Here is a 72,089-nt window from a genome sequence, read left to right as displayed (position 1 = left end):
ATTCCAGGGGTGTGTGTAGATGATACACGGGGGTAGCCGAATTATACGTTAGCAGCGAGCGGGGAGAAGCGTTCTGGGTGTGTTTTTTCGTTCCGAGATGTTATCGTTCGAGAATGGTCGTGGAGATGCGACGCTTCGAGTGCAGAAAGTAAAGGGGATGGAGACCTAGATCCTCCAAGGAGAAGAAGACACCCTGGGCTCTACTATCGTGGGCAAGAGGATGGAAGGACACCGTCTTCACTTACCACAGGAGGGACGTTGTATCTAGGGTGCCGTCGCGATATTACGATCTCCTTGATGCTGCTCCAACTTCCATGGGATTATCCGGCACCGTGACAGGAGAGAGAGAAACACTTTTAGGGGGTCATCGATTTGGGTACGCGAGCTGACCAGTGGTGTGTGGCCGACAGGGGATCATCCGCAGGTGTAAATGGTTCGGAGGGACCGTGATGGTCGGTGTTCTATTCGAGCCTAAACTTCTAGTCCGTTTTTAGAGTCGTCGAAGGCTTTCTTGGAACGAACGGTGCGTGTTCAGCGATATAATCATCGTTCACGTCTCTCTCTCTCGAGGGAGAGATTCGCGGAGGAGGAGGATCCTACGCCATTTCTCGCGAAGCATCCACGGCTAGGCTGCTCTGGCGTGTTCGCGCGCTCGCCATGAAATGGGGAATCACTGTTACAGCGAAAAATTAGGTGCCAAAAAAAAAAAACGGGCCTGCCAAGCCAGTCACCGACACAGTTTCTTCCGTCTTCGTGCGATCGGACTTTCTCGACGTGTTTCACGTGTTCGTCCGCCCCTAACGGACGGAAAGGGGGGAAACTTTGTTAGCAGCGTGGATTGGTCATCGAACGTCGTGAACAAGAGAAGCCTTCCATCAGGTGGGGGCCTTTCGATGATTCGTAAAGTTAATACGCAGCGATAGATAGGCACAGCGGAGCAGGACATGTATTCAAGACCGGAGAAACTGAGCCGAGAGAGGGGAAAAAAATACAGCGAATTGTGTGTGTGTGTGTGTGTGTGTGTGTGTGTGTGTGTCCGAGCATGAACACCTAAACGCTTTCCCGCAATTCCTTTTTCTGGCGTAATTTTCATCGAGACAGGTAGCGCACAATATTTGGGCCTTATAAAAAGTATATTAAATTGATATCGATGTTCCGCTATGGTGAACCTCGTAATGATCGTACGTATATCACGAAGAAGAACGAACAAAGAAAAAAACGAGACTAGGCGGTTGTATAATTATTATCGTAAGGAATTGAATTATCCCAACGAGAAGGACAAAAATGTTGTTTAACATAGGAGAGTTCCGTAATATACTATAATATATATATATACATACACACACACAAATACATATATATATATATATTATATATGAAAAAAAATATATATATATATACATGATGTATATTCGATTGATACATTGCGAAACTTAACGAAACGCCTATCGATGTTGAGTATTGTAAATCGGACGCGACGACTTAACGACTATAAAAAGTATTCTACTAATGGATGATCATATCTCCTGACAATATAGGTAAATCGCGACGGTAATCTTTCCGATTGGGGAGGGGAAACGGCTATATAACAATCATTTATAGCTCGTGGTTTCTTTTCCGTGGCGCAATATAGTCCACAAGCTCGGAAGTATAAACTTAAGGATCATTAGGGTATCGAAGATCTGATTACGTCGAAATTACGGTTACGAAGCTTAGGTGTGTGCGTGTGTGTATGTGTGTGTGGGTCTATGGTTCAGTTTCTCTGGTTCCGAACGCGGTGTTTACCTGATCCCCAGGTGGTGTGTGTGTGTCGAATTCTGCAACCTGTGTGCACCACCGGAGATTATATCGAACGCCTTTGGACACTTTGCAATGACGAGCATCAGACGTGTCTGAACGACGACAGACGATGGTCCCCAAACCGATGAAACTGTTCTCTTTCGTTCAGGGATACGAACATGTAACTGGGCTGGTTGTCGATCGAATAAATCCTCGTGCGCATCGATTAGTAAAAATTAGTAAATCGTCGAGGCCTGTCGGATGAAATGTTTGTGTACGCGAACGATTATTGTATATCAGATGCAATTACAAAGTTTTATTTCGTCACCGAATATGATTTGTACAGTTTAATCCTCGAGGCACGAATCGAATAGTTAGAACGACGAATGATTGAAGTTTTGCGGATGGAATCGAGAAATCATACAGTTAGATACGATTTCGGGGGAGAAAAAAAGAGAATAATCGATTATTCCGTGTAACGAAAAGGTGAGTTTAAGAGGTGACGAATCGAGTGTTCGGAGATCGCAGACACGTCTGATCTTACCACTGCACGAATTAGGGGTTATCCTGTTCAATTATTAGTTTACACCGGACGATGAACGTGCCGGCTCGCTCGAACGATTCTTTATCTCGCTCAACCCCAAACCGTAAATAAATGAGTATATATATATATATATATATGTATTATATATATATATGAAGAGAGAGCACGAGTTATATATACATGTATGTATACATATTACAAAGAAATGGAACGGTGAGAAGTATTCGAGTGAAATAATAGATATTATAATAACCGATTCTCTTGACCGACGATAAACGAACAGAGAGCAGCATAGAGACATTGTGTAACATGCATTCTCGAGGGTGTTCATCGATAATCGTTTGTTCAATGTGCAATAACTTAACGGTAAAACGGCTTAATTTGTAACGGAGACCTCCCGTTAATCGCGGAATTAATCGGGGAATAAACCGATTTGGCGCTCCACGACGGAGGATTTTATTAAGGCTAATATACACGGTATTTCTCTTGCGTGTCGCGTGGCTGTTTTTAGTCGTCGTGTTTTATTCGTTCGATGTCGAATACTCGATCTAAAGTAATGTACAGTATTTTTTATTCGTTTCTCAGAGATCGTCGAAAGGGTATTTCAAGCGAAAGTATGCATCGAGCCCAGCCGATACTTCGAACTTCCATTCTTCGCGAAAAGAATCGCCGTTCGAGGATGGTTTATAAGACGTCAAACTTTTTAATATACCGGGGCCTAAACGAGGAGGAACAATTTACATTTTATGAAAAGTTAAAATCGTTTTTTCTTAGACACTCTCGGTACAGCCATTAAAAAGTCACGCGACCACGGTTCCAAGCACGTCACGAAGCGGTGAAAATGTTATTTTATCGTTGTTTCTCGATCTGCAACGAGGACGGCATTCTTCGTTTCTAATTTCTCCACCTGCGAACAGGAAAATTTCGAACATTCAACGTTTTAGTCGAAAATGATTTGAATCTCGAGGTTCAGAAAAGTACCTAGATACGTCAGTGAAAATTGTCATTCAGTTTAACTCATTGGAATTATTCACAAAGATTACTGTATGTCACTCTATGTATATATTTTTATTTCATAATTTCACGCGTAATATACACATTAATGAACGGACTAAGAAGATTAGGAACGACGAACAAATCAAAAGAATCATGTAACGCCTTAGAAGCAGCAACCCTTCGTGCACCTGCGTTCTCGACTCAACTTACTACAGATCCAATACCGGAGAGAGGTACCGATGTGAAGCGTGGATCGGCCTGAAATAACAAAAAAACTCATAATTAATTAATCTTAATAACGACTAATAACGCTGTTGCTCCTGGTAAACTGTATATAGACGTGTATTGTTATAGTAACAACCATTAGCGGGGCGTACAAGTACACATATTATACATAACACAGAACATTATTATAAAACGATCGAGGCCTATTCTCGACGTGCGATATTTGACTGCATAAAAACGAAACGAAATAAACGTAAACAGCAACCGTGTAACACGAATTTACTGACGACGAAAGGATAATGCTAATGATGATGATGGTAACGATGATGATGATGATGATGATTGACGGGAGAAGGCGGACTGGTCTGATCTAGAATCGATCATCGAACGTGTTTGTCGATCGTTCTTCACGATTGGTCATCGATTTATTAACCCTAGGAGTACGGACCGTGAAAGACTACGGCTGGGTCAATCGTGACCCATACCATCTCGAAATATTCATTTCGTTTTCGTATATAAAGTTCGACAATTGTAGTTACTGACGGGTCAACGATGACCCGGTCATAGGACTCCCAAGGTTAATTCAATTAAATCAACCAGTTCCTCTCTCCCTTTATCTCTCTCTCAGTTACTCACTCTCCTCCTCTTTTTCCATTCTCTTCGCGCTGTTCCTCGGCTATCCTGGACCGAGATGAAGATTATGAGAGAATGATAAATCATAGATCGTATTACCTATTGTATTATCGATATCGCGTTAAGCATTCTACGGACGACCTGTGATCACCGAGGATCGAGGAAGAAGGAGGGGGGATGAAAGACCGTGGATGGAACGTAGCGCATAAGATAGGAAAAAAAACACGAAAAAATCACGAAAATCGCCGGTGGATTGAATATTAACTATTGAAAATACAGACTCCTCTCGATTATCGGCTGGCTTGTTTTACACGATTATTGTCCAGGCATTACCCCCATGTGGCATACTTTGTTGCCCCTCCACTTTTGTTGTCAAGGCTCGGGTTTCCGGCACAAAACGAATTTACGAGGGTCTGAAGCATTTCTCCTTAAAAGATTATTGTCCCGGCGCGAACCTGGGTTCGGGACGATAATCGAGAGGAGTCTATACATGGTGTACGTATCCAGACGGGGATGATGTGACTAGGAGTGGTGGTTTATTGCCAAGGTAATCACAGGTGAATCGAACTTTGATACGAGCGTAGATTAAGACTTATTCCATTTGACCTATTTTTCGGAACGAAACGTGACATTCTCCTCGAGCACCTTGAGGACATTCCTACATATTAGTTTTTTTTATTTAAAGATAAAAATATTTTCTAGAAACACCTAAGCAAGTTTTGCACCACTCGTCACATTGTTCATGGGTGATATTCCTTTGAGGCAACGGTTTCGAGGGAGATACATCATCATTAGACTGCGGTTTTTTATGCAAATTTAGATTCTTATTGGTCATTTTACCTATCTTTTTTTAGAATTATGTTAGAGATTTATTTCCAACATCAAAGGATTTTTCAGGAGTAAAGTGAAATTCGTACTAACCTTTAGGAAACATTTTATTGTGTATTACACATTCAGATTTCTGATAAATGGGTGAAATCCGCAGTCTAATCATCATCATCGCGAGTCCTTGTGTAGGAATTGACGCGCCTCGCCTGGCAACGAGCCATTAACCCCCCCAAACCCCCTCCCTCAACCCCTTTCCAGCAATCATTCGCGAGCGTTGTTCTTCGATTGGGCACGAGCTCTAAACGGACAGGTCTCGTAATCAGGTAGGTAGGCTAGGTAGATCGATAGATAGGTAGATACCTAAAGTCAGGGCGGCGATAGGCAGTCGCGTACCAATAGCGGAATCTAATTGTGTATAGTGTTCACTCGTTACGTGCGTAATTCTCGGATCGAACCGCTGGCGAATTATGAAGCTGTAATACCGTGTGAAAGACACCTGTCCGCGAGTGAGAGAGAAAGAGAGAGAGAGAGAGTGACTTTGTGAAGTAGAAAAAAAAATGAGGGACAAATTATATTGTACATATACAGGGGGGAGACGAGACGCGAACTCTAAATGCGACTATTAATTAGTGGTCAAGAGAGAACACCAAAAAATCCAAGGAGGACTTCTTTTATAGCGTGTTACCTAATATTAATAACAGTTTACCGTTACTCCTGACTAACTACTAGTACGCCTAATTAACTATACCGAAGAGAGAAAAAAGAAAACAAACGTAACCACTACACAACGACTACCTAGTAAGCGCTTATTAAAAATGGAGAAAAAGGTGATTAACGTGAGATCTACTGCAGCCAGCCTAGTCCCAGTTTAATCTCTGCTAAAACCGTAGACGTTTACTACCGTTTACTATCTACCGGCACTAATTGTAAACTAATCATCGTTCATTGTTTCCGTTCGATATGTCATTTATCGTGCGATCGGTGGTGTCCAACGGTGGCTCTGGACGACTCTGTGCCCCTACATCACACCATGGATACACCTAAATCTTCTTATAAGATCTTCTTGTAATCTTAAAAGTCCCTACGTTTAAGGGAGGATCCTTTTTGATCGGATGGATCTTAATAGGTTGGTCTGCTATACAAACTAACCAAACCTGGTATAGAATGAAGTCTGTGAATAAGTCTGTGAACATATTTCAATAGTTTTGATGCTGTCCCCAGGTGTTTCTGATTTCAATCAAATCTCAGACCCAGAGTCGTGCAGATCAACCAGTGGATTTACTCGCCGAATCGAGTCGTTGTGCCATAATCACACGACATTAAATAAAAAACGAACATCAAGCGATGTACCGCTGGCGTCTATAGAGATTAACACGGAAAGGGCTCCAGATGACCATCTGGGATTTTGATGCGCTTTAGCAAGACAGTAGCACAAATTGACTCTTACCCAAATCGATTTTCGAAATGAATCGATATTGAAGTTACGGGGCCCTTATGTAAATTAGGCACGAACGTTGTAACCTACGTCCTTGCCTACTACTAGAGTGTCTTACTTAATGTGAGCACCTCAAATATCTGATTTGCTTTCGCTTTGCACGAAATTTTTTTTAATAAATGCTCAAAGTAATGTCCATCAACTTTGATACATTTTTGTACTAATTCCTCTATTGTAGTTATTTTATTATTTAAATTAATTCCCTTACAGTTTTGGATTTTTCGTACTCAAGTTCACATGAACGTCGTACTATTTTGGTCATTGTATTGGTCAACTATTACACCACGATGATAAAAATATGTAGTCCGATTAAAAAAAAATCAATGATATTGATATTTCGAAAAATATGACCTTGAGAAAAATTTTTGCTTATCATAGTATTTTCTCCTAGCCAAATAATACTTTTCCTCGAATTTTTTGTATTTTCAAAAACAAGTTAAATATTGAAGGTGCTTACGTTTGGTGGGACACCCTGTATTAGGGCCTAAAACTTTAATATCGATTATTTCGAAAACCGACGAGAGTTGGTACCTATGCTCTTGAATTTAAATATCGGTTAACCTGTGCCACTGTTCTGCAAAATCGCATCGAAATCCCAAACGGTCATCCCAAGCCTCTTAAGACATTCGCCAGCCGGCCGTTTTCGCTATCGTCACTGCCGGGACCTATCATCGTCATCGTTCGTTCATTCGGTCATCCGATCAGGGTACACACAGGCGGCGTTACAGACGTGTTTCTAATTGTTAACCAGTGCTACTAACGTTACTTATACTAATACTACAATATCGATACTGTCGCTATAGTCGATTAACGCAATACCTAAACGGTCGTTTTCGTACAGTTACCGTCGAGAATATCGTCGCGGATTTGATATCGAAAGGTCGACGGTGAGAAGATGATAAAATAAATTGATAGATCCATGGTCCTGCGCCGCCCTTTCGCATAGGTGTGCACTAGTGACACGCAGGGGGATCGTCAAATTGATATTATTTCGCGGTTATGGGAACGCGATAAAACCGGAAACGTGGACTCTCTCGCTCTTCCAGCGTGCAGTGTTGCCCTTACACTGACAAATAATACGACAATTTAAACGATAATTCAGTCGACGAACACGGTCTATAGAATATGTTTTATTCGTGATAATAATTTCCATTGTTCGTGTCGAGACGACTAATTACCCTGGCCGAATAGACACAATCCCGTTTTAACTCGCCTGACCTATAATATGAGATTCGTACATCATTTTTTGCAAGGTTTGTACGGGTGAGAAAAACGCTTCCATTTTCGCGGTGGAGGCGATCAAAAGGAGACGAAGGTGGCCTTGTATTTTGTTTCACATCGCACAGCCACCGACGTAATATTACGTCCTTTCGTAAATTCTATAATCGATCACCCATAAACGGCCCATTAGGATATTCTGTTTCTCCCCTCCCCCCAATCCCCCTGTTCTGTAACAGTCGTCGAATCAAGATAAAAAAAAAAATTGACGATTCCTATCTGATGCACCGTATAGAGGGTGATCGAGAGTTTCAGTTCCTCCCTCCCCCTTCCTTCGTACAAGAATCGCTGACCCAATTAACGATCTATTCGAAAGAAATATCCACGGCAACGTCGATCACGTATCCATGCTTTGTTGTGCGACGAATGTTTCTATGTACGTGTACAACTGTAACTTGATAGCCTACCTAACAAGGGAACGGGTACCAGACACTTGATACATTTAATGGTGGGGGTAAGGCTAAGTAACCACGTGACACGGTTAAAGGACCCGAGCAACACACGGATTCGTTGAAAGCAATTTCTTCTCTACCTCCATCTTCAGAATTACACGGGGGTAGATAAAAGCTTATGTTCGATTGTTTCTTCGACGATTCTCAATCAGTTCGTGTTTAATCCTTCTTTTTTTTTTTCAAACGGTCTAACGCTTCCCGCCTTTCCCCCATCAGCGCGGCCGCTGGACCCGCCCCTTCGCCTACGAATAATTGTACGGTATTAACCACCGTGTAAAGAAGTTGTAATAAGGGAGATTGATTTTCTAGTCACGGTAAACGAGTTACGAGTTTAATTTTTTAACGTTCGACAGTCATGTAGTTTTTTACACCGTTGTTGAACACCCGTTCGGATCTTTTCTCTCTGTCCTTTCGTTGTTTTCTTTCTTTCGATGGTTTCTTACGTCGAGTCATACGCGCGGCTCGTCATCGTCGGATGAGCGGACTAACACACACACACACACACATACACACATACATACATGCATATACACCATACACATGTCGGATAGAGGACAGAGACGACGATTATAATGATACGATTTCGATTAATACAATTAATTACGAATTATCTTCTTCTTATTATTATGATTATGATTATTATTGCGAGCTATTATGATTATGGTTATTATTGATTACTACCATCGTCGATTATTAGTTAACTACCACTCTACAGTCATATAATACCTTTGTAAATGAGAATCAAGACACTGACGGCTAGGGAAAAAAAAACTTAATAAATTGAAATTCTATTAACCCAAATGCGTTCCACGGTTATTCCACCGCGTTTCTCCTCAGTTTTCAGCATGGATCCACACACGAAAGAATTCACGATTCTTCGGAAGATGCGGAAACGTTCTGTTTTCACAATGTTCCGATTCATCGAGGGCCATATTTCATGGTAATTGCAGTACACGTTCCTTTGTTCTCGTGTTAATTAATCTATTTTTAATATTTTCTATCACTAGACCGCCGACATTTATGCGGCTAAAGTACACGTTCGAGTGTGCAAGATATGCAGGGTAAGTGAATTAGAAGTATTATCTGAAATAACTCGTTATCTATTCGTTGTGTCAAAAAATGTTTCAAATGCGTTTAAATGTTGCACTTAAAGGGACTCATCGACTGGATGCACATTGATTTTTTCATATTTTATATTTTCTGTTATATCAACGTGTAACCGTACTTTTTCGTCTTTTCTATCGATCTAACTAAATAGTGTGCCTGATCCGAAGGGCGGATACTCTACTTCCTAATGTCGTTCCAAAGATTCGATCGAACACAGAAGAAAGGCAGGATTCGTGCCTTTAAGCACAAGAAGGACAGTGAGTGTGGTGGTAACGTTAGAAAATCGTAGGCAGAATCTGGTAAGAGAATACTATATTCTATAACGTCTTTGTCGGATTACAATTATGGTATCGCAACGAGCGTTTCTAGCCGATAGGAACACGGTCGTAATTCGTATAGTCTCGCGATGGATGTTTCTATGGATCGTATCCCGATCGATTTCAATTCACGCACACAAAGTTGTGCTCGACACACGCTCGCAATGCTACGGTTTCGGTACGCGGGGTTACACAGGTCCTAGCTGGAGAGCCTTGATTTATGTCGCAGCAGCCGATGATCTCGCCGATAAATCGGGTCGACTTCTCGGGTGGAGACGCACACAAAACCCCGTCTGACTACCGTACAAAAGACGTGGGTGAGGTACACGCGCACGTGGTCCCTGCACTTCTTTCCTGTACTAGGTTGACAGACGTTGATCGTGCTTATGCCCCTAAGCTAACCGTATTCACAGTTCTGAGTAATTTAGTCCGGATGGGCAACGACTGAACGTGTACTCGATCAGTCCGTCCTTCCTACTTACTCAACTCGTGAATTCTACACGTTCTTGTCGAATGCCGAAACTATAGCATCGGCTGCTATAGCTTAAAATATTCGTCGGGCGAGCGCCTCAGTTAACAAGTCAAGCCGACGCTGATTGTCTAAAGAAGATTGCCGATCTTCACGCAATTTGTTCACAGATGGATTTTCTTTTTATTCGCGTCACTGTACGCGTCTCGAACTTCAGAATACACTACGTAAGTAGTAACTTGTGAGTCTTGTAGATTTTATGTTTGAATTTAAGTATACGAAAAGTTAAATGGAGTGATTAAATGGTAAGTGAATTTATAATACGGTTGTGACTACTGCGTTGTATCGTCCTAGTAGTCTGTCTTTACTGTCTGTTCCGTCTTAGCTGCGCCACAATGCGGTTTGCATATGTGACTCCTCGGTTTGAGGCGCGTACGCGTGAGGATGGTGAAGTCGGTTTGCTTCACACACCAAGTCGGCTTGACTTCTCAACTAACGTACCGTTTCTCGCCTAACGAACTCTTGATACTAAACACGACTGTACTGGATCGCTTCCAGACGCAGAGTGAGTATCGACGAGAATCTCGCATCGACCTCCTTTGATTTAGATCTAGAGGGGATCTCTGCGCACGCATATGCTATGATCGCGTCAGTTGCTCTTACGTCGCTCATGCTCGTGGATTCTTCCGCCTGTCGTACGTTGTTTCTTACGATTATGTGCGTGCATACGGATACATATGTACGGTCACAAACGTAACCTCGGGTTTTCTTCAAGATCAGTGAATTTTTTACCCCTAGACTTTAGTATAGATCGTTGAATTCGTCTTTCTAACGGCTACAACGCAACGTTAACAAAGAAATGCATTGTCCTTGAAAAAACTCAAGGTTACCTTGAAATCTCAGAAAATATGAGATTTAAAACAAAAAAATAAATTACATCCACTTGACAAGCCCCTCGAATCCGACATAATTCGTTTGAAACGTTTTTTCACACAACCAATAAGTATAATAATTCTACATTTCTTAAATGTCAGCTCACTTTCACTACTTTCATTTATCGTAATTTATAACGGCGTCATAAATACCACCGTTGGTATTGTTTATTTGAAACAAAACAAAATAAAATGAAATTTACTATTTTGAATATACACATATGCGTCGCTGTATGATCAATGATTTGTAACAGGAACGTGTCGTGAAATATAATTTATGATTTATACATTGTTACAGATATCGCAATCTGCAGACATGCGTAATCAACACGTATAAATATGCAATTTTCGTAAGTAAATATCATCACTCGACAGACTCGGCTTTGATGTCTAAGTCTTTGTCACAGGAGTTGAATGGCGTTGAATTATAGCATAGGATTTTCCCAACACTGCAATTTTCTAATCTTTCGACAAATGTTTAACATTTCCAGAGACAAGTGTCGAGATGTGCTTGAATGGTTCCTCTTATAGGCCAGATCTACTATATACATATGTGCAAACATGAACACACAACGTAGCTTCGTTATTTCGTCTCCTTATCGTACCACCATTCGGTCTATATCGGTCTGATTTATCGACTGCATCTTGACCATTGTTCGAAAGACCGATTCATGGCGCCCGAGGTCGTGACATCCGTTTCTTCTTCTTCTTCTTTTTTTTTTCGTAACAGAATCAGTAATCTTCGAAGCCTCACCAGAGTTCTAAGTATACTTATTCCAGTTAAACCTGGCGGTCGTTTTGTTCGGATCACAAAAAAGAATATCTTTTTTCGCGATAAAACCAATGGTGAATTGTTAAGTTCGCGTCTATTTTAAAGTCTTGAATATATTAGTCGTTGGAACTTGGAACCGTTCGAAAAAAGATAGTGATATGATAAATTGTTAAACTTCGAGACCTTCGTGTCTTGGAGATCTACCGATATTCATAATCGTTTATTCAAATTGCACCGATATTGCCCTGAAAGCAATATCATTTATTCAGAATATTTACAAGAATATTAGACGGAAGCCTGAATATTATTAACTAATAGATGGCAACAACGAACGATTTTAACTGCAAATAAGATTTGATCTATGGCGAAATTTATTGAGATTTTTTGCCCAAGCCATATTTTGGCCCCTATGTAGAAGGGATACACACAGATAAGTACATATAATGAAATTAACCGAATATAAATTCAATGTATACTATCTACGATAAGCGGAGGTGAGTTTTGCATACGTCCGCGTGCCATGAAAACCATTTTCCGTGACAAGCTTGACACGCGTGCCACTGATTTGCCACCCCAGCACTAAACGGTTGGTGATTAATAATAATTTCAATGTTTCCCGATTTTACACGCAGTCTTATATAAAGAAACGATCTCAACGGACATAAAATAGTTGACAAAATGTTGAAGAAGTGGTACCAATTGCAATATTTGTTTCATTTCAAATTCCATGCACTTTTGTCTATCAAGGGAAGGCACGAAAGTGTCCCCATCCGATTTTGATGAAACTTCGTATGTCTGTTAAACAGTCAAGAATAAGGGATACGTATTTTTTTTATCGGCTGAGACACGACTTTAAGAGTCCCCCTTCGAGAGGGAGAAACCCCTCTTCGAAGTTTCGACCCGAAAGTACTATGTCGAAAACCAGAGGAGATACATGAAAACTTCTAATGTACGAGGTTTGTGGTTTTTTATGTAAAATAATATGGTGCTAACAAATTGTCCAAAATATAATTTACTATAACAAAAAATTTTCGGATCGAAACTTCGAGGGGTGGTTTCACCCCTTAAAGTCGCTTCTCAGACGATTAAAAAAAAAGACGTATCCCTTATTTTTGAGTGTTTAACAGACATACAAAGTTTCATAAAAATCAGAGGGGCACACTTCCATGGCTTTTCTTGTAAGATTCTAATGTCCGGTACATCCTTAAAGTTTCCCTGTTTTCGAAATGGAATATTTTATTACCCATACCCAGGTGCATAAATACCTACATTCAATACGGACCGAGCCTGCGCAGTGCCATCCACGGAAGCTTCGCTGGTACGTCACACGGAGCTCCTTCCTCGGGCCAAGCGGCAGACGTGGTGTGTCGGTCCTTTTTACGAAAAAAAAGAAATACAAATGGAAAAATCGTGCACGGAGGTGATGCAGTTGCGTCATCGTTTATCAGCGATGTTATCAAACCGGGGATACAATTGGACTCGTCGTCGCGGCGAGCAACGGTGTCAGTCGAGACGTATCGGTGGCTCGGTGCTCGATCGCTTGCATCTGTCCCGTCCAGGTGCATGACCTCCGTCACGATGCGGAACCACAGGGACTGCAACGTCTGCGACGAACTCGGCGGACGTGTTGGTGCCTTTGCCACGATGCAGAACACGAGGAATCTGTCCGAGATGACCGTGGAACAGGCCCGTGATTTCATCGAATCGTTCGACGTCGTCCTGTCCGATTGCGATGGCGAGTTTTTGTTTTCTTTATTCTTGAGAACTGAGACAAACGTCGTCTGTCGATCACGACGAGGAAACTTTGATGAAGTGCATCTACGATCATATGTTACATGGTGTGCTGTGGAATGAATTTGTGGTGTGAATGGTGTTTCGAGTACTTTTTTTAACACTAGATTTACGAGACGCGTAATTTCGAACGCCTTCTGTTTTCGAATTTACTGTATTTGGTATACCTATCTTTATAGACACACATCAATTTGACTCGATCGTGAATTGAATATTAAATAAAATAAGTTGTTTCTTAAAGAAAATCTGCGGTTTCGTTGACTCGTGTCCGTAGAGATAGGTATACAAGAAATGTCCGTAAACCAAGTGTTAATCCTAGATTACGATACTTTGGAAATTCCAAAGTTTGTAATTATTATTAACTATTTAAGTTCAGAAGGGATACTGCAACTTCCGACTGTATATTATTCAAATCAAATTGTGCCCAACTCTACAGGAGGAGAATAAAGAATTAGTAGTCCATTGGAAAGACTGATGTTTAAAGATTTTATTATATAAATGAGTGTGTGTAATGTTTGTTTATAAATGTTGGCCGTGGTAGGGATTATTATATGATCTATGAATCGATCGATCGATTTTATTGAAGATGTGTTAACGGTGTTCCCATTTGAAGTGGAAACAGTCAGCAATGAGCAGACAGATCGAGATCACGCGTCAAGTTTGTTTTCGTCGCGAAACAACGTCCATGTTCCAAAGAGAAATCTTAAGTTTTACATTTTCAATGTCAGTTTTCTATGTAGAATCGCGAACTTTACGGTTGGACCATCAGACACGATAACGTTGTGTGTAATTTACGTGTATTTGCATTCAGTGTCACTTGTCTCCAATGTACCTAGAGATACCAACGTATATTGGTGATACACAAAATATTTAAACTGAATAATACAATGCATTAGAATGTACATAATAAAGTAATCTACTGATTATATCTTACACGTATCATATAATGCAGGTACATGTCTATCAGGTAATTTATAGTAGATATAGATACATGAATTCATGAAATTTTCAAGTATCGAATGCAAACGTCGACGTTTCGTCTCACGAAATCGACAGAATCGTTCGCGTAGACCGGATATTAGGCTCGATTCACGGAAACTTGAATCCGCATAATTGATGGAAATGCTCTGATTTTTTCCTCAGGTGTCCTGTGGTACGTCGACAGACCGATTAATGGGGCCATCGAGACACTGAAGAGGCTTCAGGACCTGGGCAAGAGGGTTTACCTAGTGTCGAATAACAGCACGACGAGTTTCGATCGATACAACGAGAAAGTGAGATCAGGTGGCCTGGAATTGAAACCGGTAAAATATTACTTTGCATTTTCGAATTCGATCCGAATCTTTCTGTTTTATTATCCAACATTTTTGTGTATCAGTCAACAAAGCCTCGAGGTAATATTTACGACCTGGAGGAAGACTAGCTCAAAACGATTTCTCATTTAATACTCTCTCGTCTAAATTGATACAGATACTCAGATAAGAAACACGAACATCACCAAGTTTAGTCGTTTTTTCTTATCTTTATTATCACACTTTTGCGATAATCTACGAATCGGTAATTTGAGTCAAGTATACGAGATTCCCAAACGTCAGGCTATTTGAACGTTTAATATATTTTAACAATTGCATATTTTCATTTTATTTATTTTAATATATTCTACGAATATTTACATTATTTAATTTATTACATAAATACGAAAAAGTATGAATTATTCTGGGATTTAGGCTTACAAGAATGATTCGGAATCGTGATTATCGACTTCGTTTGTGATTATTGATATGACACGATCGATCGTTTCGCAGGAACAAATGATAAGCCCGTCGACAGTGATCGCCTGGTATCTGAAGAAAATCAATTTCCGCGACGAGGCATATGTGATTGCCAGCCCGGCGTTTCGTGAGACTCTGCGCGATGCTGGTATCAGAATGACGCCGGAAAACGTGCGTGAACCTTCAAATTCGGATAAAGGAGAAAGAAAAACAAGAAAGGAATTGATATTCTATTATTCTTCTAGTATCCATCGGTCCCGGATGACGACGCACAAGCGATAGTGAAAGCCGTGTTGAATGTGCGATCGATCAAAGCTATCATCGTCGACTTTTCGCTGGAATGCAACTGGGCAAAAATGGCTCTGGCTATATCCTGTCTAAAGAACGACGACGTTTTGTACCTGACCGGTGCACAGGACGATTGGGTAGTCTGTGGTAACGACAAGAAAATCCTAGGTAAATCGATCAATTTTTCACAGCGAAGTTTCCTTTTAGGTACAATAATTTAGGTACAATAATTTAGTATTCAGAAATGAAAATATTAATTTTCTCGCGATTCGAGAAAATGGATTTTCTTGAAATTCTATGATAATCGTTCGACTGTCAGGTCCTGGACCGTTAATTAATATAATCACCAAGCAAAGCGGAAGGACGCCAATCGAGTGCGCAAAACCCAGCAACGTTTTGAAAGAACACGTTCTCGAGTTATGCAATGTAAAGGAGCCCAAACGATGTCTGTTCATCGGCGACACGTGAGTCGATTCTCTTAAAACTGTTTTAGGGCAAACATAAACAACAATTCTAGAGATTACCATAAGGGTTTTAGAGTCCTTATTGCTATCCACTTCTCCCTCCCATGTATGTATTCAACTCACTCCTATCCCAGATAGCACATGACGCCTTGGAGATATTCATTTTACGACTATTTAAGGTCTAAGGCGCCTGTAAGCCGTCTTCAAGGCGTCACTAGGCGTCATGCTGTCTGCTATGTTTCCTCACATTGAGCATCTTTTCATAAAAAAATCAGCCATCCACATCATACAATAATAGTTTCAAAACGTGTTCGAATCGATCGTGAACGTCGATCTGCGAGTTCGACTACTTGACTGATACATTTCAGGATACTTATGGACATGAAATTCGCGACCATGAGCGGATTCCAGAAGCTTTTCGTGGAGACTGGCCTCGACACGATAGAAGACGCGATACGGGACGATGAACTGCGGCCCGATTACTATATTTCGGGTTTGGATGCATTGCGGACGATTATCGATTCTCTGCCTAGTAATTCAGCGAACCAGAAAGATAGTTAATGAAATTGATAAAGAATAGTGAAAATTGCACAATTTTTTTTCTTCGTGGTGAATTGTACGATTCTTCCTCGAGGAATGCAATCCCTCTGGAACCATAGCTTTAAGATCTAATCATTGTTACCTCTTACGCGGTTGAAAAAACGCGTTCTCTTATTGATCGCTGACGTTGCATTTGTTACCTCTTGGCTGTAGAAACATACTGGTTTTATAGCTAAAAATCCAAGAACGTTTCAGCAAGGTTTTCAGCTGATTAAAAATATTCTCCATCAGCGGACGAAGATATTGTAAAAAAGAATAACAAGCTTCGAGCTACGATCTGTAAAGCAAAAGACATTGAAAAATGAACGTTGTTAGTCTCAAATTATTACTGACGACGAAATGCGTCGACTCAATACCGCAAACACCCAAAATTGGAAGAATTATGTATGCATCTGTTGTGACATGACCTTACGGAGATAGCAGTGAATACATACATATTACTCCAACATGATTCAATCGAATTTACATAATTAAACGAACGCCGGATTTCTTGCTCCAGCACTAGATTGCAAACTTAAAGAACGTAGAATAATACCCTTTACTCATTGATAACCAATAATCACACGAACAGTGTGAAAATCACAATTATTTGTAATAGTTGTTAGTGAGTATCGTCATGCATACCCCGTTTAGTCCACTTTGGATAGCTCTTATACCATTATGTGGACAGCTATCGTCTTGAACAAGCATTTGATTTGAAGCTTAAAGAACGTAGATTAATCCCCGTATATTGTCAATAACAATAAACGACGAGAACACTGTTAAAATCGCATTTAATCGCGGATTACCACTATTTTTTTGACCGGTGGCGCCACCCGTGGCGAATCGCTCAAACTGCTAGCCTAGAATTGGCTAGTAGTTTCAGCGATTCACCACGGGTGGCGCCACCAGTCAAAAAAATAGTGGTATTCCGCGATTAAATGCAATTTTGACAGTGTTCTGGTCGTTTAATCTTATTGTTATTGACAGAGGATTAATCTACGTTCTTTGAGCTTCAATCTGAATGCTTAGTGAAGACAAAAGATGTCAGCATAACATTGGAAGAGTTGTTGAAAGTCAACTAAACGGGGTACACGTGACGAGATACAGTTTCAACCGTTGGAAACAAATGTGATTTTAACAGTGTTCCTGTAATTACTGGTTCCCGGCTGCTAGAAAGTACTAATCTACGTTCTTTGAGCTTCAATCTGAATGCTTAGTCAAGACGGAAGCTGTTAGCATAATGTTGGAAGAGTTGTCCAAAGTGAACTAAACGGGGAACGCATGACGAGATACAGTGTCAACCGTGTCAAACAAATGTGATTTTAACAATGTTCCTGTAATTACTGGTTCCCAGCAGCTAGACAGAAGTAATCGACGTTCCTTGAGTATCGAATCTAATGCGTGACGAAGAAAAATGATGCCAATTCAGCAGTGTAAATGTGATCGCATGCTTTTGCAATTAAGGTTGCCGCTCCATAAGGGTCTTTGTTAATTCAGACCTAAATAATTTTACTAATTCCGGGGTCCTGAAGTATTGGGTCGATACATTAAGTCTTCAGGAATAATTTGAGACTAACGACGGTCATTTTGAACTCTTAATTACTGAAATATTCGCGGTTTTCCAACTTCAAAAATTTTCACTTACTTGTCGGTACAATTTGGCTAGCAGTTTGAGCAATTTGCCACGGGCGGCGCCATCGGTCAAAAAAATAGTGGTATTCCGCGATTAAATGCGATTTTAACCGTGTTCTGGTTATTTATTGTTATTATCAATATACAAAGATTAATCTATGTTCTTTAAGCTTCAAATGTAATGCTTGGTCAAGACGATAGCTATCCGCATAATGGTATAAGAGCTATCCAAAGTGGATTAAACGGGGTATGCATGACGATACTCACTAACAACTATTACAAACAATTGTGATTTTCACACTGTTCGTGTGATTGTTGCTTATCAATCAGTAAAGGGTATTATTCTACGTTCTTTAAGCTTCAAATCCAGTGCTGGAGGGAGAAATACGGCATTCGTTTAATCATATAAATGCGATTGAATCATGTTGGAGTAACATGTATGTACTGCTATCTCCGTAAGGACATGTGATTACAGATGCATACATAATACTTCTAATTCTGGATATTTGCGGGATTGATTCGATGCATTGGTTTGTCAGGAATAAGTTGATACCAACAACGTTCATTTTAAACGTCTAATTACTGAGATATTTGCGTTTTTCCAATTGTAGAAATTTTCACTTACCTGTCGGTATAATTTGGCTAGCAGTTTGAGCGATTCGCCACGGGTGGCGCCACCAGTCAAAAAAATAGTGGTATTCCGCGATTAAATGCGATTTTTACAGTGTTCTGGTCATTTATTGTTATTAACAATATGCTGGGTTTAATCTACATTTTTTCAGCTTCAAATCTAATGTTTGGTCAAGCCGAAAGCTATCGGCATAACGTTATAAGAACTGTCCAAAGTGAACTAAGCGGGATCCGGACGACGAGACCCAGTGCCAATCATTATAATGAAGTGCGATTTTAATAATGTTCTGGTCATTTATTGTTATTATCAGTATACAGGGATTAATCTTAGTTCTTGAAAGCTTCAAAGCAAGTACTCACGGAGGCAGAAAGCTGTGTATTAAACACTGTAACAACTGTCAAAGCTGAACTGAACGTATAATGGTACCCAGTGGACTATAAAGATTCCCCCATAATTACTATGCCGAATGCATACACGAATACTGGACGAATTTTCTACAAAAAGGAAAAGTCACATTATCTCTCGATTATTATAAACTTCCCTCGAGACCTAATCCCAGGAGGATCGAAGAATGATTTAATCCAAACGTGACCTAGACCCAACTCATACCACCATTGAAGAATAATTCAAGATCAGATTTAATTGATTCATATAGGAGCTGACTCAACCGTTTTTTTACATTTACATACTTGACACTCGTCAGTTTTCCTCACGTGGAACTCTCTACTCGAACATAATGTTATCGGCCGGTGTGGAAGCCTCCCGGCGCCAGTCAGTCCGCTCTCAGACGTCGCCCGGTGAACAGCGCAAAATCCTCGAGAACCAAGACCTGCGCCAGATAGATCAGCGTTAAACGGAGGCGAGGCATTGCATAATACCTAGTGAGAACGCCAGGAGTTAGAAATGATCGGGACACGCAGGTGAACTAGCTACGAAAAGGATCATCCGTCACCTGTGAACACCAGTGCTGCTTATTATGCAGGGACAATCGGTACGCCTAATTGTTTTCATTTGAAAATTATTCTAAACGTGTGTGGCAAGCAGTGTTGTTCATTGTGATTTATTTAATTATCGTCGGCTCGGTTACCAATTCAAAATTTCAAAATGACCCATGTCCTTTTCGAAGTTTCTTTTCTTATTTTTAACGATGGAGACAGTAAGAACCTATTTCGTGAACCACATTTTTATATATTTTTCACGTAAAAGTGGTAGCAAAGTAGAGAATTTCATACGAACGTAGTAATGTTTCATGATAAATTTTTTACTCCAGTGTAAAGGTCTGTGAAAGAGCATTTTTTGAGCGAAGTTGATTTCGTATTATTTACGCGTTCCTATACACTAAGGAAGGAAATAATCCGGCTTAAACTGGTCTTGCCTCGTGAATTCGATTAAGAAACTTGGATACACAATGCACGGTTGTGCGGTTGCCCTTCAAATTTCAGCTGGAACCGTTCCTACGCGAAGTTTGAAAACTTTTCCACGGGCAAATTGCCCATTTATGTTGTTATTCGCGCCCCAAACTAAAAGTAGTCCTCGATACTTATTCCAGAGGCCTATTACGAACTGTACGTTGATAACAATAATATATTCTTGTCGTGTTTCGTAAGTACACAAGATAAAACCGAATAATAATCGACGTATCGGTATCGACTACCAAAAGATAAACTATCAACACTTAATGAAATTTGTAGAATGCGATAATGGTTCGGTTAGTCGAGTGAATTTAGAAAAACATATAGTAACTATACAGAAATTGTAACAAAATTACAAAAATAAACAACCAAAGAAAAAAGGAAAAAATTACAAAAGTATCTAGAAATATATTCAGAAAGATACGATTATTTAGAAAGAAACGCGTAATTATCGATAAAGTAACAAATAACGGAATAGAAAATAGAAAAATAGAAATTATCCCCGTTAATATTTCGTTTCACTTGCGATTTTCATGATAAACAAACACTCACTGTTATAAATAAACAGTCACTGTGTTATTATTACTGGTAAATTCAGGATTGTATTTAATAATTTACATATAATTATAAAAATTTACATTTTTATTATATTCAGGATTGGCGGCCTACCGTGGCGATAACATGCAGTCTCGCGGCGGTTCTCGCAGTGGTCCTGTGGAACAAGCGGAGGAATTCTTCGGCAGTGTGCAAGAAGGTCCAACCGAGCGGGAACGAGTCGAAGATCGGCGAAATTTCACAGAACGACGCGACGAATCGTAATGTCGACTTGGCCCGCCGCGAGTATGACACGATTTCCGAGTTACCCGATCCAAAATGGGTGAAAGTGGGCCAGATCGAAGAACTGTACGTCTATCCAATGAAATCTGGACGGGGGAGGAATCTGCACGAATGCGATTTCACCGAGTTCGGTATCAGCATCGAGAGTGAAGGACGATTCACCCTTCGAGACAGGTGAGAAATCCTTCAGTAAAGAAAAAACATTTTGTAAATTAAATTTCGGTATAATTATTGGATAGAAATTTTTCTGTCGTCCTACATTTAAACTCGACGTTAACGCTTTGCCGCTGGTTAACGCTCATTAACATCCTGTAGTGTGAAGAACGTAGACAAGATCTGTACATCTATTGGAAAATTTCTTCAGTAATTAACAGAATATTTCATTTGTATCAATCATTGATAATATTTTGGGTGAACTTCCAAGAAGCACCTACATCCGACGCCCCTGGCCTTGGCACACGTTTTCAAGGTTACCATCCCGAGTAACCTTCAAAAGGTTTCAACTACCGATCATTAGTTATTAAAATGTTATGAACAAAAAAGTACTTGAACTGTCTCTGACCAACTCAGATCAGTATAATGCTTTGAACAGTATTTTCTAAAAACGCTGCGTTACAAACGTTCAGATTTTTCAAAAAATTACGGTACATTATTCAATATTTCTTTGGTAATAACTTTTTAGTAACCAATAATCGGTTGTTTAAACCTTTTCGAGCTTATTCGGGAAGATGATCTTGATAACATTTGTCAAGGTTAGGGTCATCCGGTGTGGGTGCTTTTCGAAAGTTCACCCGAAACCCCTTCCCGTACTGTTATTGACGATGAACGTTCACTGTTCCTCAGAATGTTTCTAGTGTACAACGAAGAGACAGGTCGCTTCCAGACCGGTAGACAGTACCCAACGATGATCCTGGTGAGCATGTCGGCGGTGGAAGAGGATAAAGTGCGACTCGAAGCCGTAGGGATGCCCAGCGTGGTGTTCACCGTGCCGAAATCCATCGACGAGGGTTCAGAAGCCGTTCCGTGCACTATGTGGTGGGGTGAACCGGTAAAGTGTATCGATTGCGGACCAGAACCGGCCGAATGGCTCTCGAGGTACACGAAGACCGCTTGAACGAACTTAACATAATTTCGGTAAATATTTAGAATAGAGGAGGTAGCTCCGATGACCTTGACATATGCAAGAAATGTCACATTTCTGAATGACCTTGAAAAAGTTAACAAATAAAGCCCGTAATATAAAGGTATATTATTAAGACGATAATTTAAATCTTACCTAAATAGTATAAACATTATATTGTTAGTATACTCATTTTCATTTAATCGGAAAATAAGTCGAATTAGGTTTGGGTTAGATTCTTTTCCTTGGCGAGAGTGCGGGGGAAGAGGGGAGCCACCCCACCCCACGCGATCTCTTAAAGAAGCAGATATGCTAATAATATAATGTTACTATGTAAAGTTTAAATTATGAAGTTGAATATACAACCCTATTCTACGAAGTTTATTTGTTATTAACTTTTTAACAAAACAAAGAGTGATGGCTGAAACCTTGTCAAGGTCACTGAAGAGGGAGATCTTGACAATACGTGTCAAGGTCATCAGAGTTGTCTCCTCTATTCTAAATATTTACCGCAATTTCTTTAACGGAAATGAAACGAAAATTTTTTTCAGATTTTTGACCGGGACGAATTCTGGTTTGCGACTGGGCTACTCCATGATGAACCGACGGGATCTTTCGATCGATCCATGGAACAAGTTCACGAAAGTGTTCAGCACCCTACAATCCGATGACACTGTAAGGATCAGAGCAATTAAGGTTTAATTCGGTGATTTCCATAATTCGATAAACGACAGGGATATCGTTTTAGGGTTTGTTCAGCGATCTGGCGAGTTATATGCTGATGACCACAGCGTCACTGAAGACGCTGAACGAGAAACTGGAGATACCTGTGCCTGCGCTACAATTCCGTCCGAATATCGTGGTCTCCGCGGAGAAATCTTTTGAGGAGGACAACTGGGAATGGATAAAAATCGGCGAGAAAACGGTGATTCGGAACGTCAAGCCGTGCACCAGGTTCGAAGGAATTTATTTTTATCAGGACATTTTTGTTCGACTATTTAGGACATTATTTATGTCGATAGTTTCTTTAAAACATCATCTGAATCTCGATATTTAACCCTCTCTGTGAGCTTCCTAGCTCTTTTATGGGACACGCGAAATTTTGCGCTCGAGTATCTTCGAAACAAAGGTATTGCTGTCGAAAAAAAAACCTTTTAACATTCAACTTTAAAAACAATTAGATCGTGTAGCAGAGACTCTAGGAAGTGTCTCTAATTTTGTCAGATTTTTTGCAATAGAATGTGAAAAAAGTTGGTTGACGGAAACAATAGAAGTAACTGAGATCATGAAGGGTTAGGAAAATTAGCATTCTGACGAACTGATCCATCGTTATTTCAAGATTCTAGAATCGTTGCTATATTGTTCCAGGTGCAAATTCATTCTAGTGAACCCTGAGACAGGCACCGCGGAGGGGGAGGAGCCATTAAAGACATTGAAGAGGTTTGTAAAATCGTCGTATCGATCGTTTAATTGAAACTATTTTACATACTTTTTGATGTTGCTTTTTTTCTTTTAGTTTTCGCCAGTCCACGGATCCAAATATAATGTCACTGGAGGGACAAGCACCATTGATGGGAATATACTGTGGGGCTTACATCCCCGGAAAAGTGAAACTCGGCGATGACGTGTTTGTCCACATACCCGATGATTCGGTCGAACTGAATCATCGAGGGGGCGTCTCCGAATAGAATTTTTAAATAACGATAAGAACTCCCGTCCCACTGTCTTCGCTTCCGAAACTAGATAAACTCATGTATTCTGTCGAATCGTTGACAGTTCGATAATACAATACCGTGATAATGCTTCCTGAGACGACAATACCGATGTACAATTTTTTCACGATCGATTTATTGTCGTTAGACACCAAAACGAACAAAGTGTTCAGCGTTAGGGTAATTTAGATACTCGATTTTCGTTGTGAAATAAAGTACGTTTTTTGATACAAGTCCCAGTGGTGTTGTTGGCACAATCTTTTTAGGTGGCAAAAGGGGGAGGGGAAGACGTTCCATGGCGATCAAGGAGAAGAAATGAAACGCTCTATGTGTTGGTAATGTGTAGGGTAAACGAATGAACACATTTGTAACTACTAAAGTCAAATTTTAAATGACATATATAGATGTTTGCCATATGAAAATTACATTTCTTAATATCTATACTTTTTTCTAAAATGTACAGATTTCAATCTGAAAACATAGAAAAATATAATTAATTTAAAGTGAAAAGAAAAAATACGGATTTTTCGCAGTGAATGAACAATATCACGTAAATGAACGTTTTTAACCAAAGGCACGGAAATTGTTTGAGTATTTTCAGACCTGAATTTTCTTTTAAGAGTAACAAAAATTTGATTAGACACTTTAACTCAGTAGACTGTTTAGATGATAATTTGTTTACAAATTGTTTTTATTTTTAAAAAAAAAAGGTTATTCAATTCTCAATTCACTAGACATACTAAAAACATTCAGAACATGAAAAAATTCAAATTTATAAGAAAAATATGGATTTGTGTGATATTGTAAGAAACTTCACGTACACAAATGTGGCCACCAGATCCGAAAGGGTTGACATTAAAGACACGTGCTGGTGATTGCGAATGTGGTATATGTATAAGTCGTGTGATCTTCGATTGAAAAATTCTTTCGCAATATCGGAAATATAAATCGATGTAACAGAAACTAAGAGAAAATTACTCGATACTTTTGTTCTTTTTGAGTTACACCACTTTCATAATCACCGGCACGATTATCGTCGACAATATTGTCCTGTGTCTTCAATATTTACCCATAGTCTCTTGAACTGTTTACCCAGATAAATAACGGAGCTCCCGAGAAACTTACCCGAAGCAATTCTCCGTCCACGAAGTCTCGGCGATAGCGATGTCTCGTCGAAAATGTAATTGCATCGTTGCGAACCATCGCGACGGTTAGTGGTCAGAGGTTCCATCAGATAAGGGGAGATGGTAGTCGGAGTAGGGAGGGATTGTGCTTTTATAATTCTCTATCGTCCGCCGTACAGTCTGAAACGGTCATTGCGAGACGATCGCCCGTGATGTCGTTGTTAAAGTTCTCGTTTGCAATTTTCGTGATCGTCGTAGTGCGCAGTGAACACGCGAAGCAGGATGGTAAGTGAATTATTTCAACCGTCATACCTACAGTTGACATTAATCCAGATAATATTCTTAGTTTCTTCTTTGATTGACCAGAACAACAAGAACACAAATTTTTATTCACAACTTTTAAACAAAATAATAATCGAGATTATTACCACAGTGATTTTCCTTTCATCAAAAATAAGAATAAAACTTTAGAATATTCTGCAGCTTTCCAGAACACGCTGGGTCACCTGAGACCCCAGACTCCGCTGGAAGTGCAGGCGAACGCGGCTAAGGGCGTCGCTGCGAGACTGCTGGGCGCGGATCGGGCCGAATTGTTCGTAATGATCGTGAACTCTGATCTAGGACCCATTGGAAAAGATACTTTCACGGTAATTCACTTACCTTTTCGTCGTTCAATTGGTATCAACAAAAAGTGGGAACGCGATGCATTCGTTATCTGGGCTCACAAGATTTTCTGATTGCTTGAGATGATTTTCACATAAACCAGTAACCAATAACTGAATTATAATAATAGTGTCATTTTAGATAATAAAAAATTCACTCGGAAAAATCGAGATCACCGGCACTTCCGGGGTGGCTGTAGCTTGGGGATTGTACTACTACCTGAAGACCTACTGCAACGTTCACGTATCATGGGATGGGGATCAGCTCGAGCTACCGAACACTCTTCCAGATGTTCGTGTGAACGTCACATCGAACGACAGGTTGCTTAAACATTACACATCTGAACCAACCCGTATCGATCGATTCTGTAACTAACATTATATTCACAACAGATTCAGATACTATCAAAACGTTTGCACTGGAAGCTACAGCTCAGCCTGGTGGCAGTGGGATGAATGGGAGCGAAACATCGACTGGATGGCCCTTAATGGGATCAATTTGGCGCTTGCTTTCACCGGGCAAGAAGCAATCTGGGAACGTGTATACCTTGAATTAAACTTCACCAGGGACGAGATCAATGGACACTTTGGGGGACCAGCATTTTTGACCTGGTAAAGCTGTCCCGATTGGTCTTATGCAAATACTCTTTGTACGTTCATGGTGATTTTAGGATGATTTTTCAGGGCTAGAATGGGCAACATCCGTGGTTTCGGTGGCCCTTTGACTCGAGCCTGGCACGAAAAATCGATCCGTCTGCAGCATCTTATCCTCCAGAGAATGAGAGATTTAGGGATCGTTCCTGTTCTACCAGCATTCGCAGGACACGTGCCCAGAGCCATTACAAGACTATTTCCCAAGGCGAATGTGACTAAATTTGGCACCTGGAATCAGTTTGAAGATAAGTATTGTTGGTAAGTGATACACAAAAATGATTCACCGAATCGTCACGAAGCTTCTCCTGTGATACAGAAAAAAGCATCCTCGTTTTTAGTCCCTACCTCTTAGAGCCCACGGATCCACTCTTCCAGACTATCGGTGAGAAGTTTTTGAAAACGGTAATTTGGGGACATCATTGTTAAACAAGACAACTGTTTTTTTTTTTTTCTTAATTGTATAATACCAAGCGTCACTGTTCGACAGTATATCGAAGAGTTTGGTACCGACCACGTCTACAATTGCGACACTTTCAATGAAAACGAACCGTACACCAGTGAGCTGAGGTTCCTCAGGAACATTGGACAATCGGTTTTCAAGGCTATGGAGAACGTTGACCCCAAAGCAATATGGTAGGGGCGTTAACAATTTGATAGACTATCATTTTAATTTAGGAAACAAATACAACACAAAATAAAGTGCACTTATTGGTCAAGGTTAATGCAAGGTTGGTTGTTCGTCCACGACTACACGTTCTGGACCGAACCCAGGGCGGAGGCTTTTCTGACGTCTGTGCCAATTGTAAATAGTCGAAAATAAAATAGAGAACTAGGAACTAAGAAGAAAGATTTCCGACTTCCGATCAGAATGTATAGTTGCTAATTTCAGGGACGGATGATCGTGTTGGATCTTCAATCGGAACAGCTCCCCGAGTACACAAGATTCAACTTCTACTACGGTCAACCTTTCATTTGGTGTATGCTTCACAACTTTGGCGGAACACTGGGCATGTTTGGCTCTGCGAGCATTATTAACCACGTGAGCATGACTTATAGTTCGTTATTTCCTGTAATACAAACGGACATGTGTCCAAACGATTCCTCGAATTAACCGCTTTCAGTCGAAACATTGAGGTACTGATTCTTTTTTCTTACCTCTTTTCGTTATACAGTAAATCATCGATGAGTGTTCGAAGGCTTCTCAGCGTTGAGTGTTCAGGTATCCCCACCACTTGGCCCTTGACTCGTTCTACCTTCTCCCCAGTGGTGGGTATGACGTCTGAACATTCAGGAGCTTTCAAACACTCATCGATGATTCACTGCATTTCGCTTTTATCTCAGCGCGTTCTCGAGGGAAGAAACACCAAGGGAAGTACAATGGTGGGGACAGGCTTAACACCCGAAGGAATAAACCAGAACTATGTGATCTACGAACTAATGAACGAGATGGCCTATCGCCGCGAGTCTATCAATTTAGACGATTGGTAATATTACAATTGTTTTTATCATGCTTCCTTCCACACGACTGTCGTCCGATACGAATACTTCAGGTTCGAGAACTATGCCAGTCGGAGGTACGGCGCGTGGAACGAATTCGCCGTCACAGCTTGGAAAAGTTTAGGACGAACTGTTTACAATTTCTCTGGCTTGAAACGTGTACGTGGACGTTACGTGATCACTCGACGTCCGAGTATGAATCTGACTCCTTGGGTACTTACGTCGTTTTCCGTAAAATTGGAGTAAGATTTATTCAAGCTTTCTTATTAACTTATGTTTTTTTAGGCTTGGTACAAGTCCGACGTGTTTTTCCATACGTGGAAAACTTTCTTGCAAGCGAGAGTCGGAAGAAGGAACAGTACCCTGTATCGTCACGACGTGGTGGACCTAACGAGGCAAGCTCTTCAGCTGAAAGCAGACGATATTTACGTGGACTTGATGGAATCTTTCGACAAACAAAACATTACTGCCTTCAGGTAACGATCGATTGATTTCTTTTTGGATTTGTTATAGTGCACTCTCCGGGGCATTTTAACCAGTTACCATTTTTTGTTCCATTCGCTTTAGATCGTATTCTGAATCGTTGCTAGAACTTTTCGACGATTTGGAGTCGATACTGGCCTCTGGAAAAAACTTTCTGCTGGGCACGTGGTTACGGGACGCGAAAAATCTGGCCGTGAATAACGCGGAGAAACTGTTGTACGAGTACAATGCCAGAAATCAGATTACATTATGGGGACCACGGGGTGAAATCAGGGACTACGCATGCAAGCAATGGTCGGGAATGATTGCGGATTATTACAAGCCACGATGGGCCATTTTCCTCGATGTCCTCGGTAACGATCTTAGTAACGGCACGAAGGTGAACGTTACCAAGATCAACGAGAGAATTTTCGAAGAGGTCGAGAAGCCTTTCACGTTTGACCGGAAGATTTATCCGTCGGAAACAAAAGGCGCGTAAAGGTTTGAACGGTTGATTAAAGATTAACTTAAGATTGCGCTGACAGTGTTGTTCGTAGGTGACAGTATCGAGTTAGCGATGAAAATTTTATCCAAGTGGCACAAACCAACGAAACTGGAGGCAAAGTCGCTTAGGATGTTTGGGAATCTAAACGGCAGATGGGAGGAAGGAAGGATCTAATTGAAGAATTATTTGTAAAATGATTTGTTCGACGAGGGTTGGGCGATTATTAAATACACGACCACGTAAACTTTATAAAGATGGTTAATATTGGTAAAAGGACATTCTAACGTCGGATAAAATATTACAGAATGAAACAACAACGATAGATTCGTTGCTCGGAGTCGAGCTAGAGGAAAATCGTAGACCTATAGAGATTGTAAAAAGGAATTATATTTAACAACCGACTGATACCTGGATAGAAAGTATGTCGGCTACGGTAAACTATTTAGACGCAAGAGATGTTGTAAAAGTACTTCGCTCGTCAGCTTCGTTCTCACTGATCAAAAGGTAATCTGGCAGTAGAGAATTAACGGTACCATTTGACTAACCAACTGCCTTTCCCTATGACAAAGTAAGTAACGAAAAATCATCGGTGAGATTGATTGTCGAAGAAAATCAATATTAGGTTTGAGAGAAATGACTTTTGGTCACTAGTCCAGTCAACGCTTTCTCTTCATCTCTTGACGATCTTTGAAACCTTAAACCCTCAATTGGCCAAGTTGATGACCTCTTCTATATATTCATTACGCAAACGACTCTACAGTTCTAATTTAATTATTGTGGGTAGATTGCTCGTTGAAATCCCCTGAATTAATTTTTAGATTGGAATAGAAGGAAAAATTATAAATGTACTTAAAACAATTACAGCTTGTTACATTTGTAATTTATGTTTAAATCGTCATTGAAACTCGCCCTAGAGGATGTAGTGACGTCATCTAGGAAACGTAACCTGGGACTAATTGGCTAATAGCTTGGACATTCTGCCGTAGATGGCTCCACTTTATCCCCTAAGGCGGGCTATAGAATTTAATCACAGAAAAAGTCGAATATTAATTAAAAACTTTATAGCTACCAATGGTTACTGTATAATATCGATTCAGGGGAATTCAATGATCAACTTGACATCATTTTGACCGTGGATTTACACGTAAACATATCTGTTTTCGCGAATAAAAAATTGCGAAGGACGCTAGTGGCGACATCATCTTCTTCTTGGTTTTGGCGGTAGAATCGGACGTGAGTGCCTGCACGAAGATTGCTCGCCGAAAAGATGCTCCAAATATTTTATGAAATAAATAGGTACGTAGGACTTTCTCATATATTTAAACCGTAAAATTCAGCAGACTGTAGAGTTTATGCATGAATAAGATTATAGATAATTTGTATGTTTACTTTTGTTTGATGGAATCTTTAACAACAGAAACAAGTGTTCTATTACATTCTCATTTTTGTAAATCAGTCTATAAAATACGTGAATTTGCATAAACGACCCCAGTCTTGCAACTGAATTGCACAAATTGATTGCCAATTGAGGGCTGAGTTTCCTTACAATGCCTATTTTACAATTTTACCATCGTACAATAGATTAAGAAACATAGTGTGCATCTAGTATAAGGTACAAAATATTTTGTGCATTTTGTAAGAGTATAATGTGAGTAACACCTATGTATTGTAAGACAATATTGTATACATTCATGGACAGAAGTGTTGTAAATCCTAAGATGCTGACAAATTTTTGTCCATGACCCTGTGTAAGAGGAGTTCCAAGAGGTAACGAACAAATTTGCTTGAGATTGCTGTACCATTCGTGTTGCTACATATCCAATATTTTCATGTTTTATATTGCTTTTACTGTCTTTTACTATTCTGAAGAATGCATATCATCACTACGGTTGTGATCTTAATGTACAAATCAATGTTATCTATAACTCATAGTGGTAAAAGGTACGATACATGGAAACACAGCCATGTTTGAGTTGCAAAGAGTAATTAACTGAAGTTTCTGAAACAAAATATTTTCAAGAAGAAGTCATGCTAGATTAATTACTCGACATAAGCTGACAAACATATTTGAAATGAATTTGTATAGCAATCTCACTCAACAATGTTATGTACCATTGGAAATACCATGGGTATAAGGTTCTAGTCTTCTGAATAACACACGTACCCGTAATAAGTTGACACAACAGCCCTATTGATACAACCAAAACATCCGATTTGATGTTTTATACATCAATGTTTCTGTTGCTCTAACAATTGTATAGGTATGAAAGAGATTGTACCAAATTATTCCAGTTTATGTCTACTTGGTCTACTCAGTAGAACATCGGTAGACACCTCTATCTTGTAGTGCCTCTAAGCATGTACAGTTAACCGGTAGTGACGCAGAAATAAGATTGGAAATCGTGTTGCCTCGTTTCGGCTGGATTAAATCTTGTACCACTTTTTGCGCCTCCGAGTCCAATTTCCGAATGAGTTCGCCAGGAACGAGATATGATAATCAGAAGTATCCGGTAGTAAAGTTGAAAACCTATCGAGTTTCTATTCAATACGTTTCCCATGGTCCCCCGGATGTCTGTTAAAGTCCAGCGAAATCACGAGTCTGACTTTGGTTTGCGGTAGCTTGGTCGCGTGCTTACATATAATCACTTAGGGCCTATAAATTCGACTATAAAATAGGAATTAATTATTTACAAAAATGGTCATGCGATTTCTGGATCACGTGACTTCGTTGTACTGAGTCCAGAATGTACACGATCACACGACTTTACCACGGTGTATATCACATTAAACCGAAACCGTGCAGGACGCAACGAAATATGCTCCGCGTTGGAAATTCTTTTCTGTACAGGGTATCTAGAAAGTAACGGACCGATGTGGATATATTCGCTCGACATTCGTTGCTGGACCCTGTACAGTTGATTTATAAACAAAACAAAAGAAAAAACTAACATATTCGAATTGAAACAAGTTTAAATGGTCGATACAAAATATTCTCCCCGGATGTAAAAGTATGAAAACAGTGCTTAATTACATCACAGAACGATCGAAAAGCATTAAATCATCCTTCTTCTCCCGGATCGTGCTAACGCGAATTTATAATATATATGTATAAATGTTGTCGTTGTCTCACAGGCTTCTTTTTCAAGCCCCTCACAAGATACGACTAACGTGCATACAAAATACAGCTAATTCTGTTCGCCTACTCAGGATCACCTAGCTAAAGTTAGTAAGTAAAATGCCATACGGCTTTGCGGTTCCCGGTTAATTCCTTCATGCCTTTACTATTTCTCGATCATATAGGGACGCAATTGTAAGCTGGTGACATTGTCGGAATCGTGTGTAAAAATTCATATTGCCAGGAGGTCAGTTCAGGAACACCTTTCCGATAGAATGTGTACGACAGAATGTAAGTTCGGGTGAAAGGAACCACGTTCATCGAACGAAGATGACCCGTACAGGACTAGAAGCGACACGGATCCAACCTACTTTCGTCGAATTCCGATGCTCTGTAGTTTGGACCCTGCTAAATCGATGGCACCGTGGGATTAAAAAGTGGAGACAAGCCGAAGGAATTAACCGGAACGAACACGTATCTTCTTTATCCCTAGGTCTTATCATAGGACTGCGTTTGTTTTCGCTTAAAACCACACGCCTACGCTCTAAAGCTTTGCTTCGTCTAACTTCACGCAGAAGTGGAACGCTTAAGATGAAGCTCCTCTCCGTTTGTGCCAACCGTATTGACCCGCTAACGTCCATATCATCCGTGCGGTCGTTACTTTCAAGTTTCAGGAATCGACTAAGTACGTTCTTGAAGTGTTTTAAGGCGAATTCACAGCTGGTGCTGTACCCCTCGCGATTGCAAATTGGACGAGCGAAGAATTGCATATCTTTGATTATTCTCGTGGCGCAACCTGAAATATTGTCGACAGTGTTGAATCAACTTCGACGGATAACGTGTTTTTTTATCGATAATTGGATTCTTAATTCTTCCTCGTACCTCGTCTATTGGATCGATCGAACGATAACAGTTTCCTACGACGTTGCTCCTGGATTCTCGGTAATATCACCGCCTTTCCGTTTCAGTTTCTTGACTGGAAGCTTCTGTGACAGGCGGCAGAGGACTGTCTATGGATATTTGCCTGAAAAATGAAGAAACATGCTTCAGGATGAACCACATTGAAAGATTCCAAATGGTTGATCATAAAGTGATATACAATAAATCATCGATAAGTATTCGAAGGCTCCTCGGCACTGAATGTTCAGACGTTATCCCCACCATTTGGAGGATTATCTGTGGAACCAGTCAAGCGTCCACTTGTGGAGATGGCGTCTGAACACTCAGCACCGAGTAAAGTACTGTACTACTATTGGACACGGAAGATACAGCGGAGTTTTTCAACGAATTTAATTGCAAAAGACCAACAGTACGCAGGCAACGCTTCCAAGAGCAAGTCTCGGATATATCCTGTGGATTGGACAAACGCGATGTTCAAACTTTAAAAAACTGATAGCTTTCCCCGCCCCTTTCTACGTGATTCACTCTTGGACGCTGTTCACCAGTCGCGAGCAAACAGTTAGAAGATCATTTACCCGCCATTTGTTTGCCAGTCATAAGAGTCTGGAGCAGAATTACTTCGTCCAGTTCGTTGAAATCGTTCTGTTTTCAAGTTCCTGGCCGGTTTTCCAGACACCGAAGTCTCTTCAGTCCTTGGTGACGAGGGCAACTCTAGACTATCGGTCGTCACTTCGGTGGACACCGTTTTCCCGCTCTTCTTCGGTAAAAATGGATTCTGCGAAAGAAAAAAACAGCATTCTTTAAATGAAATAAAAAAAAACAGCCAGAAAACACACGTATCGGGCGTGCCAGAGCATCATCGTTGAACTTGGAACGCGAATATCGATTGCCCCACGCATCGAATAACGAGACCACCGTAGACGTGGCGCCGGGAGATAGCTCTTTCACGTCTCGCGACAGCCGTTCACGAGTGGCTGTGTCGCCAGAAGAAAGATCTCGGGAAGACTTGACCTCCATCCTCGAAACGGAGGAGAGATCAAATATCGGCCGTAATTGAGATTCAGTTACGGTCGACACTGGCGTTGCGGATTTGCGACGGAGAATCGAGGAGGAAGACTGTCATTTTAAACAGAAATTGGACGGATGAAGAGTTCTCGCCGGAATTAAGTTTGTTGTCGTGGTAACGGACAAGGAGTTATCTCGTTACGATCCACGGAGTACAGTAAATCATCGATCAGCGCTCGAAGGCTCCTCGGTACTGACAAGGAGAGATCCTCCAGGTGTAACGCTCACTTTCTAATGAGGTTTAGCACCATTGATAGAGCTTGGAACTCGGAAGCCAATGGTACTTGTTTCTGGGTTAAGTTTCATGACGTCAGAACACTCAGTGCCGAGGAGCCTTCGAACACTCATCGATTATTTACTGTATTAAGTAAACAAATACTTTAGAGTGTACAATATTTTACTGAGAACTACGATTTAACGAATACTGTGAGTAAACTGGGGGATGTGAGTCTTTAAGTATGTTCGTGATTAAATAAGACAGTCCTTGACGAAGACCTTTCGAGTCAATCCTCTCGGGCCATTAGACGGATTACGTTTCTGATCGCTGTGATCCGTTGAAAATGTTGTTTCTGTGTTAAAAATCGTGGAAATTTCGTTACTTGAAAACTGTGCTGCTTCAGCATCGTCTTGATGAGAATCAAGGTGTCCAGCTTCGGTATCCTGGTGACAACACGTTCGACCTCCTCGTCTGTGACGGTGACCTGAAGCCGGCAATTGTCGGTCTCGGTTGGCAGTGGTTCGGCACTGCGTTTGGTCAGCCAGTCGTGGACCTTTATACCTGCCAACGGGATCCTGTCGGCGGGATTCTTGGCCAGCATTTGCGAGATCAGTCCACGAAGATCGTCCGTGAGAGAAGGTTCGTCTGGGAATTTCAAGGGCTCGGTACGGACCGCCGCTTGGACGCCGATTATGCTACCAGCACCGTCCCAGGGTACTCTTCCGGTCACGAGTGAGTACAGGGTTACTCCCATTGACCATACGTCGCATAACTGAAACATACGGGGAGGATCGATAGAGAATAGATCGTGGTACCAGTGTATTATCAGTGAAACTCTATTCCACTCTTCGAGCTTTGGCAATAACAAGAAGAGAACGAAGAGGGATGCAACAACGGAGGGTAATCCTCGTGGCGACAGCGCCTCTTAATGGAGGATCCTGTCGGGGCTGACGGTACAGCATTTACTTTATCGATCGTAAAAGTAAACTTGAACAAATACCCTTTAAAATTGACCGTCGCGTCGGGCTTATAAACTTCTTCGCAAAGGAAAACTGTCTTACCACCGAATCGACCGGGTTCTCGATAAGGTCACACGACGAGTTCTAGACTCTGATCTATGATATATGTATACACATACACACATGAATCAAGGATGAATCACGTTGGTTACCCTGGTAAATTACACCCTTTTGGAGCCGCGCTCGTCGAGCCAGACGGACGTAATAACGCGTTGCAAGTGTGTTGATTACGTTTGTTGTTCAATTGCAAAGTAGAGAATCAATTATGAGAGTCTACCGGTTGTCAGGAGATTGCATACAGTTAGAATTCTCTGTTTAACGAAACGATGTACCGTGTCGATCTTCGTGGATCTTAACCGAATTTGTTTCTGTCCGAATGTCAATTTCATTTTCCTCGAAACGGTGTCGTGGTCATCTGAAGTATCTGCTAGCGTTTTTAATTTAATATGGAATTATCTACTGTCTTGTAACTTCTTGAATAACGTCACGTGAGCGCGTTCGGTCTGCACCTGTCTTTTGCCTCGAGAAACTCGTATCGATCAATTATGAATAGATACGAGGGGGAAAACTTTCATTCGCTGGTTAATATACATTTTAACAAACGGAAGGGGCGGGGGAAGACTGTTGGCCAAGCTGCAACCCAATTTCCTGAGTGTGCAACTTTCCGTGGCCCTCAAGTTCACCTGCATATTTCACGATACCCTGAAGAAATCGATGTCGGTTACCCCGAGGTGTGCGACTAGTTTCATAAGTTTTCGCCTAGGTGCACCGTTTATATACGTGAAGCGTGCGCTGAAACTTTTCGATGGAAAGTTTCGGTTTGTGTGTCACTCTATCGCCGTGTCGTTGGATCGAGAGTATCTACAGAACAATCGGCGAAAATTGCAGTTTCGATCTAGAGAAATCGAGTCACTTGATTCTCGTTTTCTTTGAATTTATTCGTAAGAGCCACGGCAGACGGCGATAAGGATTAAGAAACTGGAAAAACGACCAAACACGGAGTAGTTAACTGTATTTAGATGCAAATTGAAGCGATTAAGTGATTTAGAAGCACGAATGCTGGTATCCTTGAAACTGTTCCGAGCGATTTAGTTTCGAAAGGGCATAAAGAAGAGAACGTGTACCACATACTCATTGGAAATATTTATATTGCATCGTATATATCCTATTGTTAGGGTCTATAGTACTTTCCTGGCTTTCTGATCGGTAAATCGGTTGGTATTTAAGCTACCTCGGCACGAAATTATTTGGGCGTATGATTAATACCGTGAGTCAAGTTGATTAATTGATTTAAACGTTACCGTCCATAGACAAGGCCGGAACCGACCCGTCAATGAACGCAATAACCCGACCTAGGGGAACCGTTTGCTTGCGAAAGTGAAAATCAATAACCAAGTCCACATATAATTGGCGTAAACTGTTCAGTAAGGTGAACTTTCCGCGCGTTCATCGTCAAGTCCGTGATGTCGCCGTTTGTTCTGATTAAAATTCACGGTGTTAACAGAGATTGAATCAGAATTATTTATACATATACTCCAGCGTGTATTTATTAATTTAGGCTTTAAAATATTCAGATTAGTCAGTGCTTGTCGGCGAACTAGGTAATTTCGCAACGTATCGAGGAACAGGGCCGCCATTAGTATTCCCTTCGGCGAAACGTTTCAATTGACCCCGGAACATAAGCCGTGTATAATTGCAACGTATGCACGCCTGATCTCGGGCTAATTGACGATAATTCATGTTTCTAACGGGAATTTGATACAGCAACAGAATCCCTTGAGTATATTAACGATCGTGGAATTAGTCGAGCACGAAGAGAGGAAATATTGTATTTCTCTAGTCTGTGCTTTGTTCGACGAATTTTCTTTTTTTCGATTCGACGAACGCCAACCTACGAACAGGGACGTGAAAATGGGAAATCGATCGAGCAGATCGTCTTACACAGCGGTAGGTACTCACGGTTCCGGAATAATGGGCGCCAGGTGTTGTTGTTTCGGGGGCCGCGAACGCCGGTGTACCGGCTGGTCCAGACAATAATTCTCCGGACGCCCTCAATTCCGCGCTGACCCCTAGATCAGCGATCTTGATCCGTCCGTCGCTGTCTACGAGCAGGTTGCTCGGTTTTATGTCGCGATGCACTATTCTCTGGTAGTGTACTGAAACGAAATCAGATTCCAAAGATGGGGAACGCTACTGTCGCGTCTCGAAACATGGAAAAGCTCGAATAGTTTAGGGGTAAGTTTTTTAAAAGTACAGGTAAAGATTCAGATTCGCGTAACCGTAAACATTTTTATACGAAAATCATCGGGGATAGTTGTCTTTCGTGGTATCGAAATGGAGCGTAGAAAAAACCGTTTACGTTGACTTGGCTTTATGTTAACCTTTTAACGGCCAGACCTTTAAATCGTTATTTCAAAATTATGAAATCTGATATACAGGGTGAAACAAAAAAAAAAGGTTCTAGCCGTAGTACTCAGGGCCGAAAAGGTATTTTAAAGGAAACATCTGACGAATTTGATTTCATTATATTTTACATGTTTTAGATATCAAGATGACCTTGAGTTTCATCAAGATCAATGCATCTTTTTTCTAATACCATAAATAAATTCGTCCTTCTATTGGCAACAATGTGGTATTAAAAACAATGCACTGACCTTGAAAAAACTCCGGGTCACCTTGATATTTTGAACAAAATAAGATATAAGAAAACCTCAAATTGTATCAATTGTTGTAAAATGTTACAGAATTCATTAAAATGTTCTCTGATATAACCAAAAGATAACGAGCTATTTTAGATAATAGTTCCTATTGACTCACCCTATATATCGATTTATCGAAATGTTTTGGGGGCCACTTACGATATTCCACGCCCATCACGACGTCACGGAAGTTCAGTCTGGCTGTTTCCTCGTCCAACGGTTTCTCCGCCGGAATCTGTAGTATCTCGCCCCGTTGGACCAGCTCGAAGACAAGATACAGATTGTCCTCGTCCGGATCGTCGAGCACCTCGACCAGCTTCACGACGTTCGGGTGATCCAATTTTTTCAGTAGCGCGATCTCCCTGTAGACCTTCGCCAACGGGTCCGCTGGGCCCTTTCTTCCCGGGGCCATTCTACCGAAGATGCCCGCTTTTTTCATCAGCTTCCTCTTGCTGAGGATCTTCATCGCATAGTGGGTCTCGTCCTCCTCGTTGTAAACCAATTTCACGATACCGTAAGAGCCCTGCCGGCACAAGGAAATAGGAACGGTCTGAATAGTGGTTCTCCAAGACTATGGGACGCAGAACATTGCCCTCTTTTCTTTCTCCGAGCTGTGAGGTCGGATATTTTCGTGTGAAATAATAAAATATCGGGTCGATCGGAACGTTCGTGACGTTTCGAGGTATAGTGCCTTCGTTACTTTTTTTTTAGTGGAATATTTTATGAAAATGGAAAGAAATTCTAGAAAAGAAAAGTGGTAAGAATTTGATATGACTTGAAAATGGTAGATTGTAACTGTACCCTTAGATTGCTACGAACTTAACAACCCAATAACTTCGTTCACGACTATAGATCGTGGATACGATTAAAACTGTGTTAAAGTGATTGCATCGTATCGGTTAGTTTTTACTGCTTAATTATTCGCTGGATCACCCTCTCCGGTTCCATCGTGATCAAGATACAAGGGCTCGAACGAACTAGGAGTGGAGCTTGTTACGAAGGTCATCGTGATTCATCGAGTCTCGTCGTGGTAATTTCATAGTTTACAACATTATCATGCTCCACCGAACTATTTATACTTCTGTCGACGTTCGTAAAAGGCAGCTCTAAATTACTTCCTCGGCTCCAACCCTTATCCCGCACCACCTGTTATTAGAGTTTATTTTCGACTGCTAGAGGCCTGATTATTTCGTAGATCGTGCACCAACAGAAAGTTCGAAGTATCTCGAGACACGGAAAACACAATAATTTTCTGTCTCTAATCAAGCCTCTTTGATCGTTCGTGCGTTCCAAGCGTGATCCACAAGGAGAAACGAAACGATACCGTCGTCGCTGCGTAACTGACTTGACGAATCGAGGCACAGGCGCGATCGAAAGAAATGAATTTCCATCGTTTCCATTGGTCGGTCCAGGTGGCGGCGACGATTTAATTTCAAGTTTGAGCGTAGTTGGAAAAGACGCGATCAGAGAAGATTGAATTGTCGACGCGGAACTTGAAAGCTCGAAACTACGTTCTTGGCAAAAATAAAAAAAAAAAACAAGAAGAAGCCTGCTATCGCCTCGGCTAAAGCTGTTTCTAGTATTCGCCTCACGAATGAAACTTTTTGGAACTTCGTATCTCTATCCATTTACTTCCTCTCCAGCTAATTTTCACAGACCGAACACCGTGGATGGAATTGTACGCGTTGGCTAATTAAAAGCAGACCACCCACGCTCGTAGAAGGTAGTTCTGACAAGGAGAGGTTCCCAGTTTAGCACTGCGATAAAGCTGAGAATTCTGAAGCCAATGATATTTGTGGGTTGGTGAGGTGTCTGTCTCTCAGGAAATCACGTGAGTTTGAAAGTTTGAACGTGTCAGAGACTGTTTTGGATTGTTTATCAGGAACAAAATCTCTTGATTACTCACCTGGCCAATATTATCCAGGAGTTTGTACTGGTTCAGCTGCAAAGCACCTTGCCTGTTGTCGATCGAGACCCTCCTGCTCTCCCTGAGAGGTCTTCTCCTGTTCCTGGGTGACCCTTGAGGACTACCATAAGGGGAGTACGGACAGTAAGGATAAATAGGCCTCACACTGGCGCCAGAATAATTATCCCCTAGAAACTTCTGATTCGTTCCTATATCGTTGGGTGTGGAGACTTTGTTCGTGAGGGTGTCATCGGTGATTTCAGCGAATAGTCGGGTTCCTGTGTCATTGGAGACACTGGTGGTCAACGTTAGGGTATTTCCCGCTTGCGTGGACAGGTCGTCGTTGGACCCACCGGACATTATTATAGACTCGGGGACATCGTTCTGTTTCGATATCTGCAGTGATATCCTTCTGTCCGCTAAGTATACTTCTCTATCGGTTCTATCCTCCGATTGGGTGGACAATAGTTGGTACACCTTGATAGTTCGAGGAAGAACCTCCGATTGATCATCCTCTGGCTGGCCAGTCTCGCTATTCCTGTTGTCTCCCAACGATAATCTGTCCGCTGGATCTTCCACGACCCGGATCTCGTCGACCATAGGCCTGATCTCATCGATGTTGATGGTCAAGCTCGATCGATCGCCTATCCGATCCGGTTGATCTGAGGTATTTCGACTACTCGAGCTCGACGATGACGGAACTCGCTGACAGACAATTCGGTTTAAAGCACTCCTAGACGTTGAACGCGTCGAGGGTCGATCAATCGCTCTACTCAGAGGGATGACACTGATGTCTGTAAATGGATCTTGGTATCCCGACGTGGCGGATGCCTTTGGTACGTCAAGGACCTCGGTGTCGAATTTCGGCGAAACACCCCGATCAGGTGTCTCTTCTGGATGACGGTGCACAGACAGCTCCTCTGGAAGAAGGAAATAACTTCTTAACCCTTTCTTTAATGGATCTCCAAATGGAAGATTGTCAGAAAAAAGAAAAAACAACGAGTGAAGGACTAAAAAGAGACCCGAAGGTCGTAGCAGGATTAATCAACAAAGAACAGAACCCAACACCCAATTATCTTCCAATTACGCGGCTACATTGGACTTAACTTTCAGCACCCCGATTTTCTAACCCACTGGCCATATCGAACTTCCTTCGAACAATCTTCAACTACCACAGTTCGATAGTAGACATGGATTGAAACTATAACCCACCCGGTCCACTTTTGCACAGAGCCAGATCCCAGGATACTCACCGACGCTAACCTGTTCCACGAGGTTACACAGGCTATCCAAGCCTTCCTGCTTGGATGACACTTCATCCCTGAGCAATTCTTTCATCTCGTCGATATTCGGCATCTCTAGTCCCGCGTTCGACAGCTTTCTGTGCACCTCCGTGGTCGGCATCCTGTCCACGACCGAGTCTACCTCCTCTGTCAGGCTTTCGTCCGCCTTGCTGACAATCAGTCGTGAGTTCAAGCGTTTCGGCCCGATGGACGATCTCCGTCTTTCCTTCAGGAACGAGGACAGATCTTGCAGAACGTCCGTGGAATAGGAGCTACGTCTGTCCTCGTCAAATGTGCCCAGATTGCTCGCGTATCCGCTGCTCTCCCGCCTAGGTCTGATGATCCTTGGTCCTCGGGATTTCAGGATCTCGCGAAGAGTCGGCAAACCTTCCGCCTCCTCGAGAAACAGGGCGCTGTCCTTTCTGACCTCGACGATCTCCTGATTAGGGAGCTCCTCGGGACTGGACGGAATCCTCGACGAATCCTCGCGATCCTTCGTTCTCAGTGTTGACGACTCCTCGGAGGTTAGCCTGATGGTCACCTTATCGTCCACATCGCAGGATCTTTTTGACACACGATCCCTCGACTTTGAACCACCCACAGATCTCCTTGCAACGGTCTCCTGTCTGTTCAACGATGTTTCCTGTCGCGTGAATCGCGAGTCTTGAACTTTTATCCCGAAATTCAGCGAACACTCCGACGAATAATGGAAACTGGTCTCTAAAGGGAACTGTTTGCTTGGATCGAATCTTTCAGCGGAGGAAAAGTGCTCGACGGTCGAGCCAGCGTCTAATGGAAAAACGATGCTCCCCGAACTGTCTAACGGGGAACAGTCTCTGGAGTCCTGGGGAACCGTCAGAGACTTCGGGATAGATCCTGGCGACTCTTCGTCCACCGCGTTGTGCCTGAAACCAAAACGATTCGTTTCTTAAAACAGGGTATTCTGTAACTAATCACACGATGATCGAACAAATAATTATACGTTTGTCTGACGAGTTGTTTCGTTCAGATGTTGGAAACAATTTGTTCAGGATTGGCTGGGCCGCTCACGAAAACTTTGTCCACAACGAAATGTTTACATCGTTCCTCGGTTATATAGGGTCGGGTGCACGCGATATGAATTATTCAAAACCGTGTATGTGTGTGGATAGAGATCTCTCGGGCGAAATCGTCGCGTGTCCGTATTGAACCACAACTATTATAACACGCGTTATCGACACTTTCAGACGCATCCATAAACTAGAACCAGAAGATCTCTTCGTGATGTTGGAGGTATCGGCTTGGTGGGAAAAGAGATTCGAGAATGTGAATTTTCCAAAGAAAATTCAATCAGGATCGAATTTTTCGTAAGCTGTATTATTTATTTTCGAGAAATTGCTCGATCTCTTGGTAACAGGGAAAATTCTGGGTTTTCAGGTGGTGAAGTCTCTTGGAGCGACTCCCAAATAGTAACCCCGTGACATCTCGACCATGAAGATTCATAAGAACAGCGGTTAACGGTAGAGCAACAACGATCCTAAACGACGTATCTTGCGGTAAAGGTGAGTACCATTTTATTCATATTCCCCTAGATATCGTTATATTACCAATCGTGCGAATCCATAAATTAAATGTCAATCCTCGATTAATCGAGGATGATCACAGAAATCGCAGGTATCTTCCTGCGTGGAACTCTCCAGTAGTAGGAATGACCCATAAGTATTTAACGTAGAGATCTTTCCGTGCAGTTATCGAGACTTTAGTATAATATCGAAATTGGATACAGATTGCGAAATTCCGTCACCTTTCTCGATCAACTTTCTTCTCCTTGAATTGAAAATCGTTGAAATTTCGATCGGGATAACGAATAAAAGTCGACTCTGGCACGGCTAAAGTCATTTCAACGCTGTTTAGGATTCCAGGCTCGATTTTTCGCTGCCGAGTTTCACGAACGTTTCCGAACGGAAGTTTCAGCCGCCTCCGGGGACGCGCCGTAGCTCATTAAATCCTCGTACATACGGCTCCTGTAGGACCGGTGATTTGCAATTGAGATCGCGCTAGTTAGAATGACGAAAATATGAAATTTAAATGAACGCGCGGAGGCACACGTCCCGCCGACGGTTCACGCGGGGTCGAAACGTCGAGAAATATTTCCCTTTCGCTGTCTGAATTAATGTGTCTCCGCGCGGTTAACGCGACCGACAGGTTCCTCTCCGATCCTTGGGTATCGATCTGATTTACGTCGACGCATATCACGTCTGATTTCAGTATGGTTCATCATAACCACGGGAATTCAGCTTTTTACATAATGAAAAATACTGGTGGGTTAGATCCATAATTTTTAAATGTTCGAAACTCGAATCAGAAACGCTGTAAGATTTCGAAACTCTCGAAACTTGAAGCGCTGATTTTTTTTTAAGATGAATATTTTGTTTCGAGAACTGGTCTCATAAAAATTTCTGCATAAATCTTGATAAACCGTAGCTAAACGAAACACAAACATAACGATATATTCATTTTTCCTTTTTTTAGCGCTAACACTCGATAGTTTAGCAGTTCCTTCTTTTTCACTACCACTGAATAATACTATAATATACGTAATTGAAAAGTAAAATTTGAAAAACACAGACATCGTATTTCTTACATTTATTGAATTTTAAGTTGAGTGTGCTACCAAGTTCCCACGAGCTCCGCGCTATTAATTTGTAGACTGTGGATATTTGTGTAAAATAACATTTTATACAGTAATTTACAAAGGCAGAATGAAACAGAAAGACTTTTTTTCCTCCTAGGGATTTTATTGCGTTAAAAATATTTCACATGCCCCTTTATGCTATGAATAAAATGAGAAATATTTTAAACACGATGGAAGTTTTGTCTTCTATTGTATTTCACATACCCCTTTATGCTATAAATGCATACAATCCACAGTCAATTAATTTATCGACGAGCAGTGGGCGAGTCGCGAGTTTATCGTGAATAAGTCGCGACAGAGTTCCATATATGAACAAAATTCCCTGGAGGCAGTGGGACTTCTGTGGAACGAAAATGCAGAGATTTATGGAATTCGAATAAATTAACGGAGTAGGCAACGGTGTATGGAAATACCGTGCTTCGTGTCGAAAGTATTCAGGGTCCAAGTGTGTTCCTAGAATATCGTTTCCAACGAGGATAATTAGTTACGATAAGTTCAGCCATAAAAGTAACTCGCGTTTAACGGCACAAGAGAAGGTTACACGCGTTTCATGGAAACGTCTGTTACTTCTACCGCTAGGGAACTGTCTTACGCCACATTAACACGCGCGCCCGAATGAGTTAGCTGTAGCAATTTATCGCCTGTCATCCCCCTGAGATAGACCATTGTTTGCTCCTCCTCTTGTTCCTTTTGGATCGTGAAGAATTTCACCAGGGAGCAGTGTTCTTCCCCCTCTTTAACCCTTCTGACTACGGTTGTCGTCGACAGAAGGTGACGAAGAAACATTCTCATGTAACAATACGAACAGTGAAAGTGATGGTAAGGAAATGGACAGTGACTTAACCCTCCATGACCGCCCTTATTTTTACTGCTTCCGTCACCCCCTGGGTCTTTTACGTCCAAACCTGTTTTTTTTTATCTTATATGCTTCCGAAAAATCTGAAAAAATGAGGGATACTTTTCAAGAGTCTCTACTACATGGTACAATATTTTTTAAAGTTGAATATTAAAAGATTGTTTTAAATAACAACCTCTTCGTTTCGAAAATATTTAAGCCCGAAATTTCGCTTGCGTCAGAAAAGACCCAGGGGGCTCACGGAGGGTTAAATGTTGGTGATAGTGACGACTATGTGGTTCTGCATAAAAATGTGGAGTCTAATTATTAGTATCATTTATTCACCTATATTTCTTGCGTTTCGGCGGCCAGTTTCACGAATATACATGTACAGATCAGTTAAACGGTTAACCAGAAGACGTTTTTTAGTCCGTCTGGCTGATCTGAATCGTTCACCAAACCGCGCTGTCAGTTAGATCGACGTTATTACACTTGTACAGCGGGGCAAGAAGGCAATCACGGCCGTTCGCTCCAATTCCGATTTTTCATTGGGGTCTAGCATAAGAGACCGATTTGACTTGGAAATAATGCCCGACGACGCGAATCAATTGTTCGGTCCCGAACTAGGCCAATGAAGAGGAGATGGCACCCACCGGCTGGGTGGATCATCCACGCTCTCGGAGCTTGTCGCCAGAGAGGTCTCGTCAGAGTTATCGGAGCTTCACGTACGTAATATACTACTCGTTTGTCACGCGTATCTGGCCGAATTGAATCAACCGTGGCGAACTCTGTTTATAATTATACAGTTGCTGAAATTCCTGTTCTTTAACTCTGTATTAATACAAATATGTTGTATTCGCCTTCGGTAACCGAAAAAAATGGTGTAAAATATTTTTTTGGTAATTTTCAAATAATTTGGGAACGAAAGGGTTGAGTAAGGTTCCTAGTTTCTGTAACTTTCTATTAATACAAATATGATATATTGGATATATAATATGTTATAAAAATCGTCGATGACACGCGTGTTCGATAGATAAATCCTATTGGTGACCTTGACAGGCCAATTTATTTCGTATCGACCACGTGGATCACCGTCACAGGCAAATTCTGTCGTACTCGGTAGACACGCGTGTATCACAGAAAACGCTCGTCATTCCCGTGAACGTGCGTCGTTCCCTGTCGTTTTTGCGCGTCTCGTCTCGCACGAAGAGAACCGGTAAGGCAATCGGAACCGATGGAATGAAAAATCTCGCGTAAACGGGAAATAGCTGTTACGCTGCGGCTGGTGCCTGCAAACAAAACAAAAAACCGAGCGACCATTGCGTCGACAAATTGAGCTCGAACGCTCTTTAGCCTGAATTCAGGAAATTGTGCATCTCTGTGCTGGCGCAGAATATTCCATTCGTGCATTCTATTAGATCGTTGCACAGGAAATGTTATGCTTTAATCGACTTTTATTTATAAATACAAACGAATATTTTAAGATTCAAACTATAAATTGTTTATAAATAAACAGTTCATATTTAAGTGTACGCAAATTTTCCTTTTTCAAAAAATGGACTTACAACACTTTCAAAATAAACGGCCCAGTTATACTCAACACTTTATACACTCTAAACAGTATTCGTGCGATCGGTTTCTCAGAGTGCAATTAACACTAGAACTGCAACCATGAAATATCCACTAAATTAAATTGTATAATATAATAATATACATAACAAATACTATAATTTAGTATAATATAGTACAACGTAAAGTGTACAGTAAATTAAAGGTCAACCTAGAACCCACCTAAAAGCACTATTATAATTTTAATAATTTTAAAATACGAAATCATTTCGACTTCATTCTTCGAAAATACGTGGGTCAACGGAATATTCCGAAGCAAGCTGATTATCAGAAATACGAACAGTAACGAACGTGTCCGCGGAAACTCCAGAGATCGATTCGTAAATGTTTCCATTGTATAAACGGAACGTTGGAGAACAATCCACGGCTCTGTTCGCGTATCGAAGACCGTCTAAGCGCATTACCGGTGGAAAAGTAGCTCGAGTATCCGCGAGAGTATCTCAAGAGAGATCCGTTTCCAAGACGCACACATTCCCTGTCGTGTCGACGGAGAAAAAAAAAGAACACGCACACATACGTGTCGTTGAAAGATCGAGGAATGAAAGCACGCTGGGTAAAAAAAAACGACACATCCATCGTGCTATGTCGCGCAACCAGCGTTTACGTACGACGAGCACGTAACGAAATGGAATGTGCATCGAGCCGCGAGTTTTGCGTTGTCGCGATCGCACCTGTCCGACTTGCAAACACCGTTCACGTGCGTGTACATCGCTAACGTAACATTTTCTACAGCGTGACGAAAAAACTGGCAAATTTCATCTGCTTTTTTTTTGCCTATGAATTCCAGTCATAGACATAGATATAATAGACTACGCATCTCCTTGAAAACGAGCGTCCCAAGTTTAGAAAAATGTGGATAGCTTTCGGAGGATTTGGCGTCTTTTTTTGAAATTTATGTGATGAGGAGTGAAAATGAAACTTTGTGGGTTTATAGAGTGATTCAGGATAAGAATAACGGTATGTTTTATTCGTGCCGAATCGCCCTTTAAGGGTGTGAAAACTAATCCTAAAGTTAAATAGCCACTCCCACTTTTCGGCGCATAACTATTAAAATACAAAAAATAGAAGAAAAATGTTTTAAACCAAAGTTAATGGTACAATAAACGCTATGAACTTACTGTAATAGAATTTTTAAAGATGCGTTTCATAATTTTTGTTTTAGGAAACACACTTTTTTCACATTTTTGTTAACACGAGTGTATAGCCCTTATTCCACCATTAAACTTTTGTTTGAAACATTTCGTTCTATCGTTTGTACTTTAAGAGTTCTACGCGAAACGGTGATTGTGTCTATTTTTACTTTTAGGTTAATTTTCACACCCTTAAAGGGCGATTAGGTACGAATAAAACATAGCGTTATTCTTGAATTGAATCAATCCATGAACCCCCAAAATTCCATTCCGATCCGCGAATCAACGTTCGCTGTGTTCCCTTGTCAAGAACTATGTTCAGGAACTATTGTTCTACATTAGGGAGAGACAGCAAGTTCTCCGAAAGTAACCCATCTCTTTCTAAAGTTGGGACGTCAGCCCAGCCTGACGCGCAGTCTATATTTCTATGTCTGTGTATCCAACGTGATAAAGTTCACTCGAACGGATTAAATGTCACGATGAAGGGGGAAGGTGTTTTTACGTGGCTGTATTAGTGCTAATTGGTAGAAGAAAAAAACAGATTAGAATCGTTAAAACGTGAGATCCGTCTGATCGAACTGTACGCAGCGTCCATGGTAGAGGAACGTTGAAGGATTGCCTGGAAACGTGATCGACTCTGAGGGCGGCTTTCTCTCTCACCCTTTCGGAAATTGGATCGTTCGACAGTAATTTACGAGGCCCACAGGAAATTCAACGGTGTGCCCCTCGGCGTTCCCTCTCGTGCACGCCCGAAACGCGCATCGCGATATCTCGTCACCTTCGATCCACGTATCTTCGTGTAAATTGAATCCCGATCCCTAAACCGATCTGTTACACACGAGCTCGAATCGAGAACTTTTGCCGTCGTACTGACGTCTAGAAAAAGTCTTCCAACGTGTTCCGTTTTTCTTGCTGCAGGCTAGATAACGTATTATAATGAACGATAATTAGCGTTAACGGTAACTGTAATGTTTGACGTTTAAGAGCTCGACCTTCGAATCGACGTGTGTACTACGCGAAGATAATTGAGAGACAGACAAGACGTCGATGACATCATTACGCGCGCGTGGGATCCGACCGTGAACGTCTCACGCAATTCCCAAGACCGAAAAGAAAATTTCGCATGAACTCTTGTGTGTCCTTTGCAAATGTCAACGTTTAATTAACTGCCGCCGGGCGTGGGTGGCCTCTTCGCCGATGAAGAATCTGCATCAGATCCTCGAACTAAGGAAATTCAGGACGCCAGGACATTTGTGTCTCTAAGACGTTTAAGACTGTAGGACATTTAGGACTCCAGGACATTAGGACTTCACAACACTTAGGAGTCTAAGACGTTTGTGAGTTTAAAACGTTTAGGACTCTAGGACACTTAGATCTCTAAAACATTTAGGACTCTGGGACATTTAGATCTCTAAAACATTTAGGACTCCGTGATATTTAGGAATCCAGGACAATTAGGACTCTTTTGGGATTCTAAGACGTTTAAGACCCTAGGACATTTAGGTCTCTGAGACGCCTTGGTTTTAGGACTCCAACAGTCCAGACGTCTAGAATTCTGAAACTATAGAAACTTCAGTTTCATTGGCCAAATCCTACCATATTATGAATTCTACTTTCACTTCAATCGGTCCGTTCTGCTTTCAAAATCAAGATCAATTCTTACGAAGAACATTGAGATAGAGAGAACATTTCCCCTTTCCACTTATGGTAACCTCCGCAACCGGAAACATATGTAAATTACATCTTCTGAAAGCATAGTCACGGTCGACATTTGCTCACTCGTCGATGTGTAATATCGAAAAGTATTTGCTCCACGATCCGAAGTTCCACGATTCTATTCTCCACGGACCGTTTCTACGTTATTTTCCGCCGAACGAAATCTCCTTTCAACGTCTGTTGAATCATTTACGAGTGAATGGCACCCGTTTGGTTTAACACGAGGACGAGGATGCGCCAATTGAACGTTTTAGGAGAAGTGCTGCCTGTTTCGGTCTCCAAACAAATTGGGTAACACGAGACTGCACGTGATACTGTTCTGGCTAAGAAACACATATGCTGGAATAACCTACGTAAAATCCCACATCGTAAAAATAAGAAAATAATTTCAAGACTATGATCCTAATTACAGAAACTCCGTTGAAACATCTTGTAGAGAGTGACGTATACTTTTCTCTTGAATTCTTAACCCGCTAATTGCATTTGTCCACTACAGCAGACGCCTATATTATCACTTCAGTGACAACATCAGGAACATTTCTTAACGATCGGTAACACGAAACTTCTTTAGCACTAGAACTACCAGCATCGAATCAATACTAAATTACATTGTATAACATAGTTATATACATAACATTGAGTCCAATTTAGTATAATATAGTATACCATAAAATGTATAGTAATTAAAAGCCAGCATAAAGTCCACTAAAAGAAATATAATTTCAGTAATTATAAGGTCAAGTCATTTGGACGGGTTTGGTAATTCTAGTGTTAAATGACATCCAATTATTAAAAAAACAGTGTTACTATGTCTACTAATTCGTCATTTATCACGAGCAAACACACTATTTATACAAAAAAAGGATTTTAAAATGTTTTAAATATTCTTAAAATGACTACTTGTTCTTGATTTTATGAAGAAAAAAATTCTACAGCTGCAGTGAGCGAGTTAGTTGTCTAGAACAGTTAAAACGTTCGAGTCCACGAACACTTGATAATTTCCATGTCAAATAACAGTTAACTCGAACGTCTGCAATATCATCGTCGCGCCTGCTATTTTTCATTCCCACCCAGAAACATTATTACCGGTCATGGCGTCGTTATCTCTCTCATTATTTCGAGTAACGGCGTCGATATTAGTCTGTCCACGTCCCGTCGAGGCCGTAGATGACGTAACACTCGGCCGAAAACCATTTGACCGAGGACAAGTATTTGTTGAAATCCCGACTACGTCAGCAAACGTACACGGCTTTCATTCCCGTCGATGAACATTAAGAAATATTTATGTGTCCAATATCGACGTTTAATGGACAGGCCGAGTACGTCGTCATGTTTTACGCGTTGCTAATACGGGCATAGTCCTTTCAAAAATAAGAATTATACAGAGTGGGCCACTTAACTGTACCACCTAAATTTACTCATAAACTACTTGTTTTATTAAAAAATGTTTCAAACGAAATATGTTTGATATCGAACAGGGAATATAGTGTAATAATTATGTTTTCCATGTTTTGTTATTTCATCAAGACATGAAGGTGACCTTGAGTTTTTATATCATAATGTGTAATATTGAACCGGCGGTTCGAAAAAATATTGAATACTGAGTAAAAAGCTATTAAGGTATATGAGGTCGAAAAGTAATAATTATTCTAATAAAGGATGATGGAACTTCTGTGCAGAAGTCCATACAACACTTGCCCGCTTGATACAGGAGTTCAGTGTCTACAAGCATATCATTCTGATCCGATAATTCGATGTTGTTGCTGCGAACTTTACTTATGTAGTAGTGTATACTACTAAAGATAGAGTAAGTAAATTTAAGTGGTTCAGTTAAGTGACTCACCCTGTATATCCACATACACCTATGGACCTTCGAATCTGTACAATTTTCGAATTACAAACTATCAAACACTTAAAATTCGAGTAACACAGAAATTAAGTCCAGTTATTCTAACGAATGTCAATAGGGACATTATCACTCCGTTGCTGAACCACCATAGTAACTGAAGGGGAGGGGGGAGGGTGATCCTGCAGAAACGGCAATACGATCCTGACAGGTGTTGTTCCTCGTAAATTTCCTATGCGAGCCTGTCGGAGCCAGGTTCCTGTTTACAACGAGCATTGACGCAAGAGCACCGTTCCCATAGGACCCACGGTTACGTGACGTTTCACGGAGAGACGCGCGTAAACTTCTAACCTAATATTCATATAACATTCTACAGAGTAGATGGAAGAATTTCATTCTCCAGGGAGGAAGCAGTTTGTTAAGTCAATAAGACGTTAAAGCAACGTTTCCCAACGTGAGGCGTCTATTTGAATATTTTGCGGGCCAATTGTAAAGAATTGACATTTGTCACTCATCAGTTTGACCTGTGTACCTTTTTTTATTTCTAGCAGCTATTAATGTTAAATTTTTTCGAAACTTCGCCTACTATTATGCTAGGAGGGCATCAAGATCTTTGATGCGTTGAGATGGGGCATGGTGTAAAAACGGTTGGAAAACACTGCGTTAAGGCAACGGGATACCAAGAGTAATGAAATCGTTGCAACTTGCCTTACTTGCTCCAGGTACACCAGGCGAAGTTTCATCGTAATAATGGCTACTAACATGGTTTTGCTCCAGCGTTACCCTGTTCCTAATTCACGAGCCACTTTCTACGCCAAAGTATTTATGTCCTGGTAGTCCATTATACGTTCGGTGGTTAACAATCGCCAGTCCGCGTGCAGCCTGACTTTTAAGGAGAGGGCTTAACTATCTCAACGGCGAAAACTTTCCGACAGTTTGGGAAAAGGATGGCACGCGAAAGTTCACGGTTGGCTACCCCGTTATCCGGCAGAACCTGTCCCTCCCCATTGTTCAGAACTTAATATATACGGGTGTGCGCTCCAGGAAGACATATTCTCTTCTATACATCCTCCAACTGCACTTTCGGCCCATACGATTAAGGTCTGGAGCGACTTCTCGGGAAGTCTGTCTTTAGTTATTTCGTGCAGCGTTATTATTATTTCGGTAATTGGTGTTGGAACTCGGAGGAAGTTGTATCATTAAGAACTGAGGTTAGTAATGAGTAGATTCTGAAGTCTTCTTGGGTTTCCAGCTTGCAGAAGCTGTAGGCTCTGGTATCGTCTAGGTGTTAGATGTTCAAGGGTACCTAACTATTAAGAGTATGAATTGGTTTTGAGAGTCTCCATGAATTCGTTAATGAATAGATTTGGTTCGAAAGACCAATTATTCTATCCATGTTTTCCAGAAAATGGGGAAAGGTTGTAGGAAATCGGGGAAGATGTTTTGATTAATGTAACTAACATTATTTTCTTTGATTGAATGCGTTTACTAGTCAACAAATTCCTTAAAATTAATCCACACTCATTATACTAGCTAAAGAATCCTAATTATGTTTTAAGTTTCTAATTGGAGGTTCTAAGTGATTCGTCTGCTGAAAGGGCAACAATGACAATTTGACGGGAGCAAAAGTATTCGATCTCGTGATTCAGGCGACCTGAATTTCGAGCTTTTGTTTCTATGAATTCGCTTATCGACGTTACGGCACAAGTGACCGCGCGAATTAAAGTCGAGTCGTAATGCGCTTATCATTCCCTCGACTTGAGCCCGAGATTTACAGCCGAGACGTGTACAGTGCCCAGCACTCGAACCACATCCGTTTGGCTGTATCTAACCACGTTCTACGCTAAAAATAGCGCACTTTTCCTCGTGAATTTCTTCGTGTTCTTTTAGCTCAGCGTGGCGGTTGCATTCAACAAGTTTGCGGTGTGCGTGAAGTCTTATTCAGGAAGAACCTAATAGTCGAGTGTTTTTGATTTACGCCTCAACGACCACCCCCGGTTCGTGCATAATACTTCCCTAATTAGCCTCGAGTTTAAATTCTAGCTTTCATGACGGTGGCCGACCACTTTGTAATTGAATTTCTTCACGCAACATTCCCGGGAAATTTATGGTATCGCTGACACGGCCCCACGCGAGGAGACCGCGTTCTCCACTCTAACATTGCCGAACTTCCAGCGATTTATCTCTTTTAGCGATAGAATCCTGAAATATTGGCTGACACGATGATTACAGGGCCCTTCGGACGGGACAACATTAATGATCCGTTCGTTTTAAGATTCGAGGGAAATATAAAAAATTCAGAGTCGCAAGATTCGCGGAATTATATTGAAAATATCTTTCACGGTAACTCCTTAATTATTAAATACACTCAGTATGACTTGTTTAGCTAAAATCTATGAATAAATTCTAGGCTAAATACCTATATAAAATAAATGAATTTTAGATTTTTATCGATAGACATGTCCGAGAAAGGTAAAATCAATGGGTGAACGTCAATCCTTGTTCGGCTGTCGGCGCAAACCCGTCAATGATTGAAACGAGCGAAGAGAACCGGGACATTAATTAGCTTCGTTAATTGATCCGGTCTCGCGATAACCGAAGCTGAAAATATCGAGGATGAAAAGCCGAACCCCGATGCGTTTGCGCTTTCCTTGCGGGCTTGCTTGTGATGTATCGATCTGGTTCCCGATGATGACGGGTCTGTTAATTGGTTTCGTTAATTACTCCGACCACGGTTGTTCCGGGAATCGCTGATTTCATGAAATAAGTCGTAGAATTCCAGTAGCTTAAAGATTCAGGAATCGTGAGATTGTGGGACTTTAGGCGTTTAGGGTCCTAGGACTAAGACTCTAGAACTCTAGAACTAGGACTCTAGGGCTAGGACCCTAAGATTTTAGGACTCTAGGACTCTGAATCTGTAGGATTCCAGGGCCCTAGAACTCCAGTAAATTTATGATTTTACAACTCTGGGACACTTGGTTTCTACACTGAAGTTTTATAACATGCAGAATTTCATGTAAAACTCCGGCACACTCCGATCCAGAAAAAGCGTACACCTGATGTTGCTCCGCAAAGGGATCGACGCGAAAATGAGATCCTACAGAGACAAACAGAGAGAAAAGGACCGAAACCCAATTATTCGCGGGATTGTCAAGCATCTCTCGAACGAACATAAATATTGATTCGGTCGCGAAAAAAAAACGAATAAATTAATTCTGCACTCGTTTCAAACCGTCAGAAATGTTGAAGAAGTGTTGAAGTGGGACCCGCTAATCGATCAATCATCGCGTCCACCACGTTTCGATATACCGAGCCAAAGATATAGAGTGGTGGTTAGATGTAATTCGTGAGGAATTCAGTACCAGACGTTGAAATAAGTTGAAAGTATCCACGTGCAAATCCATTTTGGAAAGAAGATGTTACTTCAGTCGAGTCTTTATAGGTACCCATAATCGAATAATATTCAGTCTGATAGTTTCCAGTGTAATTTAACATAAATTGATACATACTACGTAGCGTATGTGGCTGTTATAAGTAGAAACAGCCTGCAACGAACATACACATTAACGAGCTGCGTTTGACAGCCCGCGTAATCGACGAATTTACAAAGTCGATTATCTAACAAACGAATCGTCGTATAGAATGCACATTTTCCATTTGTTGCATAGAATTGTTCCACCGTGTGGTCCTGTGTCCACTCTGGATTGCAACGAGTTTGCAACCGTTGGAACGACACGTATCGATTTACATGTACGGCACCGTTTGTCTTTCTTCGTGGCATCGTTCCCGACCCTTGACAGATTTAATAACGTTCTGTCGGTTCACCGATTAAATTGACATCGATGCTCTCGTAGTTCACCAATTTGATAAATTACCTGTGAAAGTGAGTTCGGGATCTCTCCCTTTCTTAATGCAAAATCCTAAAAGAAAAGATTTTGTTATGACACCTTGTGGACAAACTTGTGAAATACTTTCAGCGTCGACGTTCGTTAGATAAGAACGGCAAGGTTTCGACACTGAAGAAGGACGGACGTCGATGAAATACTTTACATATAAATTGACGATATACATGTAAATAAGTATAATACGAATAATCGGGCCGTCACGTTTTGAATTCTAATTAACACGTAACACGAGACCGTAATTACAGGATGATAAATATGTATCTCCCGCGAAATGTTCGCGCCGTCGTATTTTTATACACGATATTTCGAAACCGGGAGTTTGGTTTTGCAATAAATAATCCGTATCTCTCGATACGAAAGGTCGTCGTGGTATCTAGAAAAATTGCAAACTCTTGGCTGGTTCGTTCGAACGTTAGTCAGAGACACCAACAATATTCGAGGAATTCTTTAATAACGTGGATATTTTAACGTGAATGATTTTTTTGCGTTCCCCCTGTTCGATTGACTTTTCCGATTTATAAGGAATTGAATTTGCAACACGTCACACGGAATATCTGCAACACGCGTGGAAGCGACCACGTGACACGTTAAACACAGCTGCGAAAGCTAAACTGTTAACACCGCGATATCGTTTCACTGACGTGGTTTACTTAATCGGCGAGAATTATCGTAGTTTGATTTTTTGTCGTGTCAAAGGTCCGAGTCGAATCTTTTCGAAAATGGACGTACATTACGGATTCGAGGAGAATTTATGAAAATAGAACTAGTTTCGTGCTTGTAGATTTCAATAAATGTATGAATATAATAAAATAAAGATTCTAATATAGTTTAACGCTATTTATGAGTTACTATTAACGTAGTAAAATCTTTAATACAAAATTCAAAATTTTACATTCTGAAATTGTGTAAATTTGCATAAACTTCCGCTCTCTAATAATCGGTGTACACCTTTACTATACAATAGGAAGAGATAATTCGTACCCTTCGGGTTTTTTATTTATCGAGAATATAATTCGTGGGGATAATAAAACCGTGATTACACTTCGTGAATATTCATATACGGAAGTTTATCCACGGTCCATTATAAAAAAAGGGAGGTGGGAGAAATGTAAACGAAGCACACGGGATTTACAGCTAAAAAAACATTTTGCAAACCATTCGGATCCGCGGAATCCCGTATGAAAACCAAACAGCCGCGATGTAAATGTTTGTTTGTTTATGTTATTACGTGGCTGGTTCTCGAGGTAAAAATAAGCTGTTGGTCGAATATTCGCGAGAAAACATACAAAAATATTTTACATGCGACTGCCTGAACGTTACGAGAAAGAGGAAATGAAATTGCAAGTGCAAGAAACGCAACAATTCCAATAACATCGTTATCATTCAAGTGAGAACAAATCGAACTCACCCTTTCTTCGTTGCCCCCGAAAGTGAACTTCAGGAAACCGATCCAGCAACTACTTGGCTCAAGTTCAACATTAACAAACTACAAGACTACTGTCATACAGTTGAACCATCACGGATCAATATTTCCCCGTTTGAACTTCATCACTCGTTAGTTCCTAAGTGGAGTTGTAGATGATTATACACAGAACCGAAGGATACACTTCAACTATAATTAGACCAGTTCATTATCCATCGGTTACAAGTCAGACCAAGTCAACGTTATCTGCTACTTAAGAGAACTAGGCAGTCAGATTTGGTAAAAGTGAACATTTGTTTTGGGAATTAATTGTAAGAAAATTACGATTACAACCGCACCGTTCACCACATTCCCAGATGATCGTGGACTGAACGAAGACCAACGATACTCCGTCCAATATAGATCACTCCGGTACGAGAGAGTCTCTGGTGTTTCGACACCACAGCCGTCAGTCATCGGATCCTCGAGAGTCACACTGGTGCTTCCGGCCAGCCGCCACACCGGAGGCAGACTCGTTCGTCGTTTATACTTCCATCGACTACGGTGTGCTGCGAAGTTCGTCAGCGACCGCGTGTAGTCTGCGACTCGTCCCACCACCGTTGACCAACACGCTTTCGATCATTCCCCGTCACCGTCGTGCATCGCTGCCACCAGCCTATCATAGGCCTCTGGTCGAACACCTCCTACGGGCCGATTACGTAAACATGGAAAGAACGAATAACGCGATCTTTCACTGTGATGCTCGGAGTTCAGTCAGTTCTGACAGTCGTTAAAATTCTCTTTGGTAGTCTGGACTTCTCGAGAGCTATTAGGCTTTCCAAATATCATCATCAGCCCAAGGCTCCTCATCAATTAGCTACCAGGCACTATGGGCCAGAAAGGAAAATTGCATGACAAAAATCGGAAATTTTGTTCGATACATATCATGGTTTAACTTCTTCAGAAACGGATTTATTGAGAGCAGGAAATTAATTGAAGTATATGTGTAAATATTAACGACAATCAATTGGTAGAATGTCCTGTTTTGATGGGGAATTTCCTAGTGAACATTCCAGTACAGTTTTGCAATAGTGCTCGGAAGAAAGGAAAACTAAACGTACAGATATGTGCCAGTATTTCTCAAGAGGTTAACTAGTATATTATTCACTGTATTTAATCCCTAAAGAATCTTTTAATTCGGTATTACCATGACTGAGATCTGGGTCCTTAAAAGTGGCTCAGGAAGTGCTGTTCTGTCCCACTTCACTTTCTTGAAAAATTTCGACTGAAGGTGCAAGTATTATATAATTTTATCACCAACGATCTACGGTTATTTTCTTTTTAAATACCATCAATTTAAAAGACTTAGATCCCAGTCATTGTGTTAATTGGTCCACAGGCTGTCGATAAATTGATAACCCGTATCCGTAAAAGTCTGGAAGCTTTTAGCAGCTGATGGCCAAGCGCGCGGAGACCGTAAATCCGAGCTGAGTTTAGGGCTCCCTTTTTATGTAATTGCCATCCCAACGGTTGGATCGTCGAGGATTTACAGGGGGTATCGGGGAGAATTAACTACTACCGAGCGATCCATAAATCGACGGTGATCGTTCGTGGGGAAAAAAAAAGAGAGGAATATCACACGAGTCCCGACCCCGTTGGCCACATGCCATCGTGTTCTCTTGACAGGAGGATCTCTCGATCTTACTGAACCGTGGAGCAACCTTTTGTCCTGATTCCATAGGATTACTATTCGACATTGTTCTCTGTGCATAGACGATCAATCGTTCGAAAAATGATTTATGGTCCATATAGATAAAAGTTCGGACTTTTCTGTTGTGTGTCAAATAACGTTTTTAGGAGATCTCTTGAAAAATACCCTTAATAAATGATTCCAAGGTAACTTGGAATAAGTCTGTTGGACACATTGAGCCACAAACTTACCAGGCTGCGTTGGTAATGTAATAACCAGGAGGAAGGAAATTAATTAAATTCCTATAGTTGTGTGCTGCATCTTCTTTGAACATTCCTAAAACCGTGTTCCCTCGTTTTCTCTGCTGCCTCGTATATTCACATTTCGGATGACATGTTCTGGATGGAAAGTCATCTAGGATACAAAATTCCCAAGGCTGTGCCTTGAAATACAACCACCCCTCCCCCTCTACGGCTGGATCATATCTCAGAAGGCATTTTCGCAGGGAACGTGCCGTAGAAAGCACACGCCACTCAATTTGCTTAATGGAAAGAGCTTCGAGTAATTTACAATCCGCGACGCGAGACGGTAATTTACGTTTCGTAGCGCTCGCCTGCGTTTCATCGAGACCGCCCGCCGACGCTTTTTATAAAACAAGTGTCGCGTGTTTTATCGAATCGGAAGAATAAAGGTGGTTCCTGTAATTCTGTGGACCAATTAGGGTAAACCAACCAGTAATTGACTGCATACCAGTGAATGACCATTAGACAGAGAAATGTAAATTTAAAAATCATTAAATGTTTACAAATGGAGTGTAGATGTAGAAAGAAGGTTAAATGCAATTACAAAATTTTTGTGTGAAATTAATTTCGGGCAGTTGACAAATTTTCTCTCGAAAAAATAATAACGATTTTTAGCCAATCATTCATTAGATCTAATATTTTCGTCGATTTATGACTTGAAAAAACGAAATAGAGTGTATCTGCCTACACACGGCCATTTTTACCGTGGGAGTCAACGTGTTAATACCTTGGTCGCGATCCCGACTGGAATAAATTCAACGCAATCTCGAGCGTTCTCGCGATCGTATCCACAATGTGTATTTTCCGAACGGTACACGCCAGCACCATCGGTCTTAATTATAAAAAAAAAACGAGAATTTCCGGCGGAACGATCATTTTTAACCGTGCGGATTAATCCATGGTGACCACCAACGTGTTGCGTGAATTGAGCGAGAGTTACACAAATTCCGCGACAGTCATCGTGGGAGAAAAATCGTGGTGGAAATTCACGATGAGTGTCACGCGAGATGCAAATTCGCGAGATCCCGCTCGATCGGGGTCGTGTATCGTGATCAAACGTGACTCAGAAACGCAGAGAGGGTTGCTCGTTAATTTTAATGAATTATTGGGATCTCCAGCGAACGATATGTAATTTCCTTTTGATAATAGATGGAACAGGAAAAGAGCTGCAATTTTCGTTTCACCATTTTCTTCGCTGCATATGTATTTCACACGCGATGCAGACACGACAATAAATTTTCGAGACTAATTCTAATCCCATCAAAGTGGGGATGAATGTAAACAGTTACGTACTCCGTTACCTATATCCCGTAAACTATCAACCGTCTACTCCTATAAAAAAATAGGGACAACCGTGTTCACCTCGAGGAGTACCCTAAAAAAACTAGCAAAACCTGATTCAACGGTAAGGGCCACACACGCGGAAAGTGTCCCTCGTTAGTCCACGCTCCACCGAACGGAGGAAAACCACGGGCCGGAGGGTTCATCTCGTTCGACCCGGTTTTTCGTTACCTAACCGTGTATATGTATACATTCGTTTCTGCTCCAAGGATTCCCTTCTGAGCCTTGGTGTGTTGGTGCCTATACGTGCGCGTCCCAGGCCTCGAAACAAAGATAGCATCGGTCACGTTGCCGTGTACGCGACACGAGTGGACAACCATACCTGAAGTTAAACCGGCCGATCGTTTTAATCACGAAACAGTAGGACCGGTTGAGGACAAATAGGAAAGAGGACGAAATGCATCGAGGTTAACCGCGTCTGTACGACCGCCGGGCCTCGTCAGTGTCTGCCTGGCTGAGCTTGCATTAGCCCGCGCGGAGCTTCACGCTCGATGGACCGTGGTTTAACCGAGCTTTTCATCGACCCACCCATTCGACGTAGAGAGAGAGGTACCCTATCCCGAGTCACAGAGAGACACATACCTCCTATTTCTGACTGGGGCGGTCAAGTAACCGTCGCGTGGACACTCCTCGGATCTCCATTGTACTCCATTTTGATTTTTGAGCACGATATTCCAGTGTCCCACTTGGCCTACCTTGCCGATAGAATCAATATTCTGTGCCGTTTCACCGGTTGATATGGTTCCAGGCCTGAGATTCCAGAAGAGATACCAGTTTGTAGGTGTATTAGTTCAGAAAGATAAGGGATGTCTAGTCTGGACGGTAGTATCTAGACTTCAATACCTGTCAGATCCAAGATTCTATGATACAACAGCACTGAGTTTCATAGTCTCTTGCTTAGAATGCACAAAGTGTTCAAAATGTTCGTTTAAACATCGTGTGCGTCTCAGGTGCAGAACTCCAAGCTCCAACATCCACTGTAAATCCCTTTCCAGATAAGTTTCACTGAAACCAAGGGTGTCCTATCCTCCCATCGCAATATTCCTGGACATAAATTCCAAAAGAGATCTCTCGAACGCCGCGTATTATCCCCGCGGAAATAGATGCTCCGTTTAATAGATCCATTAGTCGGAGGCGTGGTGTCGCTTTTAAGAGATATCCTGGACCACAGCCAGAATTCGCTGATCCACGGACTCCCCCGCGTTCACCTAGAACCTAACCACGTATTTCGCAGAGACGCTCCAGCAACACCACTGATCATCAGGGGACGACGATAATTCACTTGATGTGGGGGGGGGGGATCCCAGACAAAACGGCCGTCCCGTGCATCATCGCCTCGCATATCATCGGTTCTCTCTGCTAAAGCATGAATTTCCTTGGACAGAAAATTCAGTCAGGCTGATGCATCGTCGCGATATTTACAAACAATAAACTTAACGCCTGCGCGTGCGGCCGGGCTTCGTAATTCGTTGTTTTCGCGCACTTTGCGTCACGATCTGCGTGGAAGGTATCTGAATGTGTGTGTCTGTGTGTATGCAGGGCTTCATAAATGATTTTCGTGTCCCATAGGCTCGCACGTTCTGCCATCCTCCCAGCGGCTGGGGTTCAATTATTGATCACGGATTATCCGCGGCGATCCCCGGCCAACCGGCGGCGATCCACCTGCGGTTTATTCCTGCCCCCCTCCCCTGCCCCCTGGACACACATTCTATCTATGGCCCCTCTCCACAACGGTTTTGCACCATCAAATTCCGTCATATGTATTGTAATCTCGATTGAGTATGTGGACCGATCTTCGTTGTTTCGGTCCGTTCGTCGCGAGAGAAGAAAAGATAAGTAAAACAATGGCCGGAACGGGGAGGCAAGAACCGACGACCTAATCTGCCATAATGCAGCCCCGACATGCAAATAGATATTTTTAACCTTGTCTCGAAGGCGATCGATAGCTGCGAAGGCGGCACGGAGCTCGTCTAAATAATTGCTCCTCCCACGACGTCAGACACACAGAACACGCTGTTCGTTTGTCGTCTTTCGCTTGGGGGAAGGGATCGGGGGAATAGCGTCAAAGGGTTGAGAATGTTTTTTCCATCCGTGTCGGGAGTGGATCCATTTTTCCGCCGAGCGTATCAAGGTCGACTGGGCTCGATGGACCCGATGGTTTTCACCCCATTCGCCTACGCGAGCTTTTTTCGTTTGAAGGAAACGAAGACTTCCTTTTGGGGGATCGGAAGCTTCCGGTACTATAATAAGTATTGGGTCGTCCAAAAAGTTTGTGGCTTTTCGAGTGTCTTTGTTACCTTTTCACCTGGCCGAAGGAAATGTGGTTAATCTAGCGAACAGATACTGCGTTACAGGTGTAAATTGAATGTACAGTAAATCTTCGATTAACGCTCGAAACTCGGCATCGCTTTGGAGCAGTTATCGTAGAGGGTTTCTGCACTTCATGAACTGCATTTTGGGATGAACTTCCTGTGCGGAACCCTTCAGTAGTGGGAATGAAGCAGAATGATATCTTCATCAACGACGGTGGATCGTGGTTACGATTAAGTAAGTTCAAAGTGATTGCATCCCTGTGCTTTAAAATAATTTTTATCAGAAGGAGAATGATTTTATTCTGCGCCACGTTTCGATCATCCCCCGTTCGAGAAGTCGCGAGCGTTAACGAATGGCCCTCTTCGCGTCGTTTAACTGAAAATGCATTATACCCGATACTTCGAAAATCTTGATCCTTTCAGTTATGCTAACACCGTCTAAGTAATTCTAATCCGTGAATCGATATCCGGGGGTTCTTACTATGAAACTTCCTCGGAAAGTTTAGCGGTGAGCTGTCTGTGTGTGGATCTTGGATACAGATGAGCTTTCGAGACTCCTAAATCCTGATCATCCCTTCTCGTGATTTTAAGGAAGCGTATTATGCTGGAAGTTTGCCAAGTTTAAATCATTATGCGGATCCCGTATCTTTATTCAGGCTATATGTAGATTAACAGTTGCTAAAACGGTGGACCTGCAGTGGCCTCTGGCAACAGTCGCAATAATAACTTTTACCTAAGATCGAATTGTAACGTTTTTGGGGACATTTCGTGCACATCTTACGAGACAGATATACAGGGTGAATCAATAGGAACTACTATTTAAAATAACGTTACCTATTTATTGTATCAGAAAATGTTTTAATGAATTATGCAGCATATTTAAGGGATGCATCGGGTGGAAACAATTTGATGTTTTCATATCTTATTTTTTTGAGATATCAAGGTGACCTCGAGTTTTTTCATGGTCAATGCATCATTTGTTAATACTATAAAATAAAGATGCTGAAGAATAGTAATAAAAAAAAAGATGCCTTGACGTTGAAAAAACTCAGTCACCTAGGCATCCAGAAAAAAATAAGATATAATGAACTCAACCTGTATCCATTCGACATGCCCCTTAAAATGCTACGTAATTCGTTGAAATGTTTTTTGATACAACTAATGGCTAATAAATTATTTTAGATAGTAGTTCGTGTTAACTCACCCTGTATCTATTACACGGTTAAAATGAACGCAAGTTTGGGGAAGTTTTTTCTGGTATTAATTCCGATGGAAATTTTTGTACTCACTTTGGAATATCGCCGATCTTCGGTGGCCGACATTTTCGCGGAGGAACGTCTCCCCATACGTTGTACGCTGGAAAATAATAGAAAAAAAGTAAAGTAAAGTCATTTGCAACGAATCGTTGGTATTGGTTAGAAGATTTCTCGCGAGTACGTACTCTCATCAGAGCTGTGATATTTTAGTGTAATCGTGTGTTGGTCGTCGAAGAATGGAAACACGTGTCTAGGAATTCGAATATCGGCGGATCTTTTATACTAATTGCCGGCATTACCCGTAAGTGTAGTTCAGTTCCCTTCCCGCTTACTTTCCTCGAACGTGTAACGGTTGTAATAGGATCGAGAAGCGTTGGCTGCTCTCAGCGTCTCGGACCTTTTAATCAATTATCTCCTTACGTGTGCGATAACGCAATAACAGAGGCTCCTTGTTCGTCTCTGCTGGATACGGAACGAAGAACGATGCAATTTTATCAGTGCTGTTGCCATACGATCTGACTATTTAACTAGGATATACCGCACCGTTTCTTCTATTTACGAAAAATCATCGGCACGACGGAACCGCTGTCTTCTCCTAGCAATATAATTATTTCATAATTAAATGTACCGTAAAACATCGAGGTTGGTAACTCAATATTTCGTCGACGAACCGAAAAATTCAGTTTCAAATAATTCGTTATTATAATATGATATAATATTCATTTATAAACGGGTTATGAACCCTTTGGTACAATATACAAGTAGAATAAACGCACAATTGAATGAGCACTTAAGAGATTTCCTAACTATTAAAATTAGATTTTTCAATATCTATGCCTTTTTTATGACGTATAACAATAACCATAACAGTAGCAAAAACAATAACAAAAACAATAATAATTTAGTTCTAGGTATTTCGTTATTATAGTAAATTTCCAAATTGCTTCGATGATCTATCTGCGGACCCAATTTCACAGAACAATTTTCGTACATGTTACGAATTTCATTCGCTCTATCCAGATCGTCGAAATTCGCGCATTCGTTTTCGCGAAACTGTGGAAAACTCGATTATAAACCGTGTGGCTAAAGTGGCCGGGGATAGTCCAGTCCTGCCAGCACTCATACATCAGAAACATTGTACATACATACAAAGGGTGAAACTTTATAATTAGTAAATGCCTCTGGAGCCACGCGATCGATGGAGAATGAATGGAAGATCCACGGGCCACGCTGAGTAAAGGAATCACGGTACGGTAACAATGAGTCGCAATTAACCCGGATGTTCCGGTTTCCGGGTGTACCATCTGTCCCTCCCATTCCCGTTTTCGTTTCTTTTCTGTTTGTCGAAGAAACTCTTCGGAAGAACACGCGTGTCGATTCCAGTCGGAAGGCTTCTTCTAAGGTTCAATTTAATTCTTCTGGATAAGAACCTTTTTTTACAAATATTTTTCAACGTACAATGGAAATTTTTCTTAGTTGTCTAACATAGTAAAGTACGTGACAATCTCATTAGGAAAATAGACAGCATATCATTAGATAAGTGCATGGTTTCGTTTGTTAAAATTGCTCAGTGAATTTGAAAAAAAAATCTCAAAGAAACCTCGAAAAGTATAACGTGGTGCAAAGTAACGGCGTTTTTTTTTTTAATAATTCGAGGCTATCGAACGCACCGAATAAAAACTCTCGAAGTTCGAAAGTTTAAAAGTGAAAAGTTTCGATTTAAATTGAGGATACAGTCCGGATTTTAATATCGAGATCACCGTAGTAAATTGTTTCGACGAGCGGAGGTAATTATTATAGCGATTAATCCCCTCATTAATAATGGACTGCATCGATCAGCGATCAAAGCTCAGGGGACGAGCTTTTTCCAATGGCGGCGTCGAACGCGTCGATTAATTGGAAATAATTATATCATCGATCGAATCATGCAACCCCCCCCCCCCCGTGACTTGAAAAAGGGGGATACAGAAAACTTTTCCTTTTCGATCGTGCGTGAATAGGATCGATTATGTCGATTCGGAATCGAGACAGCAGCGGAGGCCTCGTCGATGTCACGTCGTGTTGTAACCGATAAACTTCGTTACCGCGAGCGATCGTGTACGCGTCGAGAGCGATAATTAATTGAAAGGTCGGTGATCAAAGCTGGGACAGGTTCTACGGGTCGGACGGGATGGATTCTATGGTCTCGCGAGGAAAATTGACCGAGATCGGACGAAGAATCATCGATGAGCGCTTTAATAATCGCCGTCGAATATGTTACGTTACCTTCTAGGCACATATCAAATTTAGAATCAATTGTTTCGAAAGAATTCTTTTTCCATTCGATTCGAGACAATTTGATTCTGTTCGTAAAAAGTACTGTACGTAAAAAAACCCTCTATCATAATAATAAAGTAATAAGAATTTATTGTGACGGGCGTACATTCGCCCAGTATGCATTCAAATAACAACAAGAACATATTATAATACAATTAAACTTAATCACAGTTAGGATTAAAACTAAAACGAAGAAAGACAGAAGGAAAGAAGAAAAAAAACAGGAAATGGAAAAGCATGATATTATAATTGAATGTTGCATAAGCGTTTTTAACACGCGACTGCCACAGTGAAAAAGGCCGTCCGTAGTCAGACACACTTTATTCCATTTTTCAAGTTATAAATCGTCGAAAATATATCCATTCAGTTAATACAGGCTGTTTGCCTTATTTGAAATTATAATACCTACGATATGAATTTTGCGGAAAAATTTTGTAACAATATTTGAATAATCCAGCCAGTCTTTGCAATGTTTCAACTACGAGTTATCTCGCAGTTGGCAGTCCAACGTGTCAAAAACTAAAATGTATATGCTCCACGAGGAATGTATTTTGAATTTACATCGGAAGTCGAGGACCGAAACTATTTTAATTACCAGGCTCTTTCAAAGAAAAAACAGAGCAGCTGTTGTTTCGGGGAAACATTTATACGACCTCGACTGCGTGCTGCGATACCGGGCAATTAATTAAAAGCGCAACAACGAATCCCCCTAGGAGCTTCTCGTAATTTCTAATTACAGCCAATCGATCATATCGAAACCGCGCTCCTTTCGTTGACGCACATGCAATTATTATTACGAGTTCTCTGCCGATGAAATTTGCCGTTCACGGTCAACAATCAACGAGTCAATTTTTACCTACAAATGTCCCGGTTCGTAAATTTCCGATGAGTGATATTCCGTTAGTTAATCTTATTAAAATAGTTCCAGCTCGTGCTACGTCCACCGAAAGTGTTAACATGTTGCCCAGTTCCTCGTCGCAATTGAAATTTCGTTATCGCGTCGCACGCATCGACCGATAATCAAACGATAATTAATCCCCGAGAGAATCGACCAAACAGAGGGGTGGGTGAAACAGGCGACGATACAATTTTTCTACAGAACTCCGTGGAGATTCAAGAAACGCGGTCGAGCAAAAAGTTCCCATGATCAGCATTTTTAATCCCTCCATTTGAAACGGTAAACCGATTTTCCACGTTGGACTTTAATAAACGCTCCATCGTTTCGAGGATTATTTATTCCACCAGTGGCCTCGGAATCGTGGACGTACCCAGAGCGATATCGAATTTCCCAATACGTAAGAGAGAGAAATCTGTTTAAATGAAATACAAATTGCTGTCGACGAACGAGACCGGAAGAAATTTCACGAGAATTCTCGAGATCGAAATTGTGATTTCGATTGATTTTGAAGATTTGTAAATTCATCGTTAATTTATATTTAGTTTTTGATATTTGTTGATTTCACCTTCCGTAAATTTTTGTATAGTCATGAAAATTTCCATTATTTGCAGCAGCATATTACTGTGTTTATGTACATTCTTGTTTTCTTTCTTTTTCTTTTTAGTTTTAATCTCAATTGTGATTAAGTTTAATTTTATTATATGTATATTCTTTCTATTATTTGAATGTATACTGGGTGAACTAACGCCTGTTAGAATAAATTATCATTATTATTAAAAAAATTCAGGCTGTAGAGGCTTAAGCAGAATAGATCATTAGCGAGGAACGACGAGCACGACTTGCAGTTTGTGTTTTTCACGGCCTTAACTAGAACGATTGCGATCCGCAACGAAATCATTCTTTCGTCGTCTTCGAGATCGATATCATACCTATGTGTGTGTGTGTGTGTGTGTGTGTGTGTGTGTGTGTGTGTCACTGGAACGAGTCCAGCAGAGACGGGGCCGAAGTTATCTGGCACCGGGTGTAGACTGAAAAGAGGATATGACCGAGATAATGCGGACACGGGTCCGGGACTGAAACGATTCGTGGTCCCTTGGCGATTTAACAATTGACTTGTGCCTGGAATGTCCGTCTGTGGAGTAATTGGAAGCTGACCTGTGTGTGCTCGCTGTATCACTCTCGATTATGTACACAAGATCCGGATTAATAACACTTAAAATCGACCACCACATAATGTTTTATTAAAAAAAGATAAGGAAAAAAAATAGAATAAAATTTTATGATACGTCTGTGCATTCGTCATCATTAGGACTGCGGGTTTTATGCTTTTCTAGCCTCTAGGGGTCTGTAAAATACAATCCAATGAGTTTCCAGGTTTATCCTGAGCACAATATGATGCTTAAGAAAAGAATGTAATTCCTACATTTGCACTTCTCTGTATGAATTACTTTAAAAACTATCATTTTGCATAAAAATCCGAAATCTAGTCATCATGGTACTAAGTAGAGATGTACGATTGCGATTCGATTCTTCAGAAGATTGATTCCCTTGTTCCAAAAGTATGGAACCAGAGTTCATGATTGATGGAACAGTAACAATACATCCCTAGTAGTAAGTACAAACAGAATGCATTGACCAAACGCACGTTAACCAAGTGCTATTCAATTCCAGCAGATTTTCTCGGAAAACTAAGCCATGAAAAACAAAATTTTATTCCACATTTTTCCCTGATTTTTTCATAAAAAATCGCGTAGTACCTCCATTTTACATATTATTCGATCTCCACTGGATCTATAAACCAAGGGCACGAAGTAAACCTTATTTCATAGAAAGAAGACTTTCATGAATCCCAGTGGCGATATTTCATTGGAATTCCCAATAACGGCTACCGCAAGAGAAGAGGCTCAGCCTTTCTTCTTTGAGGATGCAGTTCCGATCCAAGGTATCGGGGAACTCGTTTCAAAGTTTCCGCGGTTTTTCTGTCGCGAGGGTCATGCGAACGGTCTTGGCGAAGTTCCAGCACAAAGGCGCGCACCTTTGATCCTTCGAGGGGATCGGATGGTGGAACGAAGTTATAGACGATGTAATGGACGATAATCGAATTTCGACCCCGGTTTCTGACTAGAAATCCACGGGGGAAAGTTTAAAGGGTTTCGGAGAATTGGACCGGCTGATGAAGTTGGCCGATTCCCTCGATCTGGGTTAGATCAAAGGTGTTCCTCCACGATGAATCACGTGATCTCCCCACCTATTCGAATTCCCTGGCCCGATAGTATCATCACGGTGAAATTATCGCGACGTGATTAACTTCGACTGCTACCATCTGGTGTGCAACGTTGGATTAACATATATGCACGCGTGTACCCGCCCTCAAACGTGATGAAACGACCGTTATTGATTATCGTCAGTCCAATCAAACGCGTGTATTACTTCGGGGGGCTTGTCAATTGAATAATATTAATTAAACCGAAGCTTGGAGGAATCGGGCGTGTCCGACCCGGTGTGTCCATTAAAACGAACGAATTTTCCTCGCCTTCGATCGATTACCAAGAGAAGAATAGAGGAATTTTCCCCTCCGATCACGTGAAAATTTCTATGGAAAATTGAAGAGACCTTCGACCACACTTTTTTTACAGAGTGATTCACCTGTCACTGCCACCTGAATTACTCGTACAAAATGTTTGAAGCAAAACAATGGTATGGTATCAATGGGGGCACACAATGTAATCATCTTATTAAATATCTTGGTAAGTATTGATTATTCGACCAATATACCCTAATAGTTTTTTTATTCAGCGTTCAACAATCTTTCCGATTGCAGGGTCAAATTGTACACATTACGATACAGAAACTCAAAGTGTCTTTCATATCTCGATAAAAACACAAAATAACAAAAAACTAATTACTACATAGTATACCTCCCTTAATACCTTACAACTTTAGTTTAAAATATTTTTTCCTATAAGCAACGGTTTACAGATAATTCGGGTGGCAGCACTAGATGAATCCTGTATATCTAGAATGACTCTACGTTTATTTAATCTTGAAGTGTCTTTCCTTGATATTAAATGCTGAGGATTCACTGCTCAAAGTTACGATTACCGACCGTTTACTTTTCCGTATAAACGAGGGTTTTCGCGTGTTTCATCCGGTCCGAAGATTGGAAAGATGGGATTCGTGCGCGATCGAGAGCCACAAGGGAGAAATCTAATCTAGATTGCTTCTCGAGCCTTTATGATCAATGAAAGCGAGTGGAATTTTACCTCGAGCTTTTAACAAAATTTTCCTGCTCCAGATCAAACAGACCCCACGTGCAAACAATGGTGGATCGAGGTCGAGGAGAAGGGTTTTCCGGTGGAGACAGAGAAATACCGAAAGTTCCCGGTACACGGAATCATCGTTTCTTTCAATTCCAGGGCGTGTTTCTCGGAACCGTTTCGTAAACATTCATCAGAGCCGGGGACCTAGGATTATTTAGATACTCACTCAATAGTAGTTGTGTGTCAACCCTGACGAGGCAAATCCCAGGTGTTTGCGAACGATCGCGGTTTGGGGAGTGGGGAACCTGGATATATATTTTCCTGTGAATCAATATGGCCCGGCTAATTACATTCGATCGGACTCTGTCCGTAGAATAAACAAGCACAATTACTTCTAGCTGTGATGAATCTGTGGCTCTAAAAATTCCGCATGTGACAATTTCAAAAAAATTGGGTTTATACATTAATCGAACTGTAGAATACAGGATTTATGTGTTTATCAGAACAATATTGCTTGCAAACAGGTTTTATGTGCCTGAAAAAAATAATGCTATTTAACCGGAGTCCAATATTCAATTCATACGCATCAGTCAAAACAACGTAAGTACACAAAATTTTGTAAATACGACGAATATTCCGTATCGTTCTTTTGTGACAATTTTTTGTTTTTTTTTACTTCAATTAATCTGCTTATACTATAACGTATTTTTTATAAGAAGGCCGTGGAACTTACCAGCGCATAGTTTATTGTCCCCATTTTTGTTAGTGAGGGTCGGACATCGAGTAAACAATATATTTGTGAGATTTTTAAACGATTCACCGTGCACCATAAAAGTTTTAAAGCGGACTCGAGTTTCAAACTCTCATGAAGACCTTAGTGTAACTTGTATTTCACAAAGAACAGTGTCATATACAGTAGAATATTATGCAGAGTGAAGGAAATATACATTTGTATCGTAAAAAGAAAACAAGGAATTATTGCTAATAAGAAGCATTGGTATTCAGAACTTTAAACGACAATATCTCGAAAGTGAAAGCATTTTTCTAACAACCACAGAAATATCCATAAATTACAATACCAACTTCGATGAATCGTCTTCCCATGGCTTGAAACGGGCTCCGTTCAATTACTCGTTGCAATTACACCGCTTGTGTCTGTTTATATATGAAATAGACCGCGCGTAAGTTTCGTTTGTGTACCCTGAACACCGTCAGTGTACGTGTGAGTTGGCTTGATCGCGTACGATAACTCTCCGCTCGAATATCCCGTTCAGGGACTCGGTGAATTAACGAACTGTCTAACTTACATCGAACGAAAGATCATACTCTATTAAATCCACGGGTAGATGGAGAAGGATCAAATTGTTGCCACGGGGGACAGAGAGGATAGTTGTACGTGCAATTAATACCAGCTGCTACTAGTTAGATCTTGCCGCTTGCTCGACCAGTAATTGCGGACGCGTTTTCCATTTTTTTCTTTTGTTAACTGATGTCATGATTCGTTGCGACGGGTAGACTCATTTTACAGAATGATCGATGCACAGAGCAGCACACGAAAGTTGTAGAAGGTGTGCGTAAGTGGAAAGTAATTAGAATCATAGATAGAAAATATATTAATCATACACGAAGATATACGCTACCGCTCATAAGTATTAGGACACCTGAGCGATACGAAGACAATGGGATGTTTCGTAAAAATGATATATTTTAGCCCAATTCTGCTAACATCAAGGTATCATAAGCGTTGTCCATCAAGCATCAATATCCCCCAAACAATATTTATTTCAGACTTTCAGCAATTTCGTAGTGCCTTGTATCATTTACTGCATGCTCGATAAGTGTCGTAACACTTATAAGTGGTAGCATACTTAATAAGTATGAAATGTAAAGATCAACTTCGAAGCAAGAAAAGAGAGACAGATCGACAAACGCAAGGATAGATGAATCCCTCTTACCTTCCATAGTCATGTTATCTCCCAGCTTCATTTCGATGTACTTGTTTTTTACGATGGTCCCTCGTTGTTTTCAGCGTAAAGTTCAATCGAGAATCGATTCCCAGGGTATTCTGTCACGATCGAGCCTCTATCATCCCGTGCGTGTTACAGTTCGATGCCCTCTGGATCGCTTGTCGATCTTCTTATCGAGTTCTACGCGGTCTCCTTTTCCTCTCGACTACGGTTCGTTAAAAGGCAGGCTCGCGGACGTCCGCTCCAGGCCATAATCAGCGTCGTTTCCCGCGAATCGAATCATCAAACGCACCGTACCACGACACGTGGATCAGGTGATAAATCGTGGTACCCCTTGTTCGACTCGAAACACGGCACCTTTGAGTCCCCAGTAGTCATCCTGTCAAAGAAATTGTCTCCTTCCTCTCGCAGCTTCCAGGATCCCTCAGGGCTCA

The 72,089-nt window shown here is 41.2% G+C and overlaps 4 protein-coding genes across 4 annotated transcripts; 3 read left to right on the top strand and 1 right to left on the bottom strand.

Moving 5' to 3' along the window:
* Positions 1-13,291: 13,291 nt before the first annotated feature.
* LOC107186222 (4-nitrophenylphosphatase-like) lies at positions 13,292-16,703 on the top strand. Its single transcript, XM_015574043.1, has 6 exons — positions 13,292-13,562; positions 14,762-14,922; positions 15,424-15,561; positions 15,636-15,846; positions 15,998-16,142; positions 16,511-16,703. The coding sequence occupies exons 1-6, from the start codon at positions 13,391-13,393 to the stop codon at positions 16,701-16,703; spliced, it is 1,020 nt and encodes a 339-aa protein (XP_015429529.1). The 5' UTR covers positions 13,292-13,390.
* Positions 16,704-19,744: 3,041 nt separating this feature from the next.
* Positions 19,745-24,301, top strand: LOC107186260 (mitochondrial amidoxime-reducing component 1-like). The gene is made up of 7 exons (XM_015574089.1): positions 19,745-19,978; positions 21,055-21,410; positions 22,080-22,331; positions 22,908-23,031; positions 23,105-23,310; positions 23,725-23,796; positions 23,873-24,301. The coding sequence occupies exons 1-7, from the start codon at positions 19,964-19,966 to the stop codon at positions 24,042-24,044; spliced, it is 1,197 nt and encodes a 398-aa protein (XP_015429575.1). The 5' UTR covers positions 19,745-19,963; the 3' UTR covers positions 24,045-24,301.
* A 1,103-nt stretch (positions 24,302-25,404) lies between these two features.
* Positions 25,405-29,214, top strand: LOC107186221 (alpha-N-acetylglucosaminidase). The gene is made up of 14 exons (XM_015574042.1): positions 25,405-25,477; positions 25,559-25,839; positions 25,997-26,175; positions 26,248-26,466; positions 26,539-26,766; positions 26,847-26,910; positions 26,996-27,141; positions 27,226-27,310; positions 27,398-27,547; positions 27,850-27,992; positions 28,059-28,218; positions 28,291-28,481; positions 28,573-28,958; positions 29,025-29,214. Exons 1-14 carry the CDS (start codon positions 25,405-25,407, stop codon positions 29,144-29,146), a joined length of 2,427 nt encoding a protein of 808 aa, XP_015429528.1. The 3' UTR covers positions 29,147-29,214.
* A 3,372-nt stretch (positions 29,215-32,586) lies between these two features.
* On the bottom strand, positions 32,587-71,674 carry LOC107186275 (serine/threonine-protein kinase KIPK). The gene is made up of 10 exons (XM_015574108.1): positions 71,644-71,674; positions 63,248-63,314; positions 41,147-42,081; positions 39,894-40,813; positions 38,147-38,510; positions 37,248-37,444; positions 34,652-35,041; positions 33,563-33,762; positions 32,970-33,111; positions 32,587-32,883 (listed from the first exon to the last, which is right to left on the bottom strand). Exons 1-9 carry the CDS (start codon positions 71,672-71,674, stop codon positions 33,036-33,038), a joined length of 3,180 nt encoding a protein of 1,059 aa, XP_015429594.1. The 3' UTR covers positions 32,587-32,883; positions 32,970-33,035.
* Positions 71,675-72,089: the final 415 nt, after the last annotated feature.

This window comes from Dufourea novaeangliae, unplaced genomic scaffold, assembly GCF_001272555.1.
Source record: "Dufourea novaeangliae isolate 0120121106 unplaced genomic scaffold, ASM127255v1 scaffold64, whole genome shotgun sequence".
NCBI classification, from domain to species: Eukaryota; Metazoa; Arthropoda; class Insecta; order Hymenoptera; family Halictidae; genus Dufourea; species Dufourea novaeangliae.
Note: the sequence above shows the minus strand (reverse complement) of the source record. Positions and strands in the feature narration are given on the sequence as shown.

Bases quoted from the DNA above. Each gene is read 5' to 3' on its own strand.
- LOC107186222 (XM_015574043.1), top strand. From the start codon at position 13,391: ATGACCTCCGTCACGATGCGGAACCACAGGGACTGCAACGTCTGCGAC. The intron at 13,563-14,761 runs GCGAGTTTTTGT...TTTTTTCCTCAG, and splicing joins CGTCCTGTCCGATTGCGATG to GTGTCCTGTGGTACGTCGAC. The intron at 15,847-15,997 runs GTAAATCGATCA...TTCGACTGTCAG, and splicing joins TAACGACAAGAAAATCCTAG to GTCCTGGACCGTTAATTAAT.
- LOC107186275 (XM_015574108.1), bottom strand. From the start codon at position 71,674: ATGAAGCTGGGAGATAACATGACTATGGAAG. The intron at 63,315-71,643 runs GTAAGAGGGATT...ATTATTTTCCAG, and splicing joins AGATAACATGACTATGGAAG to CGTACAACGTATGGGGAGAC. The intron at 33,112-33,562 runs GTAAATGATCTT...TTCATTTTTCAG, and splicing joins GACTGGCAAACAAATGGCGG to GCAAATATCCATAGACAGTC.
- LOC107186221 (XM_015574042.1), top strand. From the start codon at position 25,405: ATGTCGTTGTTAAAGTTCTCGTTTGCAATTTTCGTGATCGTCGTAGTG. The intron at 25,840-25,996 runs GTAATTCACTTA...GTGTCATTTTAG, and splicing joins TTGGAAAAGATACTTTCACG to ATAATAAAAAATTCACTCGG. The intron at 26,176-26,247 runs GTTGCTTAAACA...TATTCACAACAG, and splicing joins AACGTCACATCGAACGACAG to ATTCAGATACTATCAAAACG.
- LOC107186260 (XM_015574089.1), top strand. The intron at 21,411-22,079 runs GTGAGAAATCCT...ACTGTTCCTCAG, and splicing joins CGATTCACCCTTCGAGACAG to AATGTTTCTAGTGTACAACG. The intron at 22,332-22,907 runs GTACACGAAGAC...AATTTTTTTCAG, and splicing joins CCGGCCGAATGGCTCTCGAG to ATTTTTGACCGGGACGAATT.